This window comes from Nelumbo lutea, chromosome 1 (assembly GCF_056320005.1).
Source record: "Nelumbo lutea isolate HS-2025 chromosome 1, American lotus-T2T, whole genome shotgun sequence".
NCBI classification, from domain to species: Eukaryota; Viridiplantae; Streptophyta; class Magnoliopsida; order Proteales; family Nelumbonaceae; genus Nelumbo; species Nelumbo lutea.
In genome coordinates this window covers 45,999,783-46,071,871 of record NC_142684.1, presented here as the reverse complement: position 1 = coordinate 46,071,871, position 72,089 = coordinate 45,999,783, and the positions used below count along the sequence as shown (strand labels likewise).

General features: G+C 37.2%; 1 protein-coding gene and 1 long non-coding RNA gene across 3 annotated transcripts; one reads left to right on the top strand and one right to left on the bottom strand.

Annotated features, from left to right (window-relative positions):
* Window positions 1-12,733: 12,733 nt before the first annotated feature.
* LOC148874512 (uncharacterized) lies at window positions 12,734-19,243 on the bottom strand. The gene is made up of 4 exons (XR_016105891.1): window positions 18,616-19,243; window positions 15,885-15,939; window positions 14,770-14,859; window positions 12,734-12,943 (listed from the first exon to the last, which is right to left on the bottom strand). It is a non-coding gene; the product is annotated as an uncharacterized LOC148874512 (long non-coding RNA).
* A 24,644-nt stretch (window positions 19,244-43,887) lies between these two features.
* Window positions 43,888-67,927, top strand: LOC148874511 (putative UDP-N-acetylglucosamine--peptide N-acetylglucosaminyltransferase SEC). 2 transcript variants are annotated; one of them, XR_016104171.1, is made up of 29 exons: window positions 43,888-44,369; window positions 48,391-48,536; window positions 49,013-49,111; window positions 49,214-49,264; window positions 55,400-55,516; window positions 55,605-55,661; window positions 56,579-56,698; window positions 59,838-59,900; window positions 59,995-60,073; window positions 60,493-60,602; window positions 60,717-60,770; window positions 60,904-60,971; window positions 61,074-61,176; window positions 61,476-61,678; window positions 61,779-61,875; window positions 63,434-63,505; window positions 63,617-63,693; window positions 63,771-63,887; window positions 63,975-64,059; window positions 64,175-64,342; window positions 64,460-64,570; window positions 64,658-64,744; window positions 64,841-64,968; window positions 65,065-65,147; window positions 66,024-66,129; window positions 66,447-66,593; window positions 66,681-66,801; window positions 66,897-67,206; window positions 67,401-67,927. XR_016104171.1 is itself a non-coding variant. In XM_088960806.1 (28 exons), the coding sequence occupies exons 1-28, from the start codon at window positions 44,177-44,179 to the stop codon at window positions 67,008-67,010; spliced, it is 2,976 nt and encodes a 991-aa protein (XP_088816932.1). In that variant the 5' UTR covers window positions 43,888-44,176; the 3' UTR covers window positions 67,011-67,259. The 2 variants fall into 2 exon arrangements, 1 of the variants encoding a protein (XP_088816932.1); XM_088960806.1 differs by lacking the exon at window positions 67,401-67,927 and having other exon boundaries at window positions 66,897-67,259.
* Window positions 67,928-72,089: the final 4,162 nt, after the last annotated feature.

The window sequence follows — 72,089 nt, the reverse complement described above, 5'->3', positions numbered from 1 at the left end:
CTACCCAACTCCATCTCCATAGTCATGGACTGATCAAGAATTGTTATTGATTCTAATTTTTGCTGGAAAAATTAGATATGAAGTTATGCTCACATCCCCTGCGTGAACCTTGCTGAAGGATTATAGTTCTTGCTGTAGAATTGCTTTGTTGATCCTGCTTCATCCTAAACTGTGTCATCTTCAGTGGAGGCAGGATTTGGTGACCTCTTTGGGCATGAACACCTACATTGGGAGCTACATTTGTGGATTCCGTATCAGGTATATCCCTCCCTCCTTTTTGGCTACAGATCTTGTTTGGTTTGTTTCAAGAATGAACTTTGAAAAATGTAGTTTTTTTAAAACAATGAATAGGATTCCCATAAGGGAGTAAGAAAATTTTTGAAATTTCGCCCAGCCACCTTACATGGTTCGGCCATCCATATGATGGATCTCCCTTTCCTTCAGGGGCTTCAACCAGCACCTTAATGCTCTACCGAGTCGAGAAGTAAAAGTATCCCTACTAGTGGTGCTTCAGTTGAAGGAAATAGATGACCATCCCCAAGGTGTCCTCAAGGTCATGGATGAAGCAGTTGGAAAGAAGGCCAATCAAAAATATAAAAAATTTTGGCATCAGTTGTACAGGCAGTACTCGATACCACCTAAACACCATGACCCCCTCACTCAAGGGAAATCTCAGCCCGACTATCAGGCTATGCTCATGTACATAGAGCTCGCCTGATCGAGCATTTGTAGGCTACTCAACATCTCTTGGTCACCTAACTTTGTACTCATTAGGAATAGAGAACAGAGATTTGATCCGGGCTATGTCCCCTGGCGTCAAACAACAAGGCATGCTCTCAAACTGACGACCAACATGCGTAAGAAGATTGACTTCCCTAGTCGACAACCCCGCCTCAGCCTCCTCGGCCTTAGTGACCCGCTCAAGATGGAACCCCTCAAAAGTCCTCAGCCACAACCCCCTGGCCATTAGCCTTAGGATCATCAAGCGTGGCTACCTCGGTGAGAGACCCCGACTTAGACTCAAAACAAGAAGATGAAGCATAGGAAGAAGCGGAAGAAGAGGAAGAACGGGAAGAGTCAGAAGATGAGGAAGACATCCTACCGAACTCTATAGTATAGGACTGTGGAACTAAAGCAACAACCAAGCCAAAGGCTACCTCTTGCCGAGCTCTAAGTGCAATAACTTCACTCATAAATGACAAAGTATGAATGCTCTTCACCCCCCTTTTATAAGACTCCCAACTATCCAGATCAACGGCGTAGACCAAACGCCGCCCTCTGACAACTTGGGAAGGCAAAACGATGCCACAAACCTTCGCATGCATGTAGCCTGTGGAAGGGGAAATGACACTTCCGTCAGCATGACACAACCGTCGAGCCAGCTGGTTTGCCCAAAAAACCGGTTCAACTCTGAGCCCCCTCCACTCAGATAGCACACTCAACCAACTTCAAACCTATGTTCCATAGCCAAAAACTGAATATCTCTTTGAGCACTACACTCCTCAACTTCATAACTGAGGGAGTGGTGTTTGGGTTATGGTTGAGCTAGCTTCGAGTGCCACGTGTCACCTCCATGGCCGCCTTATCACTTTGGCCATGTCGGCACCACATCATATGGATAAGCGCGATCAAGATAGGAGAACATTGTACAAATGAGGACAACTCCCCTAGAGATTAGGTCTTATCCCGAAGACCTTGGCAAGCAACCTCATCCTGACAACCCTAGAAGCCTTGTCCGACCAGGACATGAATCTTTGGCTATAAAAAGGTATATACCATTCAAAGTAAGGGATCCAACTTTTAACTTCCATACGGTTACTCTGCTTGGACCAGCACTCTTCTTTCAATTGCTCGGCCCGACTACCCATCCTCTTCACTAACTTGAGCGTCGGAGTACCTACTCGGGGAATAACTCCTCAGGCCTCTGACCTTGTTCTTGGTTTCAGATATTACTGTACGGCTTCGTCCTTCCACTTCAGCTCCACCCAATTGGCAGGATTATCTGATTGCAACCTCAGTTCAAGAAACACCTCGGATCAAGCAACATCGCTTAGCATGAATTTATGGTGTTTATGGAAAAATAAAAAAACTAAAATTTTTGAAGACAAAAACTTCACTCCAAATTTACTCCTTGATAGAGCTAGAGCTATCAAAAATGAATTTATTTAGGAAAACTCATTATTTTGAACAACCTAGCTCAATTTGGTTATTATAAGGCCAATATAATGACCTCCAAATACAAGTGTGCAAGACCTTTGTTAAAAGAGATATCTTAATGGTTTGTGGGTGTTTATACATTTAAAATCTTCTTATTATGTCTCATGCATAATTAATAATGTTATCTCTTGATTCCAAGTTGGTTGGTTTCCTTGCATTATTGTTTATTTCTAAACTTATACATCATTTATATACAAGAAATTATTTATTTATTTAATCTACATGTATTCCTAGATTCCTTTTGCAACACTATCCACTATATAATGAATTGATCAATGCATCAATTACTAGACAAGGTGTGCATCTCCCTCTTGGAAGGTAGCATTTCCATAATCAAACCCTTTCCTTTATTGTATTTAAAGTAAGAGAATGAAATCAAAGCGAAAAAACAATAGTGCAAAACATGAATAAGGCCCAACGGAGCCCAAGATGTGTTGGATATAATGTGGGTTGGCCTTAAATTGGCCATCTAAGGTGTTGCCTCAAGTTGGAGTGGACTCAAACTTGAGGTCTTGTCTTAGGTTGGGTTTAAAATAGTTCTAAACCTTGCCTAACTAAACGAAGATGCCTCCTTAATTGCATCATTATAAAGTAAGCAAAAATATATACAACTTGGAGGAAAAATCATAGTAAACAATAAGATTTGATACCAACTAACGTGCATGCTACTATGTTACAACCTGGAAATATGGTTATAAGAAAACCATAAACCGTCTTCGCCCTTGGGCATTCCATTTGAATGAGAAATTGGTGGTTAATCAAGTCAATGGGTCACAATATTTTTATTGACTTGTCCATATTGCTGCAATACATGATTCCATATCTCCAAAAATATGATTTCTAACTTATTTTCTTATAGGTTTAACATGATAAAAGAGATACTTCACAGTGTAGATGGAGACAAGTTTGATCAAATTCTTTTTGAATTGCATTTCAAGTATTCAAGAACCTTGAAAACACATGGATGTATTAAAGTACCTTAAGATGTAATTCATTTTTTCATTTTGTAATCTTTTATTGGAATTTTGTGTTCAAGTTCCATTTTATATTATGAATGATATAATATGTACTTGTATTCAATACAGGAAAAATGCAAAAAATAATGAAAAAAAAATCAGGATCTAGCCATCAACTGTAGATTAACAATTTTAGCTATAGATGCTTTTTTTTTTTTGCTACGGTGAAATTTAACTATAGTTATAAATTTATATTTGTATCTACAAACATCTCAAAACCATTGTTATGGATTTTTATTTGTAGCTATGGACATCTTAAAACCGTAGTTGTAGATCCAAATTTTGTTACTATGGATATCTCAAAACCATTGTTAGATAGTGTATGCCCTTATGATTCAGTACAAGACTGATCCATATGATTTAGTACAAGACAGATCCTGAAAAAAAAAATAGTTTTTTCAAAACAAAAGGAATTCGATTCCCGAAAGGATTAGGAAATTTTTGAAATTTCTCCCAGCCATCTAGAATGGTTCAGCCATCCATATGATGGATCCTAACCCTTCTTTCAATGTTATCAGAGCACTAGGTTCATCACTTGGACTAAACCAAATCAGATTTGAACCAAAACTCAAATCGGCAAGAACTAGCCTAGCCGATTTGAACAATTAGCAGAAAATTATGAGAAATTGGTTCTCATAATGGACGAATGATCTTAAATTTTGGTGAATATATTGTGATATATTATAGAATTTTTCTATTATAGATTCTTGAAGTCTTGAGCTGAAAGTGTGATGGAGATCAAGATCTTGATAGTGGCAAGATTTGTGCATACTGAATTTCTTGATTTAATTGTGTGGTCTGTAATTAATTATGTTTCTTTTCTAGAAAGAATGTATTAGGTTTTTTTCTGATGTAAGCAATAGAAATTAGGATTTTTTCTATTTTTTTACTTTAGAGAAATCACTGGAGCATGCAAAGAAGACAAAGCTTGTAGATGGAGATTGATATGCATATTGCAGGTTTCGTAGGGTTGTAGTTTTGTCCGAATTGGATTTGGGACCATTACACTATCAGCCCTAGCAATTTATTTTGGTTTGTTTGTTGTTTATTTGTTTTGATTGTGAATCATAACTGAGAATTTCATATCATTACCTATGTGAATTTATGCATGTTTTAGACACCAAACCCTAAGCTGATTTGACCTAATTTTGGTCCAATCTTGTTGGGCCGAACCTATAGTTCTTTGGGGTCTAATCACAGCCCCTTGAACCATGATTTAAGTAAACCAAAATTGGTTTTAGTTCAAGGGTTTGATGGCCCATTGCATGGAACAATTTGGCCCATACTTGAAAACCCCTTTTATGTTAGATTAAAGCAAGATTAGCCCATTTCAACATGGACTGCTATATGAGCTAAACTACTTTTTTTTAGTTTAGCCCATATACCAAGATAAAATTATTAGATAGTTTGGTCCATTGATGGAATGATCATGTGTTAATCTAAATGGATATCGGTTTTACAAATTTTAAATTGATTTGGATCAATTTTGTGTATGTATGTGATGTTTTTAATGGATGTGATCCGTTCATGGGCCATAAGTGCTTGGCCCATGTATTGACTTATGTGGCTCTCTGCGAAAATCATGGTTGAATACACATCATTGCCATGACACCCATGGATCATAATATGATCTACTTTTTCAACGAGCACACTAAATTGCTTCCTCCCTAAGAGGAACCTCGCAGGAACCCTAGCCCATTAAGTGCCCATTTAATCTAACTTTATGAAAGTTAGTGGGAGCCACTATGGTATGACCTAAATCTGACTTAGGGATTGATATACGCATTCCCTCCTAATTAATATAAGTGCAACGAGATAGGGAATATCATAGGATGATTTTTCTAAAGGCCTTCCATCATTAGCATTAAAACGGGTTGAACTGGTTGTTAGACAGTTTTTGTATGCCCTTAGCTTCAACCAAAATGACGTACTTTATGAGTTTATTGTAAATGAATAAAAATGCATATTTGATTCACGTTCCCTTGGTATATTTCTGTGTAATACCCATAAACTAGACACTTAATGAGACTCGTGTTAGTTTAGAATGTTCACAGCCAGTGGGTCGGTCTGGGGAGGCCTATCCTAACAAGGCTAACACTGTGGTGCCACCAAGTCGGTTGGGGTGGCTTGTCTCAGCTACCGGGGTGAGACCCTAGGCACATACAGTGTAGGATTAATTGAATCTTTGAACTGGACTAGATTTCCAATGTTGCCCTGGACCTTGGAGATTGATGGGCAAATCTGGAAAGCTACACCCGATCCCTAGACTCGATTATGATACTGCACTAGGTATCGGATTGGGTTGTCTTTGATGTACCAATCAGTGAGATCCTTAGCGGGGTCAAAACCTGGGTATGTTGGGATAGTCTGAGAATTCATCTGAGTGAGTGATCATAATGACAGGATCATCCCCTTTGTCGGACAAAGGTAATGATCGGGGATGCACTTTCACTGATGGAAACCAAGACTGCCAACAGCCAATTTCAATCGTTGAAATTTTTTTTGCAAAATATATTTTATATGAGATATAAAAGTATATAAATTATGGTTTTGAAATGATTTGCAAAAGGTTTTAATTCCTGGGATCCATATAAGAGAGTGCAAAACTGTTCCTTGCAACCGAGGGAGAGGTCCTCTCTTGTCGGGCAGTGTATGATCATTATGTGCTGAGAGGTTAAGTGTAAAACCATTGAGGATAATACCTGATGGACTAATCTTGCATCTGCCCATAGTCCCTGGGTGTTACAAGGTGGCTTGGCCCAGGGACCACTTAGGGTAAGTGTTAGGCCCATAGAGCCCATCTGATGGGTTTCAGGGGGTGCACTGTCCATAACAGTGTATTCGGCCAGGCCTTGTAACAAAGGCTGGGCTGAACCCATGTGGTTGATGTGTAAATCAATGTTTGGGTCCCACGCCATACAAGGAAGCCCAACTGGGCAGTAGTTTGGAAGGCTAAATGAATACATAACCCTAAATGGGCCTTAAGCCCATTTCGAATTAGGCTAATTTGATTAGTCATTAAGGGGCGAATTCTGAGATAAGATCAGCTGATAGGATTGGGCCCACACCCTATCCACTTAAAGAGTCCAAGATTTAAATGAGATTTAGATCTGGAAACTTCCTAATTAGATTAGGAGATGGCTGATCTAATCTACAGATAAGATAAGGATTATCCCTTATCTTAAAGGAACTTCTAATCCAGATATGATTTGGGTTAGCAACTCCTAATGGGATTAGGAGCTGATCCCTTTAAGTCTATAAAAGGAAGAGGGGGCGGCAGCCTTTAGACACAACAGACAATCACCAGCAACAGTCTTGTCTTCAGAGCTGAGATCACGGAAGAGAGAATTTTGCACCCTACAAATACTCTCTTGCCGCCTCCTTCCTGCAGCCGCCGCCTACAGCAATTCGATCTCCATTCCTTGGGAGAAATCAAGATTGGATCTTGATTCCAATCTTTTGGAGAAAAGATTGGTGGGAGTTGTATTCACAAGCCGTCCAAGTGATTCTTGAGAAGAATCAAGTTCTTTTGGAAAAACACTGTTGATTCTGCTCCACCCTACACTGTGCCATCTTCAGTGGGAGCAGATTTTGGATCCTACCTTGAGTGTGAACACCTCCATTGAGAGATATTATTTCTCTGTATCAGGTATTATCTCTTCCTACTCCTTTTGGTTCAGATCTGGTTCAGTTTATGGTTCAAGAATGATCCTTGAAAATATGATTTTCTAAATAGGGAATTCGATTCCCAATTGAAGGGAGAAAAAAAAATTTGAAATTCGCCCCCCTTATTCCGCAATCTTTGGGCATCCATGTGATGGATTTCCTATCCCTTCACTAGTGGGTGGAGATGCACCATAAAATTGACTTATCCATTTCATTGAAGCAATCAATTGCTTCATGAGATAATAGGGGTGTCATAGACTAGTGGGAGGGGCCTATCCTAAAATAGAAAACTCTTCCACGGTACCTTAGGGCTCATGATATGATGGGTCTACACTTAACAGACAAAAAGATTTAACCTAAAATGGCAATGAACCATGTCTGATGGAGGCCAAAGGGAAAGCTCATTGGATGGGTGAATATGTGATCCTTCACTAAAAGTTGTGGGGTTATGTAGCTGAAATAATTGGTTCCATGCACCTATGTTATTTTTCACATTTCCAGGGGCATGAATTATGTCCTCGTCACTGAGATAAGAGGGAAATCTTATAGATGAACAAATGGAGATGGAACATAGATAAATGTTCATTCTATGAAAGATAACACAAAACAATATTATGGTCGTAGACTAACTATTCATGCCTTTTATCAAAAATGGCACACAAATAGTTTACTAAATTGTTAGATGACAATAAAATGAAATGACCCAATTATGTAGACTGGTATCATAACCTAAATCTAGTGCTCACGTCTAAGAAATTGAATAAGGTTGCCAAAAACCCATTAGAACATCTGAGTGACAAGGCTTCTAAAGTACGAAGGAGGGAATATCAGGAATGGGAAGAGAAAAATTCTCTTACCCGATGTTAAGTCATTGCCTCTTTAGACAATTCTATCTAGAGACAATTTAGCAAAATTGATAGCTACAGAGATATCCTGGATAGTCTGAAGACTATGTATGAGGAGCAAAATCATTCTACTAGACAAAAGGTCCTCAAACTGTTGATGACCACGAGGATGACCAAAACACAACCAGTTCATGGCCATGTCATGCAGATGATAGGTTACATAAATGAATTGAATGCTCTTGGTTCTCAACTTAACGATGACACCAACACTGATGTCATCCTAAACTCTCTGCCCTCATCCTTCAATTAGTTTGTCCTGAACTACAACATGAACAAGATAAAAGTTAGCTTGTAGTAGCTCAGCAATATATTGCAAAGAGCCGAAGAACTGATCAAGAATGATAAGTCGATAGCTATGCTTATTGAAAGTGGCAAATCTGGCAAGAAAAAGAGGAATGGTAAGAAGATGCCTCAGAAAATGGGAGGCAAACAAAAAAAAAATAGAAGAAAGACAAGTCATTAAATAAATATCACTTCTACAAGAAGATTAGGCACTAGAAGAGAAATTGTCCCCAGCATTAAAAATCCCATAAGAACAAAGAAGGTAATTTCAAATTTCTTGTCATAGAGACCAATATGTTGGTCACTTCTGCATCCTGGTGTATTGACTCTAGGGCTTCTACCCATGCATGTAACACATTACAAGGGTTCAAGGAAAGCAGAAGACTAAATGATGATGAGGTTGTGTTTTACTTGGGGACAACTACAATTGTTGCAATTGCTACTATCGAAACAGTAGACTTAATTTTTAGAGAATGAATAGTTACATTAAAAGATTGATGTTTTGTTCTACAGCTTAGAAGAAATTTGATTTCAGTTTCTAATCAATGTAAGGATGGTTATTCTATTTTATTTAGTAATAAGATTACAATTAAGTTGAATAACAAATTCTTTACTCATGGAGAACTTGAGAATGGTCTTTATCTTCTTCATCCTTCTCTAGAAACAAATGTGATCGAAATTGTATTGGAATACATCCCCAAGAAAAAAACACATGATGTAGTTAATACCACGTGCCTATGGCATTACCGACTTTACCAACTTGTGAACCTTGCCTCCAAAGCAAGATGACAAAAAAGCCATTTACAGGTAAGCCTGAAAGATCTATAAGCACACTTAACCTTATACATACAGATGTATGTGGTGCCATGAATGTTACGACAAGAAAACAACACCGTTATTTTAGAACTTTCATCGATGATTATTCTCGATATAATTATGTATATCTAATGAGACATAAGTCTAAGTCCTTTGAAAAGTTCAAGGAGTTTAGACAAGAAGTCGAGAAACAGTTGGGAAGATAGATCAAAATCCTTCAATCAGATCGAGGAGGTGAATATCTCTCTGACGAATTCAGGGACTACTTAAAGGAAAATGGGATTATATCACAGTTGTTTCCTCTTGCTACACCTCAATTAAATGGTGTGTTAGAGAAAAGAAATCGAATTCTATTAGATATGGTATGATCACTCTTCATCCATTCAGAGTTACCCATATCTTTTTGGGAGCATGCATTGGAGACTACAATTTACGTGCTGAAATCAAGTGTGAGACACTAAAAAATATGGGGTTGTCTAACATACGTCAAAAGGACAAGTGTGAAGAAAATTAGAATCCAAAACCAGTCATTGCTTATTTGTGACCCATTTTCTGGTGCGTTTCCTCATTAGAATCCAAATCTTATGAAACACTCAGACAAGTCCAACAGCAAATGGATAGCCCATTTTCTAGTGTGTTTCCTCATTACTTAAGGACTCATCCTCATGCTAATGATGGAAGGCCTTTAGAGAGTTCATCATTCATTTAAGAGTAAAATGCTGGGCCCATTTTGAGCCCATGGTGATGTGCTCGGGGGTTTATTGCGTTTAGTAATGAATTCAACCAAGCCATTTCACAAAGGTTGGGTCGAACCCAAGTGGACTTATATGAGGTCATTGTGGGGTTCCACGCCATACAAATCAGGCCTAAGTTGGCCATGCAACACCCTTTGGTCGTGAGCCTTATAGCTGATGGGCCTAAAGCCCATAATTAATAAGATTAATTAAGTTGTCACATGACAGCTTAAATTGTCATGTGACATGGGACGAATCTGGGTTTGTAAATGGGTATAGAGCACCTATTCTCTTAAGAGGATAAGGCTTATCTCTTAATAGAGTTCAGGTCCAAATTAGATTTGAATAATTTTCTAATTTGATTAGGAGAAGTGCTCCATAAAGAGATAAAAGAAGAAGAAGGCGAACTAGACTAAAACACCTCTCAATTCTACTCTCTCTCTCTCTTCTTTTGTCTCCCAAGAAACCTTAGTTCGACCACAACTTATTTGAGACTAATAGAGATTAGTTTTCCTCTTATTTTTGCAAGAATAATCTAGAGGAATTCCGTGCTCACCTCCCCAGTTTGATCCAAGTAGTTGGATTGCAGTTTTGCTGAAAACTGCATTGCTAAAACAACTTCAGGAGTACACTGCCATTTTCAATAGAGGCTGATTTTAGGATAGATTTGGGCATGAACTTAGAAACCTTGGGATCTACGTTTGTGGTATCCGTATCAGGTATGCATCTCCCTCTTTGGTTGGTTTCAAATCTGGTCCGATTTAGTGCAAGACCATCTTGAAAATTACAATTTTTCAAAACATAGGGAATTCGATTCCTAGAAGGATTAGGAAATTTTTGAAATTTCTCCCATCCATCTAGAATGGTCAGGCCGTCCATATGATGGATCCTAAACCTTCCTTTAACCATATCTAGGGAGTAACATTTAGCTACGATTGTGAACCAAATTGTGGCTATAAAGTCAATTTTTTAGCTATGGATAACTCTAAAATGTAGGTAAAATTGACATATAATTATTAAGTTAGGCTTTATCCATTGTCATAAACCATATCTATTGGTTAGTTTTAGTTCTATGTTCTGTAACTATTGCCTATAGCCACCATGACAATAGCTATTGTTTTTTACCATAGCTAGTATGTAGTTATAGACCTACAACTATGATTGTTGTATTTATAACTATGATTTTTTCATAGCTATAGGTCTATTTTCTTTTAATAATCATTAGTGAAACAATGATAACTTTAATGAAACTAGGTATTCCTTCTAGATTTTATTGATCATAATCATCTTCTAATCTTGCATTTTCATGTTGGGATTGATAGCCTTACCCAAGAGGGAGTGAATAGGCTAAAGCTTCAAAAATCTTTGACTATGAATTGAAATTAAGCATTCTTGATAATTAGAATCAAGATGTAGTAGAATAGTAGGCTTAGTTAGTTAGGTTTAGCAATTAATCAAAATTTTACTCTCGATTATTAACCTAGCTGCTGAAACAAGAATTATAGCTATAATACAAATGAGCAATATAGTAACAAAAGTTGTAGGGGTTTGCAATTAATAGATATAAACAATAAGAACAACTACTAATAAGATGATAGCAACTAAAAGTAGATGAGATAAATTGTTATTGTAGTTTTCTATCTAGTTAGTGGTAATGTAGTTAAATAAATAAATATAAACACTAAAAATAAATTACTACAAAATTTTAAGTGACAACTAAAAGTAAATAACCTAAAATTTAAATGATAGTTGCATTGGTGGTGTGTGTTTGAATAGTTAATAAATGTTAGTAGGGTTAGTAGCTCAATAATTACACCTAATGTTCTTGTATTTGCAAATCTAAAGAAATAAAATGAAATTAGTGTAAAGTCTACAAGAACTCAAGTTATTATAGTTTTAAGAGAATGCTAGTGAAATTAGTAAACTAATAAACTATAAAACTTGAAAAAATAAACATAGATACACACATACACAAAAGGAATACCAAATTTTTATAGAAGTTCGGCCAACCATGCCGATGTCCTTAACTTCAAACCACCACTAAGAATTTCAACTAACTAGTTGGACTTCCTATGTGCTAACAAACCCTTTATAGACATCAAGACTTTACGAGTATTTACAAAACCTAAACTAGTTTGACTCTATGAGTGCCAACAATACCTAGACTAGTAGGACTTCCAAATGCTTATAAGACCTTGTAGTTGGGGATAATAGAGGTGCCAACAAGCCCTTAATAGTGTTCAAAAACTTTAAACACTTACCTACTCTCAAGATAATACTATTTTCAGCTCATGCATATTTGCAACAAGATAAGCCTCTAAATAGGCAGATATAACAATATAAAGCTAAAACTAACTTAATTATAAAAATTTCTCTAAAGATACTCAACACACTATACAAGCTCAAAGGCTTCTCAACTTTGTTCACCTCTAAAACCATTAAAGCATAAGGATTTCTTCAAAAATGACTCTTACTAGTTCTCTCTAAAAAACAACTATACAATATGTACAAGGAATGCATAAGTTGTTTTTCTCTAACTTGATTTTAATCTCTTGCCTCTTATTTTTGAATTAAGCAAAAATCCTCTATTTATAGAATATTTGAGAGCAACTAATCTTTTTCTAGACATTTGAGGGATTTTTCCTATCTTAAAAATGATTTAATTTCCTCTAACTTGTTAGACACTACTAGAAAAATCACCTACAAAGGAAACAAAAAATGCCTATAATTCTCATGTAATTGCCTCTAAATGTTATAAGGGCACTTAATTGATAATTAGAGGCACATCTGATAAATGCCTCCAAAAATATAATATTGAGGCACATAATCATACCTCTAAAGCATTGTCACTAAAAAGCATTATATAGAGGCATGTACGAATGCCACCAAATGTACATTTTTAGAGGCATTTTAATTAAATTTGCCTCTAAAAGTAATTTTAAGAATCCTACTTATGCTTTATAATAATAACACTTGTAATTGCCACTAAAAGTATTGATTGCTCATATTTAGAGGCAGTTGTGACTGTCTCAAAAGATCATTATTTCTATTTAAAAAAACTAGTTTATCATTTGTAAACCTATATAAAAGCATTTAATTTGCTATTTAAAATAATTCATTGACATATTTATTAAAAGATAGCAATTGTTTCTAAATATTGTTCCATATTAATTGATACAACTTCAAAAAGAAAAGAACAATCCATCTACAAAAACATATGGAATAAAAAATGCAAAAAACAATTAACAAAAGAAAAAAGTAGTTCATCTCGAGACCATCTGCATTATTTTTCTTCCACAACCTACAACTACAAGAAAAAAATAATACAACAAAATGAAAAAAAAATTAGTCGAATTAATAACTATAATTTTTCAAAAACAAAAGATCTTTAACCATCTAATTACATGGTGCACAATTCTTACCTTAAAAACAGCTTTGGGATGATAGCTTATTCCTAATTTTGCATCAAAACACTTCTTTATTTTGTGGCCTAATACATATTTAAGATTTCAAGGTATGGAAGGTAAAGATCTTCTTGTTTCTATTAAAATATAAACAAAATATTTCAAATTGAAAAACATTTGCCTTCTTTGGATTGAAACAAAGCCTTGGATTGGAAGGCAACCTGAATGTCCCAAAAAATTCTATGGCTCTTCATATTTTTCCTATTTTAAGAGTTCTCTTATTTTTTAATGCATCCTATAAAATTCCTACGAAAATGGACTACAAAATTAGGAGCAACTCTCCTAGACCAACAAGCTAGCTAGAACCTTTAGAAAATCCAAAACTTCATTCTCTAACAAACGAATAGAATGAAAAGAAAATAGACTCTATGAAAATCCAAAATAGCCAATACAAGAATGCCAAACTTTAAAAAAATCATCATTTCCTCCCAACTAAGGACGTATTCGATAGCATTAAATACACATTTTTCAACGTTTGGTAGTGTTTGGTTGCACATTTGAATAGAGGAACCAAAATCTGAAAATTCCTCCAATTTATTTAGACTTCGTGCTAGGTAGCACACAAAATTTTTTGTTCCAACAGTGCCCTTGTGAGAACTCAAAAAACCCAAAATTACCCTACACCTTAAATCATCCCAAACCCACACAAACCCTTCTTTCTTCTAACAACCGTTCTCCCACTCCACAACAATAATGTCGACAATCTTGTTTTTGTTCTTGTTACTATAGCCTTTGGTTTGCTCCTTGCATTTAACTAGTGATTCTTTATCTTTTGTTTTCTGCATCTTAAGTTTGTTATCAATTAAAATATCAATCATGACAATTGTTTAGCCACCAATTTCATGACACGATATCTTCCAAGTAAATAAATCACTCATTTACTTAATGCTACACTAATGTGTTCTTTTAAATATACAAGAGGAATACTCCACTAAAACTCACTTGTGAGCCAAAAGGGTGCGGTTTTAATGCCTCTAGGTACTTTGAGAAAGTGAAGTAAAATAATACAAATTTTGTATACAAGTGGATCATTTCTTAAATCACTTCTTAAAATAATACAATTGTTTAGCCACCAATTTCATGACACGATATCTTCCAAGTAAATAAATCACTCATTTACTTAATCCTACACTAATGTGTTATTTTAAATATACAAGAGGAATACTCCACTAAAACTCACTTGTGAGCCAAAAGGGTGAGGTTTTAATGCCTCTAGGTATTTTGAGAAAGTGAAGTAAAATAATACAAATTTTGTATGCAAGTGGATCATTTCTTAATGTCTTTTGATATTGATCAATAAGACTATTGATATGTCTCCTTGTCTCCCTAACAGATTTCAAAAGCTGCCCACTCAGCACTTACTATGGCATGTAAATTAGCTCTTTTGGGTTGGTTAACTATCACAAAACTCATCTTAGACAAATAATTGAAGATTTAGGGAAAAAAACACATAAATTGTACATGTAAGTTTTAACATTTCACTGGAGCTACAATTTCAAGAGAAAAAACATTCTTTCATAGTGGTGGCTTAAATGTTTATGAAAAATGATGAGTTCTCTACATCCATTTGGCACTAGAAGCATATGAACATATAGGTAGAGCAAAAACAATTCAAGAAATGAGACAATAAGCACATCAAATTGAACCATTCATTGTATTTGATACTTACAAAATTCAGACTGTAGTCTTTCATGGTTAGAAATTGAACAATGATGAGCCAAAAGGCACAATCAATGAGCTTCATGGCACTTGCATTCATCTGTTCATCAAAAAAAATGAGAGGAAAAATTTTAAACTTGCAGATGAATGCGCTCCTTGTAGAAGGCCTGATTGATGTATCAACAATTCAGCATAACAGGCTTAACAGACACTAGTGTCATAAAATATTATTCAAATTATCTAGTTTGAATAGAAAATTTTCAGGTTCTATCCCAACCCAGGATCATATTTAGGAATTAAAGGGGGTATTAGCATAAAAAAATAGTACAAAGGCTAGCAAATTTAATCAACATTCAATCTTGAAGTCTTTCTAGATATGAACCATGGATGTTGGACACAGCCATTGTGTGCATCACATTTCCTACTTTGCAATTGATAGTCATTTTGGCCTAATATATATGGTTACAAAAAAAATTCCGTAAAAATCTAAATATCTACACATATACCAGTACATAGAATAGGGTATAATAAAAATGGGATGGGGAACCTCATTTCATTTGCATATGAATGGGAATACACTTCGCACACTTCATGTGTCCTACTCAATCATATGTTTTCTCCAATCACTAGTTCACTACCTTGACTGATTCTTGGGGAGAGATCTTACCTAAAAAATAATTTGAAAGACATAAACCAAAAGTCCAATAGGTCGATGAACATGGTTTTCCTCCTGCACATCTGACTTTTCAGCCATGTTGATGGCATTTGTGTTCTCCCATGTGTGGGAGACACATAGGTACCTTGCTCTGTATCTAAACCAGAATGATCAATCTTATCACAACCATCTTTATTGTCACATCGATAACACCCATAAATGGAGAGAAATGAACCAAGCTATAATTGGGAGTTACAACCATAACATATATGTAAAATGTAAGAAAAATAAATAGATACAAAATGCATGAACAAGTTTAGAACAGAAAGGGGGGAAATGGCATTTCATGTTCATGGAAGTAGATATGTGAGTGACTACTTGATTGTGCATGCACACACACACACACACCCACACACACACACACACACCCAATACAAGGTGAAACATAGAGAAAAGAAATGTAGATTTACCTTTAGAGTTAGAGGGCTTACCCCAAAATATATGGTAATCAATGCAAAAGTCCACCTGCAAGCACCCAAAATCATAACAACAAAGTTAAAAGTTAAGAAACTTTACCCTCCATAATTAGAAATCATGTTTTACATACAAATTCGTTTAGTAATGAATATCTCAAATGGTCTATTGATCTTTGAGTATACTACATGCTTGTTCAGCCTTTGTGACTGCGAATAGTTCAGTTGGTATATTCCGGGATCTACGTAGGAGCATTTTGTTAATAGGAGATGATGATTACACTACTTTCTGTAGAGTAAATGGGACTTGGATTCTGTTTTTGCCATAGAAGCTCGTGGGAGTGGGTTGGGCTACAGACACAATGGGAAGAGCGAGATTGAGAAGGAGAAGATGGAGAGGGTTAGCTTTTTTGAATGTCTCCATTTTGACTGTGTTATTTTGTTTTCTGTTTTACAAATTTTCTAAAAGAAGAAGAAAAATTGGTAGGTGGTAGTTTGGGGATGAAACATAGAAGTGAGAAAGAAAAGCTACCAAAACAGAGAATCTACTTTTGACCTGCTATGAGTATTACTTTCTTTGTATCTAGACTCTACTGTCAGATTTTTAATCATTGGTAGGTTCTCGAGGGACCCATGTGAAAAAAAAAACATTACTTTTTCTCCATCTCTTCTTTAGTCAAGAATTCCATCTGGTTCTTTGATTTCTATGTTCTTCATCAATATCCTCCCATTTTATTTATTAATGTATTCAAAACTTAACCAGACTTGAGAATAATTAGATTCTCATTTTATACAATTCTACAGAAAGAGATTCAAAAAACCATAACAAAAAGAAAATGAATGGAAATTCAAATGATTCTACCCTTCACCTTGAACTTTCCTATGCCAGCCTCGATCATACACCAGGATATAATTTTGCTTGGGTTAGACCTATTTTTAAATTTTCATGTCACTGGGTGATCTTTAGTCCTATGTGGTTGGCCACCATACTGAACTTCTAGTCTCAGAAAAACCAGGTCAGTCTACAATTTAACACTACTATAAGAAAACAACTTCCCTTCCTTGCTTGTTAAAATGCTTAAAAAGATTCAAATTTAATTTGCTAGAGGTAGGGAAAGGAAGGGAAAGATAGGGAAAACCTATACCCCTATCTTCCCCTTCCTTTCCCTGCATTTTTCTTCAAACCAAACATATCCTTAGTTTATATTAATTGTCATGAAATCCATGAGATACACTTCAAATTTAGGTCTAGATCTTCTGAAAGCAAAAATTGTGGTAACACCCTAGCACACATCACGAATATCTCCGGTACTTGTATATTAAATTCAGGGGGAGGTGTTCCTGTGTGTGGCTAGATACTTTACACTTAGGGTGTTTATAGGATTTTTGCTTTCAGGAAATCCTAGTGCCATTAGTTTTTGTTTTGCCCTGAAAAACTTAAGTTTGGCTTTGCAGTAATTATATTGTTCTTCAAACTTGAAACTTGAAACATAAAAGGACATAATAATGCATTAATGCTCCATTATCCCTTTACTGAATTGTCCTTTATTTGATCTTTAAATGTTTATTTTTAAGTTGATTACTCGTTCATACTTATCCACTCTGTTGCATTATTAACAATCAAGCTTAGAAGATTCAGGAGTAGACTAAGCCCCATTTAAGATCTTCTTGGGTCCAATATGCAAGGAGGTCTGCCACCAGGTTATGTCACGTAAGGAAAAAAGAAACATATGATGACAAGCTTAAAAAAAGTGGAGGGGAAAAAGAAAATTACCAAAGCCTTAGCATCATCCAATATTAAATCTTGTCTTACTACTTCAACCCAAGTCCTTTTTTGCTGTCAATGAGCCACCTCTAGACAAATTATGTAGTGGTAATCCTATACCAATTCTGTATATATCTTGTCTGGACATTTGTCTGGCTTTTCATTCATTGGTTTCAAGTAGTTTATTAAGTTATAGAACAAATTCTTAGCACTTCCAAAAACTATTGTGTTAAAGGAAAATGCAATTCATTATGACCACAAATAGTTTGGAAAGAAGTTATAGAAAAAAAATTTATTGCCAATAAAATAACAAGGGAGAGATTGGTAATACCCTGCCATTCATAACCTTCAATGCCTTCTGTGCTTCATTTTCAAATTCATATGTCACAAAACTAAACCCTTTAGGCCTTTGAGATCTCAGCTCTAACTCAGGTTTATTAACCCAACTGAGCCTCACTGATGAGTTGTATTCTTTTTACACATGAATTTATCGCACATAACAAGGATATCATAGCAAGGTTGTGGGATTCCTAAAACAGCCTTTGAGGTAATCATGTTACCAAAACTAGAGAAATCACAATCTACTTTGAGGTTGTTACAATAACCGTCTTTTTGATATATATATATATATAAGTCTGCATTCTTTTAAAATAGAGTGTGAAACAATGCCACTGTGTGTTCTTATGACTTGCTCCTTTACAAAACAGTAAAGGATACTCCTCCAAGCATACTCCTTCGAGCATGTTGTAGCATAGTGCACAATAATAAAATGCCAAAAAACCTTAAAAATGATGAAGTTCTAAAAACCATTAAAAACGAAGAAACAATAAAATACAATGACCAACACCGACCAGTAGAATTAACTTACACAATAAATCCACTAGTGGTCATAACTATGGCATTCACATATGCAAACAAAGACCAGTACGAAAGTGAGTGATTAAGTGAGAGAAACATTCTGACCTTCAGTTGGCCATTTTATTCCAGCAACAACCGGGTCAACAACAGCACTGACATCAACACTAGGCCACGTCATGTAGGAGAACAAACAAGGCGTCACTGCCACTGTCACTATACTGATTCCTCTAGAAACCCTACTCATAGAGAAGCCACCCACCTCGTCAGTTCCGCTAATGTTGTTGCCTAAGAATCTTAACGCGTCGTTTTGGTTCAAGGACATTGATGGACCTTGATCAATAACATAATAATTGGAAGAATAAGTGGTAGATAGAGGATCTAAACTGAGGTATCTCGAGGAACCAACAAAAGAGAATCGAACAGATAAGGATGTATAACAAATCCTGGAGTTAATCTTGAAGGATAAATGGTAGAAAGACAAACTCCTTTGTAGCTAGGGTTGTAACCATAAATTTGGTTTGCCATAAAAGAAACCCTAGATATGGCAAGATAGTGGGAGAAAAAAAGCGAGACGTAAAATGGAATGACAAAAGAGGGAGTTGAAGCCTGAAGGTATGTAAGTGGAGAAGAGGAAAGCGAAGGAAACTATGATGGCTCTCTGGGTAGATTTGTATTTGGGTGTTAAAATGAGGAAAAAAGAGTGAAGTGTCGTAAATGATATTTAATACCAAAACTGCCCTTAATGGTATGGAATACAATATAAAGGCATTTGTAGAAGTGCCTATACATAAATTCATCTAATTGTCATAGTTGGCTTTTTATAGAGGCACTTTTTACACTGTAAAGCCTCTAATGGTATATGTTTCTAGCAGTGAGAAGACTTTCCATAGATGGCAATAGTTGTTTGAGCCTTCAAAAAGTCAAATTTCTTTAAAGTAGTCAACATTCAAAATTACCAATTAGATATTTGATGAATGGAGGAACCTTTTTTATCTTCTAGTTGATTGGTTACTCTATATTTGTCGATTGATATCATTTTGAGCTCAATTTGTTAAGGTTAGTCAATTATGCTTTTCTAGCTAGTTGATTAGTTTTCTCAAACAAGGCATGTTCATCGACTATCAGAGCTAGTCGAATATGTTTCACAATTAGGCTAAACTTGCCTCAACTATCACAATTAGCCGAATATACATTTTTAACCCAATACTTAAAAACATTAGAAATTCTTATCCAATGATTTGAATTTTTTCCATTGGCTTTCATAATTTATTTTTTTTCTTATTATAATCATTTATTTAAGTTTATGAAAGCCTAGGAACCAAATCTTTCCTAGCTATTGGTTTCTAAGATTACCTATATTGAATTCAATCTTATTGAGCATCTAGAGTACATTATATGGAACTGATTACATCAAGATCCTAAAAGATTGACACATCACAACTTGATGCAATCTTCTCCTCAAAGAGTTGTTATAGCAATATCCTTAAGCAACTCTAAAATCATTTAAGTTCTTCAATAACCTTTATATGCTTGAATTGCTAGGAGCTTCCTTAATTTGAGAGATGTGGTGATGGTGTAGAGATCATCAAGAACAAGTCTATTATTATTAGTACTCTTAATAAGTTTACTAAAGATTGTTGCACACTTAACTACACAATTAGTACTTTCAATAAGTTTTTTATCATTAAAACACATAAATAAACATCCAATTATCAACGCTCATTTCTTACTCAATCATCTTCCTTTACCTTGACTAAACCTAGAAAATCATAAAAAAAAAATAACAAAATTTCCTAATTTCTCAAAAACAAAGACTTGATTCCATACCTATGACCTCAATCAACTTTAAGACACCCGATTAGACCATTCAATCACAAAGCACCTAAAAACACTAGGACCCAAAATCTAACCTAAAACTTCCCAAATCCACCATTAAACATGTCAAATTCCATTACTATGACCTCAATCAACTTTCATCTGGATTCCAACCTTTTAATCAGACCCAACCTTCAAATTCCAATATTTGACCACCCCATCCACCATAAACTCCATTCCATTTCTAATTATTAACTAAAACCATGTACGTCTAGAATTATCCATTTCCACATCATACACCTAAAGTACCAAAAAATAGCACATCATATACTTAATATTAAACCTAAAAAACTGATTTCTATTATCCTCCTAAATTTTATATCTAATAGGACATGAAATATCATAGATTTCATTCCAACATCTCTAATTACCTGAAACCATATGCTTATAAAAATTGATAAATTAGCTTACTTGAATGTTAGCTTATGTGCTTCAAGGCAGCTAAACTAGCTCAATTGAATATTCATAACAGCCCTCCCAAATAAGCCCTTAAATGTTATAAAGCAGCTATCAACCTCACATAAAACTAGGATTGGGTGGATTACATTTAGATTAAGAATCTATATTATATATTAAAACCAAATCTGCCAAGTTGGCGCTTCCCTACTTTCTGGTTTCTTCTTAGTAGCACTTATCTTTTTCATTTTTGGTTTTTTGAAATTCTTTAATTTTAAAATTGAACGAAATAAAGTGGTCAATCACCTTAAGACTTTTAACTCTCTTCATTAACTTATCTTTTACTCTCTCTCTCTCTCTTCTTTCACATAAATTCTTTTAATTACCTCTCCTCATTAAATATGTCATTAACTATCTCCTTCAATAACCCATGCCACTAATTCTCTCTTTTCTTCATTACTCCATTAAATTGCCTAAAATTCATTAACTTCATCTATATCTATATCAACTTCAATTTAATTATGATTTTATATATATTAGATAATACTTAAAAGATAATTAAAAATAATTAATTTTTAAATTAATTAATCAAGTAATTTGCATTTCAGAGTACATATTATTTACTTCACCTAACAAATAAAATCGGTGTTTTAAAAACTGACTTTGAGGTTGAATAGTTTTAGCCTCTAGGTCACAGGTCAACAATTCAAATGTTCGGGTTGGATGAGTCAAACCATGGCATGTCAACCATCTACATATGTATAATATAAGGTCTACTTTTTTAAATTTTTAAATATTAGAGTTGAAAATTAATAATTGAAGCCAAAAAGTGAGATTTTATTATAAATGGCAATGCAAATATCAGGAAAGTTATCCAAAATAAAATAAAATAAAAAGATCATCCCTAATCAGACAACCAAGCACAAATTTAAATCGTTTAGAAGTTTTCAATACATTGTATATTTTAATCCATCATCCAATGATAGGGTTAAAAGGGTCAATGGTTTCATTGCCCAAGTCAAACAAGGTGGGTTTTAGGAAACCTAGAATTAGAAATAAGTTCAAGTGATGGTTTGAATGGTCAATTGTCCGAGTCAAATGATAGGTTAAAAACATTGAAAAAAAACATCATAAAGTTATAATGCATTTATGTTCCATTTGAAAATAATAAAAATTAATAACCATAGTAAAAATAATTTAGTAAGTTACTTAAAAGAAATAAAAAACTAATATCAATTTAAAATTAATACAAAACTAATACAATCTAACAATTGTCAATTTTATAATTAATATTTTTCTAATTTAAAACAAACTTAAATTTCATTGAAAAATGGAAACTTAATATAGTTAATTAAATTTAATAAGGATAATAAAAATTATTAATTTTAAATATAGCTTAATTAATTTAAAATCAATTTAAGTTCCATTCAAACATAAGAAAAATTATAAAAACCTCCTTAGGTTTTCTAACAATTCTATGAAACTCCCCTGTGCTTTGACCTTAATAAAAACCTCCCCTATTCTTTTGAAAAAGGTGAAAATACCCTCCTTTCATCAACATTCCATATAAAAAATACCGATGTAATGCATTAATTTCTTTTAAAATATCAAATTTACCCTTAACCAACTTCATTAACATTTAAGTTTACTAAAATACCTTAAAAAATATTTGCTTCCTTTTTACTTCACTTCAACATTTTTACCTTACTTTATCCAAAAAGTGTAGGAAGAATTATTCTTTGAAAGTTGTTTGGCAAAATAAATTAGTGGATGGTAAAGTTGAAACTTTAAATTATGTATGATAATGCCTTAACAATGATAAGGGTATGTTGGTAATTTCAATGTCTTTGTTGTTGAAAAGCCAAGGGAAAGGAGGTATTTGTTTTTTTTTCAAACCCATAGGGGAGTTCTCTGTTAGGGTCAAAACACAAAGGCACATTATAGAATTGTTATAAGAGAAGGTGTTTTATAATTTTACTTAAAATAATACGAAAATAATAAAACACCAAAAACAATTAATGGAAGAATTATCATTAAACTACAACAATAGTACAAATTTATGTAGAGCATAGAAAATTGGCCACTCTCACTAAAGCGTAATTAGATTGTGATTGAATAAACTAGGCATAACCCAAAAACCTACTTATACATACCTTGAACTTTTAGGAAACTACTTAAATGCGCCTTAAACTTTCAAAGCCTACTTATAAATACCTTGTTGACCGGCCCCACATAACATACACGGGACCAACGTTAATGGACCATTTAAAGCCATTAATACGTTACTCAAAATGATTTTATAATACCAATTTTGCCCCATAAGTTCTATGAATAAAAACCAAAACCTAGAAATTTTGTGTTAAAGAGACAAAGATCGAAAGAAATAAATAAATAAAAAGGAAAGGAATCAAAATTGCCTCATCTCATTGAGATTTCTTTCTTTTGTCTAGTATAAAAGTGTAAGAAAATCATAAAGGAATTTTTAACAGCATTGATCAATCAAATAGAAAGAAAAGTCATCTATGAGAATCCAAACTTCCACCAAATCAAACATTCAAAAGCTATAGAGAAGAAAGCACCTATAACTCTGAAGACCGCAAATTTATTACTGAAACTAGAAAAATTCTTAGATCCAAGCTTATAGAAAATAAGACTAAAAGTTCAAAAAAAACCACAATATTTTGAAATAGAATTACATCAACAAATAAACAACGAAGACCCACAAACAAAGATAGAATAACAAAATTTAAACCACTTAACATCTCATATCGAACATCTTGTCTTGATATCTGTATTGTGTATCACCACCAAACCAAACCAAGAAAGCAAAAATGATAAACTATGTAGAAACTAATATCCAACACTTTTATCTACCTCAACAATGAATCTACAAAAAAAATCAACAATCCAATAAAAGCAAGGAAGAAAATGGGCAAAAAGAGCAAATTTTCACCATTTGAAAGTGTTTTTTCCGATGGGAAAAGGAAGTTTTTTGGTGGGAGGGAGAGGAGGAGCATAGTTAACTGAAGCCCAAAGCCAAGTTTTAGAAAAAAAATAATTGAATTGATTGCTTACAGATTTAAGAAATCTAAAAGGGCAATATTGGTATTACACCTATCTCATAGGAAAGCCTCCTTTTCCCTTTGTAGAACACATAGAGGATAGGTATCAATCTTTTGCAAGGAAAGAAAATAAAGATATAAAGAAAGAAACAAAATGACATATTTTAAAATTTTAATTAATAATTAATGATATTTTTGTCTTTTACAATTTATTTGTTATGTTAAACTTAACAGAAATATATATAAGTAATTTTGAAATAGTTTTCTAAATGTAGAAGATATATATAGGGGTGAGCATTCGGTTTATTCGATTAAAAACTTAACCGAATAAACCAAAATTTTAAAAACCGAACTAAAAAATTAAAAACCAAACCGAAACCGAAATAACCGAAACCGAAATATTCTGTTCGATTTTCAGTTATTTTGGTTAAAACCAAATTTTAATAATATATACTCTATTATATATATTATAATCTATATTATATTATAAAATATATATTATGAAATCAAATTTCAGTATATTATATATTAATATATAAATATATAATATATTATATATTATATGTTACATATTATATATTATATATTACATATAATAATAAAAAGTTTGGTTAATTCGGTTAACCAAAATTCTAATTCCAAAAATAGAAACCGAAAACCAAAATAACCAAACCAATTTAACCAAAAACTAAAAATACCAAACCGAAAAAACCGAAACTGAAATTTTTGGTTCAGTTATTCGGTTTTAACCAAATAATGCTCACCCCTAGATATATACAAGTAATTAACTCAAAAAGTAACTTTTTTAGGAACCCAAAATGATACTTAATTAGACATGCATTGCTTAACTATAAATGTCATATAATTATAGGGAAATTTTCACTTTAGTACCCTGAAGTTTAGGGTTAGTGTTAAGTTAGTACCCGAACTTCAAAAAGTGTCACTATAGTACCCATCGTTAGTAGTTCGTCAACTAATTGACACACATGATGTCACATGTGATTTATAACATTTTGAAATTCCAAAATTACCCTTTAAAGAAGACATTATTCATTGTCTTCTTCCTTCATATTGAACCAGAGCAACAATGAACAATAACGAGATAGTGCTCTTCCTAACCACCACCCCTCTCCCCTTAGCCCCTGCATAAGTCCCTAGAGGAGCATTACTTCTCAACACTATTGAGCATGGAGGACCCTCTTGGATGCGTTCCAATGACCCTCATGAACGTAAACTGGAGATGGAGCCAAGGTGGGCATCCCCATACATACGAAGCATCGAAAGTGGGATTAGAACTCATAATTTCTCTCAGGTGTGATAGATTAAGATATGGTAATGGTGGAGCTTGGAATAGTTTAAAAATTGTTTACAACCATACATTTCTGTTTGCATAGAAATTTCCACCGGAATCACTAGAGACGCTGATGAGTTTGGATAATTATAGAGTCTTCCCTGTCTATATAGTATAGATTTTCATCTCTGAAAAAAAAAATGATGGACCCGCCAAATGAACAACCCATATCAATTAGGCAATTGGGATGAGTTATGAGTGTAAATTGTGTCCATAAATAAGCAAAGAATGTATTAACTAAACATAGCTCACTATAGTCCAGCCAACAACACTCCACTGTTTGTAGTAGTTCACTGTAGTCCTAATAAAGAGATAGTAAAATAGATCATCGGCGGCCACGTCGAGCATGTTGGTGAGCATTATGTTCATGGTGTTATTGGCATGAAAGGAGTTGGCACAGAGCATGGATAAGCCCAGTTGCATTGTGAAGACGACGTTGGCCAAGAAGAGTAGGTAAGTGTTGTTGATGGCATGAGTTGCATTCGTGAAACTATTCTGCACGGTACTGAACTAGTTATAGATGTAATCGACGACAGTGATGGTGCTAGCGGTGCCATTTAAAAGTGGGACAACATCGGATTCCACTCAGGTCAAAGACGTCTGGGTTGGACATCTAGAGAGGGGGAGAGAGAGAGAGATAGAAATGCAGAAGAAAATTGAGGTATTGAGTTATGTGACTTCAGAAAAATTTTGGTCCCTTGGGAACCATTTTTAGAGAGACTGAGCAAGATATGCTCCAAGCCAAACGAGAAGATCTAACTCATGTTTTGACTTCGTTTAGGCACGTAATGTGATTCTCGAATGCCTTTAGGAGTAGAAAAAGTATTTATTTAGTTTATAGAGAGACTGAGCAAGATACATTTGATGCATATTTCATTGTCTTCTTCATTGTAAAGAAAATTAGATGACGTCTGATGAGGGGTGATTTGGACCTCCAATGGCATCACGACACGTGGCAACCTAGAACCATCATATAACACCTCAGCTCTATATAAGTATTGACTTCGGAAGCACTTCAGACACATCACACCCACTTTGGCAGGTCAACCTTTAGATGCCCTGGAAAGTGTCAAGTCGGGTATAAGAGGTGACATGCCTCTACCAACTTGATTGAGGCCCAATTGGCGATCTACATGACATGACGGGCGACCTCCTTCATGAGTGGCTTATTGTCTCCAACTCCTCCAAGATCACATCGCCATGTTGATGGAACTGACTCCCGTCTCACCCGCTTCAAAGGCAACCAAATAGGCATTATCACTTTACATAGAGTCCATCTTCGAGCGTGAAACCACCTCCAAACCAGACATGCCAGTAACCTGAATGCACTACATGAAGCCCATGGCAAGCTATGCCTATATAAAGGCTCTCTATCTCTCTCACTTTCTAGCATTCTAAGAACTCTCTACTAACCTATGCATTAGAGTGCCATCCCAAGTAAAGCAACTCGAGTACTCTACTTATTCTCTTGTAGTTCGGCAAGCCAACCTCACACACCAACGTCTGAGCTATCATTCCAGTAAGGAGCGACTAGATTACAAAACATCAATTGGCGTTTCACGTTATCTGTAGGAACCCGCTACGAAAAGATAAAGTTCTCACCCATTCTCTAAGCCTAGAAGCAATGGCATCCTCAAACAACAACCTTGTTAGCAATGCCAACGCCAACAATGCCAACAACATGCAAGTTGACAGCACCACCATTGGGGGACTAAACCTTCCCCCTCACACTACCAAGCATCTCAGCTACTTAGGGACTAAACCTTCCTCCTCTGCCTGCTCTGACTACTCCTCTCCCTACAATTGAGCCATCAGTAGTTCTTGCTAGGATTGACGGCTGTCAGTTCTATGAGTTGGTGCAATACATCCACGGGATACACCTATGGATGCAAACATGGAAAAGTTTTTCCACAGTAATGGTTGGGATGCAGCCATAGCTCGTGCCCGACATGCATATGCCATAGGCACCACAATAGTAGCAGGTTGCTAGACACCAGTAGTGAACCTGAATCAACAGCCCAGTGACCTAAATCAAAACCAGAACCAAGTGTTGGATCCCCCTATCACCAAAATCAAAATTAGGAGGGAACCTACACTTTGGGAGCTTAGGACCCTACTTATGTCTCGTCAAAAGAGACCAATCGAGCAACTTCTTCAGTTGGGACCGCCACCATTGGTTCCATCGAGGCATCTCGAAGGAGGTATTGTAGACATGCTCATCGTGCTACAGGAAGAATTTGCTTTGCCCTAAAGGACAAGGAAGAGGCGAAGAAAGAAGAAGGTAGGAAGGAAGAGGCGAGCCAGACCGCCACATCTGAAGGGATGGGAGATCTATCATATGGATGGTCGAACCATGCAGGGTGGCTGGGCGAAATTTCAAAAATTTCTTTCTCCCATCCGAGAATCCTATTCCCTAATTTAGAAAAATGCATTCTGAATGTTCGTTCTTGAAACAAACCGGACCAAATATGAAACCAAAAGGAAGCAAGTACGGATGTACCTAATACAGAATAACAGTAACTCCCAACATAGGTGTTCACGCCCAAAGAGGTGACCAAAACCCACCTCCACTGAATATGACACAACATATGATGAGGCAGAATAAGCAAAGTGGTTCTTCAGCAAAAACCCTAATTCTTCAGCAAGAATCACGCAAGGAGCTGATGAGCACAATTTTAGATAATTTATTCTAGCAAGGAACAATATCAAGAACTATTCTTGATCAGATCCAAGTGTGGAGAATGAACTACGTAGGGTGGCAAGAACAGGGGAAGAATTCTACATATTGTTGAGTGCTTAAACTGGTGAATTTGCTTCCTATTTATAGCCTTCTTTGGATCAGCTTCCTAATCTAATTAGGAAAGAGTTCATTTATCCAAATATAATATTTGGATCTGGACTCTTAAATGGATAAGACTTATCTTATCCTTTAGCTAATCATGATCAAATTATAAATCTAAGTTCACCCCCTTTTAATTAACTTACATAAGCCCAATTCGAAATGGGCTTTAGGACCATTTAGTCACATAGCTTACTTTCCCTTTATATGCTGGCAAGCTTGGCTCTCTTTGTATGGCATGGGACCCTAGCATTGATCTACACATCAGCCACATGGGTTATATCTATCCTCTGTTACAAGGCTTGGCCGAATTCACTGTTGAATATAGTGAACCCCCTGAGTCCATCAGTATGGGCTCTTAATGGGCCCAACATTTACACTAAATGGTCCTTGGGTCCAGTCACCTTATAAAAGCCCAAGGACTGTGGGCAAATGCAAAATTAGCCCATCAGGTATTACCCTCAATGGTCTTACACTTAACCTATCAGCATATAATGATCAAACACTGTCTGACAAGAGAGGACTTCTCCCTCGGCTATAAAGTACAGTATTGCATTCTCAACTCACATGGATCCCGAGAATTAAAACATTTTGCAAACATTTTGTGAAACCATAATATATAGGTATATCTCTATATAAATATGTTTCGCAAAAACAAATTTTAACAATTTTGAAATCAACTACAAGTAGTTTAGGTTCCATTAGAGAGAGTGCACTCTCCCATCATTCACTTTGTCCAGCAAAGGGGCTGATCCTATCACTAAGATCACCCACTCAAGTGAATTATCGGACTGCCCCAACATACCTAGGTTTTGAACCCCGCTAAGGATCTCACTAATTAGCATATCAAAAATAGGTTTCCATCCGATATCTTGTCCTTCTTTTGCTTTTTACACTTGTTACCCTTCTTCTAAAGCTTCCCCTTTGCTTTCTACTTTTTCTTACCCACCTTCAACAAGCATGGTCATCGGCTTATCCTTCTTTATCAGTTCTTCATCGCATTGCAACATATTGTTAAATTCCTAAAGGCTAACATTTACCTTGTTCATGTTGTAGTTCATGATGAACTAATTAAAGGAGGGAGGTGGGGAATTTAGGATGACATCAATTTTAGTGTCATGATCAAGCCCTGAACCGAGAGCCTTAAGTTCATTAATATAACCTATCATCTTTAGACAATGGTTATGAACCTGTTGGCTCTCAATCATTTTTGCGGTCGTAAACAACTTTAGCACATTCTATCGAGTAGAACGATTATGCTCTTCATACATGGTCCTCAGACTATCCAAGATATCCGTGGACACTTTGATCTAATTGAACTGTCTCTGTATCAGATTGTCTAAAGAGGCTATGATATAACACCGGGCAAGAAAAATTTTCTCTTCCCATTCTTGATACTCTCTCCTACGAGCCTTAGAAATCCTATCACTCGGACGATCCGGAAAAGGGTTTTTAGCAACCTTGTCCAATTTCTCGGACGTTAATACCAGTATAATGTTACAAAACCAGCGAGCATAATTTGGGCCCTTAAGCTTGTTGTCCATCAATTTGGTGAACTGTTTGTTTGCCATTTCTGATAAGGCAAAGTATATTATTAGTTCACAACTTAAATTAATTCATGTTAACTACATAGAAATGGCATTTAATCTATGTTCCATTTCCATTTATTCATTTCTGATATTTCCCTCCCATCTCAATGACAGAGACTGCGGTTATATCTTTGGAATGTGAGAAATCACATACAATGCATAAGGTCAACTGTTTCAGCTGCATAACCCCACCACCTTCTATGAATGATCATATCCACTCATCTTATGAGCTTTCTCTTTGGCCTTAGTCAAACAAGGTACATTGTCATTTTAGGTTAAACATTTCTATTCAATAAGTGTTTACCCATCATATTCATAAACGCCAAGGTACCATGAGAGAATCTTCCATTTTAAGATATGCCCCTCCCACATCGGTCTATGTTGCCCCTATCATCTTATGAAACCATCCAACAGACTCACCAGCAAATGGGTAGCCCAATTTTGTGGTGCATCTCCTCGTTACTAATAAGTCCATCTTCATGCTAATAATGGAAGGCATTTAGAGAGTTCATCATATGAATCTCCCTATCACATGCACTTATATTTTGCTATAGGAAATGAGTAATTACGCCCTAGTTCATATTTAGGTCAAACCAAAGAGGCTCCCACTAACTTTCTTAAAGTTAGATTTAGATGGACCCTAAACGGGTTAAGGTTCCGCACGGTTCCTTTTAGGAAAGAAGCTAATGTGGGTTCACCAAGAAGGGATATCATCTAATGATCTTTAAGGACACCACGGCAATGTGTATTCAGCCATGGTGTGTGAAAAAGCCACTATCGAATTAACATAGGCCAAGTGCTTATAACCCATGTACATAGTACATCACACATCATACATCACATGCATGAAATAATCACATAATTGATCCAATTAATTAAATCGTCTTTAAAACCCTAATTAATTAAAACATTATCAGTCCACTATATCCCATAATATTATCAAATAACATTATCTAGGCATATGGGCTGAAGTGCAAAAGGCAGTTCGGCCCATATAGCAATTATGCTAAAAATGGGCTAAAGCAGTTTTAATTCATTAAAACTGGGTTTTATAGGGGTGGGCCGAATTGCATCTTGTGATGGGCCATAAAACCCCTGGTTCATTACCATATTTGGGTCAAAAAACTAACCCCATCGAACCATCGGTTCGGCCCAATCAAATTGGACCAAACCTGGTTCAAATTCAACCTAGGGTTTGGTGTCCAAAACAATATACAATTTCAAGAACATGATCTGAAAACTAATTACAGCCAAAAAAGACAATCAATATCAACAAGAAAATAAATCAGGGGGCTGTAGTGTGATGTTCTTGGACAATTTGTGAACCTGCAAAACAATGGTAAATCGCAATTAGAAAATTCAGTATCTACAAAACGCAGATTACAGATGTTGTATCTACGAAATGTTTTCTTCTCCTCCATGCGAACCAGCACTTCTTCTAATGTAAAAAGAAGAAATAGAAAACCCTAATTTTTTATTAATTACATCAGACCAAATCCTATAATTTTTTCAAAAAATAAAAAAAAATTATTTATAGACCAAAATAATATAATAGAAAAATGCACGGTGCGCAAATCTTAGCGCCATTAAAGATTTCAATCTTCATCACACATACAACCCACACATCCACGAAATAATCACTGAATCATTCCACAATTAAATCAGAATAATAAAAAAAATTAATTTTCAGATCATAGGCCCCATTACTGAGAATCAAATTCTCAAGAAAACATCAATTTGCGCAAATCGGGTAGAACTGATTTTGCCCATTTGCGCAGGTTCAAATCAGGTATAATTTGGTTCAAGAATTAAATCTGGCTCTGATGCCACTGAAGGGATGAGAGATCCATCATATGGATGGCCGAACCATGCAGGGTGGCTGGGCAAAATTAAAAAAAAAAAAAAATTCTCCCATTCGGGAATCCTATTCCCTAATTTAGAAAATTGTATTTTCAAGGTTCGTTCTTGAAACAAATTAGGCCAAATATGAAACCAAAAGGAAGCAAGTAGGGATGTACCTGATATGGAATAATAGTAACTCCCAACGTAGGTGTTCACGCCCAAAGAGGTGTCCAAAACCCGCATCCACTAAAGATGACACAGCATATGATGAGGCAAGATCAATAAAGTGGTTCTTCAGCAAGAACCTTTTCTTCAGCAAGAATCATGCAAGGGGTTGGTGAGCACAACTTTAGATTATTTATTTTAGCAAGGAACAATATTAAGAACTATTCTTGATCAGATCCAAGAGTGGAGATCGAACTAGGTCGGGGCGACAAGAATAGGGGAAGAATTCTACATATTGCTGAGTACTGGTGAATTCGCCCCCTATTTATAGCCTTCTTTGGATCAACTTCCTAATCCAATTAGGAAAGAGTTTCTTGACCCAAATCTGATATTTGGATCTAGACTCTTAAATGGATAAGACTTATCTTATGCTTTAACTAACCCTGATCAGATTATAAATCTGAATTTGCCCCGTTTTAATTAACTCACTTAAGCCTAGTTCAAAATGGGCTTTAAGACCATTTAATCACATATATAGCTCACTTTCCCTTTATATGCTGGCTAGCTTAGAATTTTTTGTATGGCGTGGGACCCTAACATTGATCTACACATGGGCCACATGAGTTCAGCCTAGACTTTGTTACAAGGCCTGGCCAAATTCATTATTGAATACAATGAACCCCCTGAGTCCATTGATATGGGCTCTTAATGGGCCCAACATTTACACTAAATGGTCATTGGGTCCAACCACCTTATGAAGACCCAATAACTGTGGGCAGATGCAAGATTAGCCCATTAGACATTACCCTCAATGGTCTTACAGTTAACCTCTCAGCCCCTAATGATCAAACATTGTCTGACAAGAGAGGACTCTCCCTCGGCTGCAAGGTACAATGTTGCACTCTCTACTTACATGGATCCCGAGAATTAAAACCTTTTGTAAACATTTTGTGAAACTATAATATATAAATATATCTCTATATAAATATATTTTGCAAAAACAAATTTCAACAAGTTTGAAATCAATTGTTGGTAGTTTAGGTTTCCATCAGAGAGAGTGCATTCCTCGATCATTCACTTTGTCCGACAAAGGGACTGATCCTAACACTATGATTACCCACTCAGGTGAATTCTCGGATTGCACCAACATACCTAGGTTTTGACCCCCGCTAAGGATATCATTGATTGGCATATCCAAGATTGCCCAATCCGACACCTAGTATAGTACCACAATCAAGTCTAGGGGTTAGGTGTAACATTCCAGTTTTGCCTATCTGTCTCCAAGGTTCAAGGAAATACTGAAAATTGGTCCGGTTCAGGGATTCAAGAAAACCCACACTGCATGTACTTCAGGTCTCACCCTGGCAATTGAGACAAGCCACCCGAACCCACTTTACAATACATTAGTGTCAGCCTTGGAAAGATAAATCTCCCTAGATATATCCAAAGGCTATAAAGATTCTAAACTAACACGAGTCTCATAAGTGTCCAGTTTAAGGGTATTACACAAAAACACACCAAAATAACATGAATCAATTATGCAATTTATTCATTTACAACAAATGTCAATAAGTACATCAATCTGATTAGAGCTAGGGCATAACTGTCTAACAACATCATCAACGTTGCACATGTCTCACACATCCCCACCAGTGGCCAAAATCCTTTCGGCCTCCCTAGCCCAAGGACGTCAAGGCCCCCAACCTCGAGTCTTATGATGGCATAACTGACCCGATTGACCATCTTGATAGTTTTCATGCCCTAATGCAGCTCCATAGGGCCTCAAATGCGAGCCTGTACATGGCCTTCCCAACCACTTTTCGAGGCATAGCTTGGATGTGGTACTCAAGGCTGGTTGCGGGCTCTTAAAGTCATGGAGCCAGTTCATGAACCTATTAACGACTCACTTTGCAATAAGTAAGCGGTGCCCAAATTCTACAACCAGTCTTCTAAACGTAGTCTAGCATCATGATGAGAAGCTCATAGACTACATCAAAAGATTCAACTTGGAGCTACTATAATTCCCTAACCTCGAGCCTGCCATCCAACTCACCACTTCAATCAACAGCATCTGGCACCCTGACTTGCATTGGGAGGTCGAGTTGAACCCTCCTAATACCATGGAGGAGTTCCTTGATCAGACAGCTAAGTTTATAAAGGCTAAGGAAGCGCTCGGATCCAGAACATAGTTGATAGAGAAGCAGAAGAGGTTAGAGGATGACCAGGGTATGAGCAAGCAAAGGAAGAATAGCAAATCCCCTAAGTGCAACAGATTGCCCCACTACAGAGAAGTAGTAAAACATCAAGATAGCATTTTCAAACTTCCCTGAATGCTAGAAGGGGGGAGATTCTAATGGAAATTAAGTCCACCAAGTACTTGAAGTGGAGACCTCGCATCAAGGGAGACCTAACAAACTGGAACTAAGATAGGTACTACCACTTCCATAGGGAGAGAGGCCATGACACCGAGAACTATTGTAACCTCAAAGACGAGATTAAGTAGCTAATCAAAAGAGGTTATTTGAAGAAGTTCATCAAACAAGACAACCATGACCACCCTACCAATTAGCCAAGGAGAAATGAGCCCCTACTGAGGAGAGATCAGCCCCCATGCGACCCACATAAAGAAGACTACCCACTCTGAGGTGTCATCAACATGATCATGGGTGGATCCATGGTTACAGGTTGTAGCACCTCGACCGGCCATAACTCAGTTTAGGAGTTGGTTCATGAAGAAGAGAACCCATCAGAGTGACAATGCACTAAGGAAGTAATTTATTTTACCGAAGATGACACTTGCGAGTTCACTACCCCCATGAGGGTGCCCTCATTGTCAAACTTGTGATACACAACTTCGAGCTAAAGTAAATTCAAGTGGACTCTGGTAGCTCGACCGACATCCTATTCTTTGGAGCATTCAAGAAGATGGAGTTGTAGGAGGACCTACTTCGGTAGATGTACTATTGGTCGGCTTCAGCGGAGAAGTAGCGTGGCCTCTAGGTCAAATAAATTTGTCAATAACAGTGGGATTTTCACCAAACAAGGATTGCTTCAACTGTGATTTCCTGGTGGTAGTGACCGCCTCCCCCTACAATGCTATCTTGGGTCACCCTATCTTGCATGCGTTGAGAGTGGTGGCCTCTACATATCACCTCACTATAAAGTTTCCTACCAATCATGTCATTGGAGTGGTGCATAGAGATCAATTAGAGTCGCACAAGTGCTATGTAGCAACCTGAAAAGGCAAGGGGAAGCAAGATGTCGACGTCAACCTAGAGCAGCCCTCAGAGAATAAGGAGGAAAGATCTTGCCCCATGGAAGATATTGTCCTAGTGTCGGTCTTAGATATCAACCTTGAGAACCATTGCACTCTAAGATGGCAAGTTTTTTACTTAGTAATTTAAATGTTTTTGCTTGTTCGACTGCCGATATGCCCGGCATAGACCCCTCTATCATATCTCACAAACTTAATATCCACCCCCTAATCAGACAAATCTGATAGAGGAAAAGGAATTTCACTTAGGAGAAATGGAGGATAATAGATGAAGAGGTCGGGAAACTCCTCACAGTAGACTTCATTAAAGAGGTTGAATATCCAAGCTGCACTTTGAATCTAGATCCTATAAAGAAGGTCAACATCAAGTAATGCATGTGCATAGACTAAACCGACCTCAACAAAGCCTACCCAAAGGACAACTTTCCACTCCCTAGGATTGATCGACTAGTAGCTACGACCTTAGGGTTCAACCTATTGAGTTTCATGGATGCCTATTATGATTACAACTAGATTCAAATGGATCTTGCCAAATAAGATATGACTGCATTTGTAAATGAAACGGGCTTATACTGTTATAAGGCCATGCCATTTGGTTTGAAAAACGCTAGGGCGACCTACTAGCAACTTGTAAACAAAATATTTTTTGATCTTATTGGAAATACAATAGATGTTTATGTAGATGATATGGTAGAAAAAGCTAAATTTTCCAAAAATTTTGATTGTTGACTTAACTAACGTTTTTAACATACTAAGGAAATATAACATGAAGCTAAATTCGAATAAGTGTGTCTTTGGTGTCACATCAGGAAAATTTCTTGGCTACATAGTGAATTGACGAGGCTTTGAATCCAACCTCAATAAAATCCAAGCTGTTTTAGACATGTGACCTCCTAGATCCATTAAGGAAGTCCATAGGCTAACAAGTCAAATAGCCACCCTGAATCAATTCATGTCTAAGTTAGTTGGGTGATGCCTTCCATTCTTTAGAGTAATTAAAAAGGCCCAAGACTTCAAATGGACTGAGGAGTGTTAGCTCGCATTCGATGAGCTAAAGAAATACCTTAGCTCTCCACCCCTACTAACTAGGTCAGAACTCATAAATGAGTTAAAGCTCTACCTTACTGTGAATGATGAGGTGGTCAACTCGGTGCTAATCTGGAAGGTGGATAGAATGCAGTGACCAGGTACAACCAATATAAAAAAACTAGCCTTCTCATTGGTATTAGCAGCCCGCAAGATGCGCCCTTACTTCTAGGCTCACACAATCATCATTCTTACCATTATACCTTTGAGGCAAATGTTATAGAAGCCCAAGGTATCAGGGAGATTAACGAAGTGGGAGATCGAGTTTAGCGAAAATGATATTTGGTTTGAGTTGTCTTGTAATAAAGGGCTAGGTCCTGGCCGACTTTGTCGTCGAGTGCAAGTTCAGCATGCCGAGCATCGAATAATAAAGTGAAGTACGAACCATTCATAGCAGGGCTATCACTAGCCAAGGAGGTCGGTGCAAAGCACCTTGACATTTGTAGTGACTCATAGCTGGTGGTCAACTAAGTGAACGAGTTGTATGAGGCCTGGGAGCCCGCTATGTTGTCTTACCTAGCCAAGGTTAGAAAGCTCCTCCCATACTTCAGCTCTTGATATACACAACAAATTCCAAGGTCCAAGAATGTTAAGGCTAACACACTCTCAAAGTTGGTTGTTGCAACGGACACAACCAGAAAAACTATTTACATTGAAGACCTACCATGTCCGAGCATTGAGAGCATGGTAGAAGAGGTTGCTTCCATTATGGTAGTAGAGCCAAGCTGGATAGGTCCGCTCGTTGACTATCTACACCACGGGACCCTACCCGTAAACCATAATGCAACACGAAGGGTAAGGCAATAGTCTTCTTGCTATGTAATCATCGACGAGTAGTTGCACCGTAGGTCATTCACACTCTCCTACTTATAAAGCTTACGGTCTGTCAAGGTTGACTAAGTGCTACGAGAGATCCATGAAGGTCTTTGTGGAGGACATTTGGGGGGTAGGGCATTAGCTCAAAAGGCTTTGCGACAAGGGTACTATTGGCCCATGATGAATGCAGATGTAGTACAGATTGTCCAAAAGTGTGATAGGTGTCAGCAACAAGCTAATTAAAATAATGGTAGGATCCATCTAATGGACGCCAAGAAAGGTGCGGAATGGGGGGGCGAATTTCAAAAAAAATTCCCTACCTTCTTCCAATTGGGAATCATATTCCCTAAATTTAGAATACATTATTCAATGATCCTATTTGAACCATAAACAAACCAGATCTGAACCAAAAGGAAACAGGAAGTATTATACCTGATCCGGAGAAATAATATCTCCCAAAGTTGGTGTTCACGCCCAAAGAAGTAACCAAGATCCGCTCCTGCTGAAGATGACACAACTGTGGATGGAACGAAACCAGCAGGGTGCGTCCTACACACTGGATTCTTCACAAAAACCCTCTGGAAACCTTGAACACCGAATCCTATTGTCTTTCTTGCAAGACTATTGTCAAGAACTGCTTTCTTGACTTCCTATTGCTGCAAAGATCCAATCTTCCAACAGGTAGTGGCGGCGGCTGAAGGAGGAGAAGTCCAGGGACGAAGAGGGCAGAATTGTCTCTTCTCTCTGGAATCTGTGAGAGATCAAATCTCAGATTGCAGGATGTGTTTCTTGCTTACTCAAACCCCCTAGTTCGAAATCTGATATTTCTGCCAGGGTTTTCTCCTCTTTCTTATTGATTAAAAAACCTCCCAATATTTTGGGAGTTATCCCAATCCAAATAAGTATTTTGATAGAGGTTAATCTTAATCCTATCTACAGATTAAGTTAGTTAACTCCTGATCTTATTAGGAGGTTACCAGATTCAAATCTAATTTGAATTTGGTCTCTTAGAGTGGATAAGGTCAAAGACCCAATCCTTTTACTAACACTAATCTCAGATTCATCCTATGAACTGGTGATCATATCAGCCCAGTTCGAAATGGGCTTTTGGCCCATTAAGTGTTCAGTGTTTAACTAGTTTCCAACTTGCTGCCCAATTGGGCTTCTTTGTATGGCGTGGGACCCAAGCATTGATCTACACACCAACCACAAGGGTTCGACCCAACCTTTATTACAAGGCCCAGCCGAATTCCCTGAAAGACTCAGTGACCCCCTTGAGCCCATCACATGGACCCTATGGGCCCAACACTTACATTAAGTGGTCCCTGGGCTAAGCCATCTTATAAAAACCCAGGGACTGTGGGCAGGTGCAAGATTAGCCCATCAGGTATTATCCTAAATGGTCATACACTTAACCTCCCAGCCCTTAATGATCAAGCACTGCCCGACAAGAGAAAACCTCTCTCTCGGCTGCAAGGAACAGTGCCGCACATTACCATCAGAGAGAGTGCATTATCGATCATTACCATTGTCCGACAAAGGGGCTGATCCTGTCACTATGACCACTCTCTCAGATGAATTCTCAAACTACCCCAACATGTCTAGGTTTTGACCCCCACTAAGGATCTCACTGATTGACACATCAAAGACAGCCCGATCCGACACCTAGTGATGTGTCATTATCGAGTCTAGGGGTTAGGTGTAACTTTCCAGTTTTGCCCATCTGTCTCCAAGGTCTATGGCAATATTAGAAATCTGGTCCGGTTCAAGGGTTCAAGCAATCCCATACTGCATGTGCCTTGGGTGTTACCCTGATGGCCGAAACAAGCCATCCCAACACTTGGTGGTACACCATTATCAGCCTTGGCAGGATAAATCTCCCCAGACTTATCCAATGGCTGTGAACATTTAAAACTAACACAAGTTTCTATAAGTGTCTAGTTTTAGGGTCTTACATAGAATTATACCAAACAACATGAATCAAACATGCACTTTAATTTATTTCCACTAAATAACAAAAGTACATCAAATCCGATTGAAGCTAAGGGCATACAAGACTGTCTAACACTAATATACCACAACAACCTACTGCCAACCTGAGGTACCTTACTAGCTTGTGGTCGTTTGCATAGTGGGGGATAGACATATTCAGTCCCTTCCCATCGACAATCGGGTAGATAAGGTTCTTGGTTGTGGCGATGGATTATTTTACTAAGTGTGTAGAGGCCAAGCCGCTGATATCCATCACAACTCGGAGCGTGCAAAAGTTCTTTTGGAGGAACATCATGTGCTGCTTCAGACTACCGCGCATGCTAATCTCAGACAACGAGAAGCAATTCAAAGACATTAAGTTTTAGAACTATGTGCTAAGACGAGCATTCAACAAAACTTCATTGTGATAGCTCAGCCACAAGAAAATGAATAGACCGATGTGACCAAAAGAGCAATCCTACATGGACTTAAAGCTCGACTCTCCGGAGCTAAAGGTTTGTGGGTTGACGAATTGCCTAGTGTATTGTGGGCTTACCACCTGACGATCAAGATGGCAACAAGAGAAACCCCATTCAACTTAATGTATGGAATCGAGGCCATCATTCCTACTGGCATCAAGGTGTCGACCCTACAGTTAGAGGCGTACAAAGAATAGGCAAACGATGACGAGCTACGAACTAACTTGGACTTAGTAGAAGAGGTTCATGAGTTGGCATACAATTGGACCGTGACATATTAGCAACGCGTAACTTGGTGAAGAGATGCCAAGGTGACTTGGTACTCAGGTAGGCTATGGTACTTGAGCCTAATTTAGAAAAGCTAAGTCCTAACTAGGAAGGCCCCTACGAAGTATGCAAGGTGATTGGTGAAGGGACGTATGAGCTCAAAACTTTGGAGGGGAGGTAGGTCCCCCGTGCATGGAACGTCGACAACTTGAAGAGATACTATGCATGACTACCTAAGTTTCAACCTATGTATGCCGAAAATTATTTTAAGTATGGAGCACTACCTTGGACCAAAGGTCCTCATCTTAAAACCTAATCGCCCGCTTTGGCGACTTGGCCAAGCCGACCTACACTATGAGCACTTCGGCTAAAAGACTAGAAGGAAAGCCAAACTGCTTTCATCTCTAAAGCACCCTTAAGCCGACCTCAAAACACGTCAGTAATGGACGACCAACAGCTCGGAAACCTTTGACTTAGCTGAAATTTTGAGAGGCCAATTTGCTTTTAGCACCTTGGCCAATCCACACCTCATTACCTTGGCTTATGTTCTAGACTTAACCGGTTTTCTAAGTTGGAAAATAAAAAGGTATGAAGGGGCACAACATATTCAAGAAAAGAAATTTCATTGCTTAATTGAAAGAGAAATAGTACAAGTTTCAAAAAAAATAGAGACAATAAATTTAGAGATTCTATAAATATAACAACTTCTAAGAAAAGAAAACTCAATGTCTAGCAACTCCTTCTCCTCCTCCTCACCCTCTTAACCATTACTGGCTCTTCCTTGTTTTTGCCCTCTGCCTTGGCATTATCCTTGCCATCCTCATCTCCCTCCTCTTTTGGAGTCAGAGTCTCTCAATCGACCTCCTTGGCTAGTTCATTTGGAACTGACCTAACCGATACAGAACCGAAGTCGAAGTTGGGATGTAGGGTTGAAGGAAGTAACAACATAACTTGAAGCCCCTTTTTAGAGAGGGCACCTTGGCCTTGACCTTCTCATGCTCATATTCTAGTGACAAGTGAAACCGTTTGATTGTGGCAACCTCGGCTCAGCATATATCTTTGGTATACTTAGTCCATCGTTCACTAAGCTGGTGTTCTCGAGTTTGTACCTTGTTGATCAAATTGGTGATGGTCCCTCTAGCCGACGCTAAGGTCACATACGCACTTACGATCCTCTTTAGCATTGCAATGGGTCGTTTTGGCACTAAGACAGGCTCCCTCCAACTGGGCTCACAGGGCCTCTATGTTTGCTTTCATTTCCTAGGCCTCGTGCCTCGAAGTGGCAACTTAATCTAGTAGGACCTGGCCCATAGTATTTGCCTGCGAACAATAGAGGAGCATGGTCAAAGTCAACAAAAACAAGAACAATTAATTGAAGTAAGACTATGTACCTACAAAATACACTAAGTCATCCTAGTGTTGACGTCGATGGGATCGAGCCCCATATAGTAACAAGCATCTTTAGGAAGGAGGATCCCTTTTCCCATTTGAAGGGCAACTAAAGGATCATGAATTCAGTTGGCGATCAAGACATCCACATTGGGGATGAATCGAGGTGTCTAAAAGCTGGAGGTACTGAGTACATGTTCATGGGTGGTGACATGGGGCAACGAAGTAGACTGATATGGGAAGACTTGGGCTTGCTTGACAAGCATAGGATCGCCTTCCTCTTCGTGGTTGACTACTTCGGGCACATGCTTGGCCGACAAGCCTTCTGTCGACCTTCCCTCAACTGATAAACGCATTGAGGAGTCTCCTTCCCTCCTCTTCTTCTTTGAAGGCCTTTTAGCAACTACAAGAATATAAGTTGTACTCAACATTTCTACAAAAAAAAGGTGAGTCAATCCGGTCAAAGGAGCATTTCATGATGTAGAAGTAATCAACGACGGTTAGGCCAACCTAACTATGGGGCTCAAGACAACCTACACAAGCAATGAATCGGCTAAGAATTGATCAATCATTAACTCTCGAGCTACGAGGAGTTAAACTTCGTGGCACAATGCGTCATTGAACTCAATATCAGAAACTCTCTTTGGCTCACGTCAACAAGTAGTGCCCATGGGCCAGTTGTTCTCCTAAAAGAGGAAGAAGTGCCTATTCGTCTAGTGCCTCACCTTAGTTAGGAATTACCAACCATGAGCTTATAGCCATACCAATAGCTTAAGTAATAACATTAGGGCTCATCGGGAACCCTCTTTGTATGACAGAGCCTTGAGAAGATGTCCATATCCAAAGAGAAGTCAAGGTGGTAACAAAGTGATATAGGTCCCACTATTGTCCTGATGGAGTTAGGATGGAGCTGGCATAAGGAAATGTCTAGTGATTAAGAATCTTACAAATGAAGGGGTGAAGAGGAAACTGGAGGCCAATAATCAATGCTTCCTTAAAGACACAGATCTCGAGCAGATCATGACTCCAAGGAAATTGGTTCAGGCCGGGTAGGATACAATCAAGAGTTTTTGGGATCTAAAAGGTGGATATTAGGCTTACAATCTCATCTCCACTCAGCTTGATAGGTTCAAACTAAGAGTTTGCCTATGATTCTCGTTGAGATGGTTGAGGTCTCTGATTGGGAGCCCCGTTGTTCTTGAGTCAAGGTACCCTCCTCAACTTGGGCAAACTGGGAAGACTCCCTCTCTGACTCGCTTGAAGACATGGCTAAGATAGGGAAATGACTTACCGGATACTGAAGAAAATGACCAACCTTGCCTAATCGGACTAAACCTCGTCGAGCTAAAAGTGACCTTGTTGTGAACCTTGCCTTCGACCTCTCGCTCAACTTCTTCGAAGAAAGCTAAAAATAGTGCCAATGGGACCCTTGAGGGCCCCCCCTATTTATAGCCATGGGGTGTGGAAAATTAATGGTCGAGATACGTTTGATCCGATGATTAGTAGGGGCACACTGCTTCAACATTTAGTGGGTGAATTCAAGTTTTGAATCTGTGTGCCTGATTTAAAATTGAAATTTGCCGCACGTGCCAACCCGCTCTTTAGACTGGATTGAGCAAGTAGACCGAGCTAATCATTTTGGGCTAAGGACCGACGATGAACTACTCTCTTTACCGAATCAACCTCGATTCGAGAGTAGGGGCAATTGATGAGGGGTGATTTGGCCCTCCAATGACATTGTGAGATGTGGCACCCTAGAGTTGTCATAAGACACCTCAGTGCCATGTAAGCATTGACTTCAAAAGCACATTGGACACATTGCACCCGTATCGACCTCCTTGACCCCACCTTGGTAGGCCAACCTACAAACGCCTCGAAAAGTGTCAGGTTGACATAAGAGATGACCTACCTTCACCGACTTGACCGAGGCCTAGTTGGCGATCTGCATGATGTGACGGGTGACCTCCTTCATGAGCGGGTTATCATCTTCGACGGGATCACGTCGCAACATCGACGGAATTGACTCTCATCCCGCTCGCTTTAGAAGCAATTGAATAAGCGCTATTTCTTTACATGGAGTCCGTCTTTGGGCGTGGAACCACCTCCGAACCAAATAGGTTGGTAATTTCGGCGTGCTACGTGAAGCCTATGACAAGCTGCACCTATATAAAGGCATCCCATTTCTCAAAAAAGGTACACATGATTTAACATTCACAGCTCTTTCTCTTTCCAACATTCTAAGAATTGTCTTTTACTTTTAGATCTGAAGTCATTGTCTTTTACTTTTAGATCTGAAACACATTCTTGTCTAATTATTTATTTGCTTTAAGTGATTTTTTTTTCTTTATTATATTTTATATTTTTTTCTCTTTTTCTTTGAAGAAAACCAACCAGTTTAGTGTAAAGATAAACGACAATAAATAGTATCTTCTTTTAAAGGTTAATTTTGACATTTTCCACAAATAACTTGACACTTTTTTAAATTTTAGGTAGTACAACGACACGTTTAAAATTTCTGATACTAATTTGGCACTATCCAGAATTCAGAATACTACAGTGAAATTTTATAAAACCGCCGATGCACGGATCTGATTAATATCCCTTGCGGCACCACGATCACCACTACCCGACAAGAGAACGTACTGTGGTATAATGTGACCGCACGCCTCTCTTTCGTCCCTTCCGCAAAAAAGATGGAGGGGGAAAATGCCTAAGAATATAATTTACTGTTTCCAGATCTTTTTTTCTATTAAAATAAAATTTGAAGATTCCAGATAGATCCGGTAACCGAAGCCAACGGCGTAGATGAATCATATTTCTCATCACATGGCGTAGAATGTCAGAATCTTCTTTTCCGGGTACATTCTTGCTATCGTGCTCGAGGCTCCCTTCGCCACGTGTTCGACAGACAGTCGGTAGCCAGATGTCTAACGCGGTAGATTCGATTTCAGAGATGGACGGTCAAGGTTTCTGGATGGTGAAAAAGTTGATCGATGTTTAATGCTAATGTGAAGTCGCTTTTAGCTGCAGAGAAGCGCCGAAGCAAAGAGTTCGACGAGGAGAGGGACTCTGATTTCTCTCTCGTAGTTTTCATTGAATCCAATTCAACAAGTAAAAGGAAAGGAGGACGAAAAGCAAAAGTTGGGGTTTTTAATCTTTCGAGGAGCATCCTTTCTTCTCGATGCGTGATCGTGGCGGATTTTAGGGTTTCTGTTTGATCTTCACCGGCCATTGATTCACTTGGGTTTCTTCTTTTTTCTTTAAGATGATGCTTTCGTTGCAGAGCGATGCGCGGCAGCCGCAGCCGCAGCCGACCCCGCAGCAGCAGCTGCAGCTGGCGGGACCGAGTGGGTTTCCAAGAGTTCCGTTCAATGCCGATCGTGATGATTTGTTTAGTTTGCAGACGGAATCGTCGGTGAATTTCAAGCTGTCGCAGCAGGCTGCTGAAACTCATGAAGGTTCTTCAATTTGCCCTTCGAAAATACAGTTTTTATTTGTTTTCTGGTGATGTAGATGCTGTTTAGGGTTTTATTTTTCAATTGTATTCCGTTATTGAAGCTGTAACTTGTAAGAGAGGATTTGTTGGTTAGATTTTGGGCCTGGGTGTTCATGTTGAAATCATCGAATTCGATGAATACTGTTACTGGTGAAATTTACCATCTGTTATAAAGAAAAATGAAATCTTTTGAGTAAAGGCCTTCTCTTTTCTCTTCTGATTTTTGCCATTGATTTTATTTTGAATGATCAGAATTACTACTTCCATTTCCAATCATCTTCTCTTCTATCTTGCGTGTTGTGGAGATAGGAATGCACTAAAACAGGTTTAGTGGTTTACCTTCTCTAGGGTTTCACATCATTCTTCTCTTCTATCCATGCATGCTGTTCCGCGGTATTTGGTAACTCAGACCAGGGAATTTACAGCAAGGAAAACGCTTGTTATGTATTAACTCTTCTATCTCCTTTGGTTTCAGAATGCAGTGATAAGCTGAAAAAGTTCTGTACGTTCACTTGAATCCTGTCGTCATTTCGAATGTAAATTAGATCTTATACCGACAATTTGATTATCTACAGCTTCAGAAGGGTTATTTGTGATTTTTGTAGTCTTTTCTGAAAGATTCTTATCATCATCTAAGCCTTGTCGCAACTATAGGGGGTCGGCTACATAAATCCTTCTTCACAATTCCTTTCTGTTCAGTGCGTCAAATTGTGGGCGCTTTAAATTCTTTCTTATTACTTCCACCCAGGTCTTTTCTGGCCTCCCTTAAACTTGTAAGAGATCACTTCTTCTGCGTGCAGTTTTCACCAATTGGAGCTATTCCTTGGTTCCTTTATATGACTATGAGGCATTTCAGACCATGTCCTTTCTAGTTTTACCACTCATCCATCAAAGCACATGAATACCACACTTATTTGGTGGATATGTTTTTTAACTGCCCAACACAAAGATTCTTATGTGTTTTATTTACGTCAAATGGTCACTGAACTGCAATTTTTGAAATTGAGATCTTCCGGGTTTCAAGTTTTCCACCATTAAGTGAGGAAAACCTTCTCTGCAGTCTTTGCCAACCATTTTTGGTCAGCTTAACATTTCAGTCTTGGATGAATATTGGAAAGGTAGATATCAAAAATATTGGACAGGCAGGAGAGAAGTTTTCCATTTACGTTGTTGTGCAATGTTGCTTTGGTGGGTTTTGTTTTTTAAACAAAAAATATTTTATTTTTTCTGTAACCAGTCACATCCCTAAGTAGTCATTCTTCTGAGTAAAGCATTTGCATCAGTTATTTAGTTTCTCATTTCTGTTTCTTTCCTTTCTTTTGCCCCCTTGTCCATTGTCAGCATGAATCCCCATATCCTTTTTTATTTTCTTTGATAGTTAACTGAGAAATTTCATTAAGAGAATCATATAATATGTATATTAACTGAGGAATTTTATTAATATATATATATATATATATATATATATAATATAATATGTATACAAATATAGGTTAAATTTGAGCCCAAAATAAAAGATCCCAATCCTCCATTGAGCCAATGATATAAACAATGGATGACATAACCAAGTTTGAATTTGAAGATATTTTACTCACGCGTAATAGGTTCTTCAACCTACCATTGATGGAATATAGACTCAAAGGATCTTTAAATAACTATTAAATAACAAAATGATTATTTATTTTTTGTTAAATACAAATAAATAGTTATTTTACCAAGTCTATTAAAAGAGAAAAATTGATCCTTGAAAACAGGAAAAATGACAAAGTATGGAACTAGGTTCCAATCAATTTGATTGGAATGGTATGGATCTGATAAATTGTAATGTTTATGCATGGAATGGTAATATGCTAATGACAAATGTGATGAAATTCAGAAGATGGATCAACAGGAAGAATTGTGGCAGAACTCCTGGGATTCACAATTCAAAGTCTACATGCATACGCGCACATTTGCAGTCTTCATTTGTGCTGGTGCAAATGCATGGAAGTGCAAATTCTGGTTTACTATTGCTTCAAGTTATACTTTTCTCCATTTGTTTGAGAATTGAGATGCAAATGAACAAATGAGGGGAGTGCAAATAGGTGCATATGTATTCAGGTGCAAGTGGCCTCCACTTTATGTGGGAAAAAATGAAGGTAGGGATAAAGTGCAATTGTGCAAGTCATAGTGTTGAAGAAATGCCTGCAAATCCAAATCTTGTGCAAATAATGCACCCAATTTGGTTTTGTGTGAGAACTAAGAATTTAGGACCCTAACACGTACTTGTTTGGGCTTGCCTCGAGGGGCGTGGCACAAAAGCAGCTCGTAGAATTAGGAATGTAATACGTTTTACATTACATTAGCTACTTGAAGTAATTTAATTGAGTGAAAATAGAGATTAGAGGTTTTACATGCTTGAAAATGTTTTACATGATCATCGAGGGAGACTAAAAAATGGTGATAAAATGGTTGCAGAAAGGGGAAGGGGTGACATGGCAGTTGAAGAATGATTTCCGAAGATTTAAATGGATGTCAAGGAACATGTCAATCTAGGTGGGATGGGTTAGGAGATCTGCCAACAGTTTGGTAGATAACTTAGCAAAGCAAGGGGTTCAAAGAACACATATGGTTTGGGCACATTTGTAATTCTGTCCGGGGTCAGCTTACTAAGCTGATTTCTTTCACAACTTCTTGTTGTATCCTAAAGTTTTCTAATTAATGATTTTTTTCAAAATTATTGATAAAAAAATGTTTTATATATTTGATTTTATTTTTAAATTCTCACTTGAATATGCTTTACATATTATGTTTATGTATTTTAATTTTAGATAATAGGTTTTTTGAAACATTTAATTTAAAAGTTAAATTTTTATTATATTATATTTAATATTTTTATTTTATTTGAACTGTTTGGCATTTGTTTTGAATTTGCCGACTTTTTTTTTTTAATTTTTTAGCATTTATTTTGTATTTTTGCGCTTTGCGCCTCAGGCACAAAATGACCTCTGTGACTTGCGCTTTTAAAACACTGCTTATGGGAAAGAAGTGCTATGTGTATGATTTCACATTGTTCATGCTTTTTTCAGTAATAGCAGTCAGCAGAGAATTTGAAAATTTGGACCGGTTAGTTAATAGCATGCAAGAAAGCCATAATGTAAATGAAATGATACACTCAACAATTATTTCTTTCTTTATCGATAAAAATGAAATATTATTTGTGAAATTTAATATTATTGTCTATCATTGAAGCAGAAACAAGTTTGGATCAATCTGTTACCATTGCATGCAAGAAAACTATCAACTGAATATTCATGTTGGAATTTGGTAATTTGAAAGAATTTGACAAACATGCCCCTTGAATATATAAATAGAAGTTGCAGGTAAAATGATTGAGGATTACTTGTTTTCTTTCATTATACAGGGTGATAATATGTGAGGCAGGGTTACTGTGTTCATCTTGCTATGTTGATCAAAGGGAATATATGTATCTCAAATGAATACATTGCTTAGATGGGTACAGATATTGACCAAGTCTAGCATGCTAGAGGGGTGGAGAGGGCATATGCATATTAGGGTGCACATCCCTTTTAGTTTTAGGGAAGGAGATTGCTTTTGCCTGTTATACTTTGCTACAGTTGTAGTTTATGTTGTAATGTTTTCAATGGAAAGTTTTTTTCTAGGTGCACCTCTTAGCAGGGCAGCTAGATGATTCTCTCTCTCTCTCTCTCTCTCTCTCTCCCTGTGATCTGGTTATTGATAATATAATAAAAAAAGAAAAGTGAAAGAATAATCCATGTCTGATGGTTGCCAATGTTAACTTCTTATCTTGTGGTTTTAGTACATGTGGATTTGACTCTCCACAATGGGTAGTAGATCTTTGGGCATTTGGTGTTATGCTACTCTTCTACTGCTTACTAGTTACTTCTGTGCTTAAAAGATTCAAACTTGCCAGATTTTTCAACTGTTTCTGAATAACACTTTTTACTGTTTCTATGTTGTAGTTGATGAAGACATGCTATTGGCCCTTGCTCATCAGAAGTACAAGGCTGGCAACTATAAACAGGCACTGGAACACAGCAATGCTGTGTATGAGCGAAACCCACGACGAACAGATAATCTTCTCCTTTTGGGTGCAATTCACTATCAGGTAATTTTTTAAGTGATGTTTTCATAATAATATATAGTGTTTAACTATATATGTGATATATTATGTCATCAGGGTTTGAATCCGGTTTGACCACGGCTGAAACCTCTGACCCATCAACCTCTCCCTTTTCTGGTTCTAAGCCCAATCTGGTTCTTTGAACATTGGATATATTAATAAAAAATTACATTTCTTTTTAACAATGATGTTGTTATGAGAAAGCTTTTTCTAGCCACAAGTCTTTTCTTTTAGTTCATAGTGATGCTTTGCCACATAATTTATGTTACCCGGATATGGAAGGACACAACTGGATATGGTATCAGATACAAAATTTACACTAAAAATTGAAGTATCCAACACGATATAGCACCCTTGTAATGGTATCCGGGTGTCATTGCACATAATTGAACTTTCAAATTTGCATCTGGTTCATGGAGATTTTCAAATTTATCTAAATATGTCTTGCCATTTTTTTCCAGTTGCATGATTTTGATATGTGCATTGCAAAAAATGAAGAAGCTCTTCGGATTGAGCCGCATTTTGCCGAGTGTTTTGGGAATATGGCAAATGCTTGGAAGGTAACTATTGGTACCACTTGTATGGTTTTACCATCACCGGGCATATCATTAATGTTGAATTTTTTGTCTGGGTTCTAATAATAAATAGTTTCCTCAATGCAGGAGAAGGGCAACATTGATCTTGCAATCCGCTATTATTTAATTGCTATTGAGGTATGCATGCTCCCGTAGGGTATAAATCTAGTAAATGGGTAGTCTATTCCTGTTTTTGTTGCATTATTGGATAGGTGTTTTTTTTTAGTTTTTTTATTGAAAACGCTAGCATCATTGGATACCTTCATGTTATTGAGTATAAAATAGACAGATTTTAGGAGGCAAGAAATCAAATTAAATTGTTCTAAAATTTTCTTTTAAATTTACTCGTTCCAGTATTTATTGATATATCTGGGATGAGTTGATGCATCTAATGGAAATGCTAAATTACTAATAATCCATTAATTGTTGCTTGTTATATTTGATTTTCCCCCGTCTTATCTAACTCCTGACTCTTGAGATATCTAGTCATTGAACCAAGTCACGCACCTTTGTACTAATGGAGATAAAAAAATAAGTCAATATAAAAATCACATATCAACATCAAGGGGATACTGTAAGTCAGATAACATTTGGTGGTGCGTGTTCACAAAAAACAATTAGCAGGAAAATTTCTGCTCCTTAGAGCGAAAGACTATAGACAGAGCAAACAGAGCTTAGGATTAGCAGTCCAAATCCCTGTGTCATGCATCAAACAAATTAGAGGGTTCCCGTATCCCCAGGGAAGGGAGGTTGGAGGCCAGGGTAAAAAGCTCATTTAGGTTTTTGTATAGATAACTGCATATTAGCTCCAGTTTATAGGATATTCTTAATATTTTTCTTTCAGTCATCAGTTTATGGTGAGATTAACCTCTATGATACAACTGTATATAGAGTCCAAGTACCAGTTGTTACCATGTAATACCTGTTAGCTCACATTCTGTATGTTTATCTGAAATGAAATTAGCCATGCTTCTTCTTCTTTCTAGACACCTGAATTCTGCCAGGTGGGGTGGAGATTGCAATCTACCAGAGAAGAAGAAATTACTGACACAAATCCAGATAACAAAATCTATTTTTGTATCATAACATCAGATAAGTATTTTTTCATGTACTTAATTTGGGCCTTTGTTATAGTGCTCTAATTAGTCTGTTTGTACTACTGCTTCTGCTCTGAAGATGCAGGTTTATAACTCCAGAGTTGGTGTCACAATGCTGTTTTCCAGAAATTGTTATGTACGAGAAAAGAAAATAAAGGAGCATGGGTATGTTCGGTATACCACAAGATGCAATTATGGAGAGGAGGAAAGGATACTAAAAGAGGAGGTTGGGGTGTTGGGATGCAACAAAAGGAAGAGTGCCCTGAATAAGAGGCATGTTGGGAACAAATTGTTGGAAAGTAGAAGATTGACTCTCTGATTGATTCTTCATAATTTTAGGTCCATCAGTTTAGGAAACTTAATTTCCTAGAATCATGGGATATCCTAGAATCATGGGATATTAATTGGAGAATCCCATTGATATAGAAAATAGTTTTTTAGGAAAAGTAAGTTTCCTTTTTTATCACTCTGTAAATTAGCTCTGTAATTCTATATAAAGTTTTGGTCAGAATCAAAAGATTTAGATCGGATAATGCATGGGATTATTTCAACCAAACTTTATCCCCATATTTTAAAAAAGAAGGGATTATCCATGAATCCTCCTGCATTAATACTCCACAACAAAATGGAGTAGCAGAAAGGAAGAATGGTCATCTACTAGCTGCAACCCGAGCCTTACTTTTCCACAAGTATGTTCCAAAAACCCATTGGGGGAAGCTGTGCTTACAGCTGCACATTATAAATCGATTACCTTCGAGGGTGTTGGGATTTAAAACACCAATGGAAACACTTTCTCAATTTTATCCCGATCTACGTACAACAAATAATCTCACCCGAAGAATCTTTGGATGCACTGCTTTTGTTCATGTTCATACCCATAATAGAGGGAAGTTAGATCCAAGAGCCGTCAAGTGTATTTTTGTGGGTTATTCGTCCACCCGAAAGGGTTATAAGTGTTACCACCCACCTACTAAAAAATCCTGTCTCTATTGATGTCACTTTTGAAGAAAAAACACCATATTTCACTCAACCTTATCTTCAGGGGGAGTCATTGTCATTCATTGAATATAAGGATAGAGATTTGTTCCCGCTTGGTCTACCTACAGTTTCTCAACACCCAAACTCAGCATCTATTCCAGTTCAATCCGTATCTGCACCTATCGAACCACCTCAAACCAAACCAATTTCTTCACCCATTCATACCAGACCCATGACAGAGAATGATGAACTTTGTGACTCTATGAGATTGCAGGTATATTCAAGAAGAAGAAACCCGGATCCTAATCTTGTGCAGGTTCAAGATTCAACTCCTAATCCTGAGAATGAAGTAAATACAGTTCCAGAAATTTCTTCTGAGTTAGCATCTGACCAAGATCTTTCTATTGCCCTTAGGAAAGGCACAAGAGAACACACTAAACATCCCTTATATCCCTTAGCAAATTTTCTGTCCTTTAAAAAATTCTCACCATCACATAGGAGTTTCCTAGTTAGTCTAAACACCATTCATATTCCTAATACTTTATCTGAGGCATTATCTGATGAGAAATGGAAAGATGCTATGAGAGAAGAGATGCATGCTCTAGATAAGAATCAAACATGGGAAATTGTTGACCTACAGTCAAGGAAGAAACTTGTGGGCTGCAAGTGGGTTTTCACAGTAAAGTACAAGTCAAACGACTCTCTAGAAAGATACAAGGCAAGACTCGTGGCAAAAGGATATACACAAACCTATGGTGTTGACTATCAGGAGACATTCGTTCCAGTGGCTAAGATGAATACGGTAAGAATTTTGTTGTCACTAGCAGCTAACTTCGACTGGTACTTGGAGCAGTTTGATGTAAAGAATGCTTTTCTTCACGGTAATTTAGAGGAGGAGATATACATGGATATTCCTCCGGGCTTCAAAGGAAATCTAAAAGGAAATAAAGTTTGCAAGTTGAAGAAAGCACTATATGGTCTCAAGCAATCACCTAGGGCGTGGTTTGGAAGATTTACTAAAGTTATGCTTGCCATCAGATACAAACAAAGTCAGGGAGATCATACACTCTTTATAAAGCATTCGGATGCAGGGGGAGTCATGGCTCTTCTGGTATGTTGATGATAATTGTGACAGGAAATGATGAAAAGAAGGAAGCCTTGAGAAGATGCCTAGTCGGAATTCGAAATAAAATAACTTGGGAGATTGAAGTATTTTCTAGGGATTGAAGCTCATTCCAGAGAGGGCATCTTTATCTCACAACAAAAATATGTAACAAATCTTTTAAGAGAGACAGGAAAGTTAGCATGCAAACCATCCTCCACACCGATTGAGCCAAATCACAAATTGGGAGAAGCAAATGAAGATCCATCCGTGAATAGGGAAATGTACCAAAGATTAGTAGGAAAACTTATATAGCTTGCCCACATAAGGCCAGACATAGCATATGCTGTGAGTGTGGCTAGCTAGTTTATGCACAACCCGAAAGAGGTTCACCTACAGGCGGTCTATAGGATACTACATTACCTAAAGGCTAATCCTGTCAAAGGAATCTTGTTTAAAAGAAATACTGGATTAACCCTAGAGGCATACACCGATGCAGATTATGCAGGCTCTCTCCCATGGATAGGCGGTCCACTATAGGTTACTGTACGTTCCTTGGAGGAAATCTTGGGACATGGAGGAGTAAGAAGCAGAATGTGGTAGTTAGATCATGTGCAGAGGCAAAATTCAGGGCAATGGCTCAGGGAGTATGTGAATTACTATGGCTCAAGATAATTTTGGAAGACCTAAAGATCAAATGGGAAGGTCCAATGAGATTATTCTGTGACAACAAGTTAGCTATTAACATTGCTCACAATCCCGTCCAACATGACAGGACAAAGCACATAGAGATAGATAGGCATTTCATAAAGGAAAAGCTGGATAGCGGATTAATTTGCACTCCATATGTCTCAACGAATGGTCAACTGGCAGATGTGCTAACAAAAGGGTTTGCAGTGTGGCATTCCAAGGACTTATCTCCAAGTTGGGAATGAAAGATGCATATTCACCAGCTTGAGGGGGAGTGTTGGAAAGTAGAAGATTGACTCTTTGATTGATTCTCCATAATTTTAGGTCCATCAGTTTAGGAAACTTAATTTCCTAGAATCATGGGATATTAATTGGAGAATCTCACTGATATAGAAATTAGTTTTTTAGGAAAAGTTAGTTTCCTTTTTTATCACCCTGTAAATTAGCTCTGTAATTCTATATAAAGTTGTGCATATGCTCCTTCCAATACAATACAATCAATTCATTTTTTTCTCTCAAATTTTCACACAAATGGTAATAGTTTATTGCCTGGAAAAGAGGTAAACATCAGATATGATTATGTGAGTAGTAGCCTTGGCAAATGGTAAGGAAGGAGTTGTTGGGGGTGAAAAGGAGATTGTAGTCAAGGTTGGAGAGGGGGAAAAGAAGAGATGGGTTAAAAGGTTGGGGTCGTTGAAACAGAAGACATGTTAGACGCAGGGGAGGAACTTGACAAGAACAAGGGTTTTGTTGGAAATTTAGAGATGGCAGAAAATGTAGACAAAGATGGGGAAGGGGGAGGTAGACAGATAGAAGAGTGCAGGGTTGGCATCAATGAGTGTTTCATAATGAGATCATTGTTAACAAGGCTGGGAATGATGACCATGGCAAAGTTTTGTAAAGTGAGAAAAGTTCAAATGGGGGGCTGAAGGAAAATTGAACTATAGAATTAGAAGTAAGCAAAGCTCTTGTAATATTTATATTGTGAGGAGAGGAGTTTGCTAGGAAGAAATTCAAAGAATTGGAAGACAGACACCCACTACCTTTGAGAGAGTCTGATGGTGGCATTAAGAAAATAGTTCGACATAAAGATATTAATGATGGACAGTTACCTGATGGATGCACAATATACAACATTGATAAGGATGAAATTTTGGAAGCAGAACAGCTTTTTGAGAAGAATACAGTGTTGGAATCGGAAAAGATTAATGAGGAAACTAGGGATTTGCTGGGGGTCAGAAAGGATGATCCAATCAGAAGATTCAAGAATCAAAAGAAGCATCAACCTGTTTTGGTGTCTTGTCTTTGGCTCTTTTTTAGATTAAAATGAGGGCTAATTGAGATTGAACCAAATAAAACGGTGATGAAACACAGGGAAGGCCAAAAGAAGGGAATCTTATGTTTGTTTTTGATCCTGTGGGGATGTTGCTGGGAAGATAGGGGTTTGCTTATTTCCGCTTCTCTTAGATGGTTGGGTTATGTTGCTATTCAAGTTGGATTATGGGGGTATGATTGTGTTTTTTGGTGCTTTTGTTTGTTGGTTTTGGTTGGTAAATTGGTATATGATATCTATCTATTGCATGGTGGGTTTTTGTGTTGATGAGAGAGAGAGTTTTTTTGACTTTTCTTGTCTCCTTTTCTCTTGGGTAACTTCTGGTTTTCTTGTATCCCTTCTTTCTTTAATGAATTTTATTTTATTACTAAAAATTATGGAGCAGTGGTATCAATAATTGAAAAACATGTCCTAAAGGATTTTCTAAAAGCTGGACTCACAATACTATGTTCTTAATGAAATGCATAAACAAAGAGGCATTAAGAAATATGCCAAGTATCCATTAAAATTGCTGAGTGTGAATCACAGAAAGGGAAATTTGGATAAACTATGCTGAAAACAATTTTGAAGGAATTCAACTGTTTTTCTTTCGCCATATAATATATGTCATTGCTGATCTTGTGCCCTTGTGAATGCTTTAAAGCAATTCACCATCATCTAAGCCTTGTCCTTGCTATCTGGGGTGTGCTAAATGCTTCAAAATAATATAGTAATAAAAAAATAAAGCATTGAATGCTTAAAGCAACTAATAATAAACAAACAAAAACCAATAAAGCTTTAAAATAACTTATGGTTAACTAGGTTGACTGGTTGTTAATCAGCTATTCAACCTAGTCAATGCTTAGTTATCTCAAGCAACTGTGCTAAGTAAGCATTGACGGACCAGTTATTAGTAACTGGTTGACACCTTGATAACACTGCCTGACAGAACAGTACATAGATGGAATTTTTCTCACGTGTGGACAATGTTGCTTGATGATCATAAATGTATTGTTTATTGGTTTTGAATTTTTTGGGGAATTATTTGTTTGTATTGTCTTGAGAAATGTATTTAGCAGTATTACTTTATGCAGCTTCGCCCAAACTTCTGTGATGCATGGTCAAACTTGGCTAGTGCTTACATGAGGAAAGGAAGACTTAATGAGGCAGCCCAGTGTTGTCGCCAGGCTCTTGCATTAAATCCTCGCTTGGTAGAGTCTTGCATCATATTAGTTATTTTTTACTGTCTATATCATTCTTGGGGACTCTGTTAACAATAATCTGTTAACTTGGCATTAGGTTGATGCACACAGTAATCTTGGGAATCTGATGAAAGCGCAAGGGTTAGTCCAAGAAGTAAGTTAAAAGAAACGTAGTTGAAGATCTTTATACTTTCTTATAGTTCCCCTCTTGAGTTTATATGCAATTGTTTTTTTTTGGGGGGGGATATGATGGTGGCGGTACATACATATTTGTTTTTTTCCAAATTATCACCACATTCATTTGTTGTTTCGAAAGAATGAAATTCATTGTTTTAAAGATCATTTTGGCATTGATTGAAGTATTTTCTGGCTTACTTCTGATGAAAATTGATCTTCTTTTGCATTTCAAAGTCTCTTTGTCGGTTCTCTTGCAAATAATTTATTTCCTACGAAGTGCTTTCCCTTCTTTTGTGGATTTCCTGTGGTTTATTGCAAATAATCCATTTCCCAGGAAGTTTTCAGCTGTTCTGTTCAAGTTGTAAATTATTTTGACTTTAAGTATTTTGGGCTTTTTTTTTTTAATTATTAATGATACTTATACAAGTGTTTGATTTTTATTGTATCCTTAAATCTAATACTGTGAGATACTTGCATTTGGGTGCATTTGCATTACCGAATAAAAGATTCTGCTCCATCACTGGTAAAACTGTAGTCTTGGTTGATTCACCTTTAACTTGACTCTAGTGGGCACTTTTGCTTGCAATAGTTACTCTTAATGTGCTATTACTATATTTTAAGATACCAAAAAGTAGGTTGTACTTTTATTCATGCATGCATTTGGTATGGGGCTTGTTCTGTACAATATTAATTATTCATTATTTTGTCATTGTGTGAGACTTAAGGTTTCTGTAATTTGATATAATCAGCTTTGCTTGATTTGGCCATATAGAGGGGCAGGCTACACAATTGGTTAATGTTTCTTTAATCCTAAAATTTCTGAAGTTCAATATTATCATTTTAGACTTGATTAATTTCTTATAATATCTGTGCGTCCATTTAATTTCTATATAGGCTTACAATTGTTATCTTGAGGCTCTCCGCATACAACCAACTTTTGCTATTGCATGGTCAAATCTTGCTGGCCTTTTCATGGAGGCAGGAGATCTTAACAGGGCCCTTCAGTATTATAAGGTATGTGATTCTTGATCTTGATTATATGTCTTTTACTGGGGGTTGGATTATGATCTTATTATTATTATTATTATTATTATTATTATTATAATTATTGTTATTATTATTAATTTTTAATTTCTATAAATGAAAATGAAAAGTGTCTATTTCTTTTGATCATACTGCTTGGGTGTTCGACAGACTGGCAAACTTACACTGTTGGTGAATGATATCCTGCTAGCTCAGCCATTATTCTGAAAATGTAATCAGATTGTAAGTCGTAAGGGGTTTGAATTGAATTGTATTGTAAATCATCTTGTAAGCTGTAAGATTGTTTCTGATTTTTCTAGTGGTGTAAAAGATAACTAGAAATTACTCATAAAAAAACTAGAAATTCTTAAGAATTTTTCAGATAAAGACATCATATTTTTTCCCAGTAATTCTAGAGTTACGAAAACCATAACTGTTCTTTAATCTCTGCTGCTCCCTCAAATACTAAAGACACTGACAATTGAGGCATAAAGAACACTAAAAAAAAGGACTTAAACAAAGAGAAAATGCATGTAACAGTAGGATAATTCTAGAACAATAATCTGTTGTAAACATGAGCTGAATAAAACAAGACACTATCTACATAAGAAATAAATAATTCAAGAATAATCATACAACTATGTCATATTCGTGTTGCAGATGCATTCTGACATTTGAGACTAAGTACAATAATGTACCAAGCTGAAAGCCAAAACATATTTGGCAATCTCAGTATGGGTTGGGAATATTTTTTACTTTTTGGCTTCTGATGCTATAAAATGTGAATAAGAAATACAAATATAAACTTGTATTAGTTCTTGTTTTCTGCCCACAACTTCTTGTATATGTTTTTTTAATCTAATGAATCAATTTTTGTATTGCTGATAAAAAAAGCTTCTATTAGAGAGCATTCTGTAATATACTTAGATAGCCAAAAGAGTATTTGCATAGCTAATGCTAAAGTGGTTGCTTTTAAAATGGTTGCTTTTAAAATGAAGTTGGTCAGTTCCGGTTATGATAAATGTTAAACATGGTTTAAAAATGCCCCTAATTTCCCTAATATTTCCATTTCCATGAGCATCAACACAAATTTCACCGGAATCAACATATTCCCCAATGAACACTACCAATACCATGTGGAGTACAAGAGATAGTTTCCATGACATACATGGTCCTCAGTGAACACCTAGGTTTTTAAAACTGAACTTGACAACAAATTGTTCAAGGGTCCGGTTCTTGGGTTGAATGGTCCAACCATTTGAACCGAACGAAGGCCCATTCTAACAAAAGAAATAAAAAAACGGCCAAAAACCGCTGGACGGTTCGAACAGTTCGACCGCCTAGGTCAGTGGTTTGCTGAATAAATCAACAGTTTTTGACCAAAAAGATGGTTCTGGGGGTAAAAAGGAACCGGTCAGGTGACTAGTTCCCGTTTTTTCCTGTCTGACCGTTCAGTCCAGTCCGGTTTTGAAAAGCATGGTGAATACTACCAGCACTATATGGAGTGTAAGAGATGGTATTATGACATAAGTTGGTGATAATATTGTAGATGTGTGGCGTAACAATGTTATTGCCTGCCTAACTTATGTGATTACCACTTTGAGCTAGTTCAATATTCATTTTTTTTTATCAATAGCTAGTTCAATATTCATTTCGAGCATGAAGTTAAATATTAGGCCCCGTTTGGCATGTCTTTGCGTTCGGTTTATCGGCTATTTACAAGCCAGTAGACTGGATTCGGTCTTTTCCCATTTGGTTTGTGGCAGATCTAGCCGCCAAAAGCCGATGTGTCGAAAAGATGCAAGAAGCCTAAATTGGGCAATTTTCGGGAAGCTCTAAAAGGAGCTTTTGTGTTGTTTTTTCTTCTATTCGTCTTCGTGTGGAAAGACGCGCGAAAAGACATGCCTTAACCAAAGGGGCTTCAGGCTGCTCAGATCTTAATGCAAAAGCTCGATGCGTCTTTTGACTGTCAGAGCTACCAGAAGATCTTCCCAAAAAGACTTGCCAAACGGCCCCTTTTTCTTTGTGTAATAAATTATTTGGCATTTTCTACGAGTTCAAATTTTGTTTTAACTCATTCTATCATGAAACTTTGAATCTTAAAGTTTACAGGGCAACATCTGAACATATTCTTTTGTCTATAAGCTTAGTTTCTTAGCTTTGTTTAGTGATTTGGAACAAGATAATAACTTAAAAGGGTGTGCCTATGTTTCTTTTATCATTTCATAAAATATGAATCTAATTATGCATATTTTACAATGTTTCCACCATGTCTATAATTTTTACAATATTCCCATATGATATTTCCGACATGTTTCTTATATTTGGATGAGTGATATTTCCACTGACACCAACATTTTAAACCTTGCAAGTAAGGACTGTAGCAATATGGAGATATTCCGGAGTCAGAGTGTTTAGCGTAGGAGATGCTGATCACTTTCAATTGGGTCTATAAATTGGAAAATGGTTGGCTGATGCAATGACTAAACAAGGACCAAACGGGACCATTTCTTTTGATGCCAAGTGCATTATAATGAAAAACTGTATTAGGTGGCTCGTTGCTAGTGCCTAAATTGAGGGTTGCTCTGGAAAATGCTGTTCATAAAGCATTCCTTGATTCAGTAAATGAAACTTTCAAGTTGCTAATAGAAAAACAACTGGTATGAGGTGGAAGGTGATTTCTCAACTCGTTATTAAAACACAGAAATGATGGACCATTGAAAATGAGTCTTTTGATTAGAGAAGCTAAGTTCCTTGTGTCTTTAGTAAACATCTCGTTGAGTTGCATCAGAAGATAAACCAAAGAATTGGCTGATAACTTGGCTAAAAGCACGGGTAAATAGGGGAATTTCTGTAAGGAAACATCTATGCCTTTAAAGGAGATGAATAATGTAAATTTACATTTTTGTGGGGAATGCCTTTACGGAGGACTGGGTTTGGTTGGTTTTTCTAGACCAAGTTCTTATGGTGTAATCTAATATTTTACCTGTTTTTCTCTATCACTTATTGATAAAAAATCTTAGCTCATACTGGACATGTCCTTGTTAGTACAAGTACATTCTATTTTGAAGGCTGATATTTTATACCGACTGCTCCATTTGATTGATTTTTTTTTTTTTTCGATTTCCAGGAAGCTGTTAGGCTGAAGCCATCGTTTGCTGACGCTTACCTTAACCTAGGAAATGTTTACAAGGTAAGCTAATATTTATTGTGCCAATTTGGCTGCCCAGTGGCAAATGCCAGCTGGTTTCTGGATAAAAATAAGATCTTTCTTTGCCTTTTGACAGGCCTTGGGAATGCCTCAAGAGGCTATTATGTGTTATCAGCGTTCTCTTCAGGCGAGACCAGACTATGCAATGGCTTTTGGTACATTTTGTGATCAACTTTATTCTTCATATTCTAGGGTGGATAAGCAATTTGATCTACAAAGGTCATGGTGCCACTTGGTGCTACTATATCTTAATCTGGAGGTATTCACCCCCAAAAGATGCAAACACAAAAGAAGGAAAAGGAAAAGAAGAAACCAAAATGGAAAGGAGTAAACTTAAAAATGTTATAAATTGCTTATCCAGATGTTCACTTGGGCTTTAGGATTGCCTGACTTTTACCCCAATGCACCCTGTTTATGGGTGACATCTTTATCCATACATACATACGTACATACATAAAACATGTATGTATGTTTTAATTAATTAAGATTCCCTTTGTAAAAGAAGAATAGCTACATAACTTGGTTCAATGATGCTTAGACTGATGACCTATTTTAATCATTTAATGTGATGCAGGCAATCTTGCTAGCTTATATTATGAGCAAGGCCAGTTGGATTTGGCAATTCTCCATTACAAGCAAGCCCTCGCATGTGATTCTGGATTCCTGGAGGCATACAATAATTTGGTTGGTTTTATTCCCTTACCAGAATACAATATGGATACTGATTTGCTTGATTTTGATGACTGCAATTTTCACTAACAAGCTAAAACTTTGATGGATTTCTTTTGCAACCGAAAGGGTAATGCACTGAAAGATGCTGGCAGAGTTGATGAAGCAACTCATTGCTATCGTGTTGGTTCTTGTTCCCTTTCTTGTGTTTTTTTTTTTCTTTATTTTTTTTTGAGTGAGTTTTTTTTTTTGGTTTTGGTTTTGGTTTTATGTTCTCTGTTCTTTATTCTGACTATGTTTCTATTATTTTGTGAAGGCATGCCTTTCTCTACAACCTAATCATCCACAAGCTCTTACCAACCTTGGCAACATATATATGGAATTGTATGCATCCTCGTTTATCTTATTCTGAATTTTAATGATTATACATGTTTTTGTTGGGGCATCGATTCACAATGAAAATTTTTCCTTCTCCTGGACACACAGGAACATGATGAATGCTGCTGCTCAATGTTACAAGGCAACATTGTCTGTTACAACGGGACTTTCTGCTCCTTACAGCAATTTAGCAATAATATATAAACAACAGGTACTAGTGTCACTTTGGAAGTGTTTTTAACATTAAATGAAAGATATGTCCTTCCCATTGATCAAAAAAAAGATGTCCTTCCCATATAGATTTCAATGTGAAGTGGGTGATTTTAGTTCTATTTTAAGTTCAGTTGAGTGTATGACTGTAGGATAATCTTCTCTTATGGGAAAGATTTCTATCATCGTTAATGTTAATGATTAAAAAGATATTTCTATGGTTCCCTGTTCTTAATAGTCCTTTGTCTTCAACTTCTTGTTTAATTCCTAGTCAGTGATGTAATCGTTTTTCAATCACAGGGAAACTATGTGGATGCTATATCTTGCTACAATGAAGTTCTTCGGATAGATCCTCTAGCTGCTGATGGGCTTGTAAACAGGGGCAACACATACAAGGAGATTGGTAGAGTTAGTGAAGCAATCCAAGATTACATAAGAGCTGTTACCATTCGGCCAACTATGGCTGAAGCGCATGCAAATCTGGCCTCAGCCTATAAGGATAGGTAATTTTTTTCTCTTTCCAGATGTGCCATCTGTATAAAACTGTAGAAGTATTGTTAATGAACATATTTTTTCATAATTGGAACTTGGGGTGGTTTGCAGTGGACATGTGGAAGCAGCTATAAAGAGCTACAAGCAGGCATTACTTCTAAGACCTGATTTTCCAGAAGCTACTTGTAACCTTTTACACACATTGCAGGTACAATCTGGCACAGTATGTACATATCGTGGCCTTAATTTTAAGACAATCTCATATTAACCTAATGCAGTTTTTGGAAGTTGGGCATAAGCAATGTTGCTGGAATCGAAACATATGCACTTGGTGGACATGAGAAATTCAAATAAACTTGCATATTGTTGCATTTCTATTAGATGTAAATATGCTGGACAAAATGGCATTTGTAACTAAGGCTCAGTTTGGAAGGAGTACAAATACAAATATGTAGAGTGCAAATACATACAAAATAATACAAATTAAAAGGTTTTGCGCTCTACATATTTGTATTTGTACTCCTTCCAAACTTAACCTTACTGAGCCTAAAGTTCTTAATGATTGAGTCTGGTGACAATGTTGAATTATTATATCGAGTCTTTCTTTTATTAGGTTTTACTTTTGGAGACTGACCTTTATGCTTAATGTTTATTGTTCAATTCTGGCTTGTCAGCTTCCTCTGGACAATTTTAGTTTTAATGGTCTTAGAGATGGATGAAGTTTCCTTTTTTTTAATTTTTCTTAAGAAAGTGGCAATTATAAGGGTGTATACGTTATACAGAATATAGCAATGGAGCTCCATCCTTCAGTAAAAATTAGGGAGTGCTAGATCTATTGCTGTGATAAAAGACTCCTCACACCTCCATGTTTATTCAATGTGTGTCCAAGACCCTACAATTTCAATAGTTGTATGGTTGACTAGGGTTATGAGATGATAGATGGAAAAGTGATGTAGAGCCCATCTTTTAGGGAGGCCCCTTTTGTAATGGGAAACGATATATGGCTTATTATTTTGAAAGCCTTGGAGACTTATTGTTTAGAGCTGGTGGATAGGATGATATTGGGAGAGGGTAGAATCGACACTGAATCAATTTTTAACTGGTTGGCCGGTTTGGTTTTTTGGTTTTTATATTTATAATGTATATTATAAATCTATACACACACACACACGCATACTGGTTGATTTGGTTAACCATGGTATACTGAAACTGAACTAACCGGTTTGGTTCAGGTTACTGGGATCTTCAGTCCTTGCATTGGTCATTAGTTCTAATAAGTTTTGTTTAATATTTTTGACAACTAGTTCTAAAATATTTTTTTTGAATATGAATCAAATATATCTTTGTTGGAGTGGGAGAAAAAATGTTGAACCATGTATATTGCATTTTTTGGGTATGCATGGTCACATTTTCAGTGAAGGATGTATCTTTCTTCTATCATGTAGCCGAGTTATGTAAAATATAATCCTGATTTTCTATTGGTTATTTGGTTTTTGGTTGAGACCCACAGATTATTTTCTGGTTGGTACTTGGGCCAACTTTTGGATTTACTGATTGGTTCTTTTGGTTGCCTTTGTATCAAAAGCCAATCTGTTTGATCACTACTTCATATGCTATTGCATACTTCTGTTATATAATTTTTAGTATAGTATTGATTTCTTTATTTGTAACTGTTATTTTGTTTCATCAATAACACTTACAGATGCATGACTTTTTTCTCTACCTAACTTTTATAATGGTTAAACAAGTATTTTGGTTGAATTTAGTGTGTTTGTGATTGGGAGGACCGCGAGAAAAAGTTCATTGAGGTGGAAGGGATTATTAGAAGGCAAATAAAGGTTTGCAGCCTGCTGTTTGTTTGATTCCCCATTTCTCCTTTCTTGTTACTTTTCTATATCTGGTTATCTTTTTATTTTATCTCCCTCACTGCATTCATTCTCTGTTCTCAGATGTCTGTTCTTCCAAGTGTACAGCCTTTCCATGCGATTGCATATCCAATTGATCCAATGCTTGCATTGGAAATCAGGTATGATTCCTATCATGGCAGTGATATAGTCAAAAAGGTTCTCAGCTTCTTAATCATAGTTCTTTCTTGTTTTGCAGTTGCAAGTATGCAGCACATTGTTCCCTGATTGCATCTCGTTATGGACTTCCTCCGTTTAGCCATTCCCCTCCAGTACCTATAAAGAGTGATGGTAGAAATGGGCGATTAAGGGTTGGGTAAGTTTTGACATGAGATATGTTGCCTAGACTTTTTCATATACTATATTTTCATTATGTGATTGGACTTTACACTGGTCTATCCAGATATGTGAGCAGTGACTTTGGTAACCACCCACTGTCACATCTTATGGGCTCTGTATTTGGCATGCACAATAGAGAAAATGTTGAGGTTTGCTGATAAGACTTTCCCTTTCCAGTCCTGGACTTTTGATTTGCTTTCTTCTCGAGAAGTATGTTCTTTCTTTTTGTCATAATTCTGAAATATCTACAATTTGGAACTGCAGGTGTTCTGTTATGCCTTGAGCCAGAATGATGGGACTGAATGGAGGCAACGTATCCAGTCTGAAGCTGAGCACTTTGTTGATGTGTCTACCATGTCATCTGATATGATTGCAAGGCTGATTAATGAGGATAAAATACATATTCTAGTTAACCTTAATGGTTATACCAAGGTACCTGTTAATCGTTTATGTACCTTTGGTATCTTATTGATGCTTCCCTAGGGTTTTTTTATCTGTTGAATTCTTGAGTTGGTCCGAGTGTATGACCCTCCAATGCTCATTCTGCAGGGTGCAAGGAATGAAATCTTTGCAATGCAACCTGCACCTATCCAGGTTTCATACATGGGTTTCCCTGGAACAACAGGTGCAACTTACATAGATTATTTGGTCACAGATGAGGTGGGAACCAGAATTTAGCCTTTTCAGTTTCTTCAGAACATATTGGTCTTTGTTTCTGTATTAATGGACCTGTTTCTTCAATTGCAGTTTGTTTCACCTACCCGTTTTGCACATATTTATTCTGAGAAGCTTGTCCATCTTCCTCATTGTTACTTTGTAAATGATTATAAACAAGTTAGTCTCCCTGGTTCTTGGTATAGATTCTCCATTTCTACTTATTTTGTTTGTTATGCTTTGTGATTTATGTTTCTTGCTATAAAATTTTCTCAGAAAAATCGTGATGTTTTGGATCCAATTTGCCGGCACAAGCGGTCAGATTATGGATTACCTGAAGACAAATTCATATTTGCATGCTTCAATCAGCTATACAAAATGGACCCTGAGATCTTTGATACATGGTAACTTCAGTACGGAGCATATTTACACTAGATTTGTGGCTTTACAGGTGTATGCTTCATCTCATGAGTAACTTCTGCCTTTTACTTACTATTTAGGTGCAACATTTTGAGGCGTGTTCCCAACAGTGCTCTTTGGCTTCTTAGATTCCCAGCTGCAGGCGAGATGAGGCTTCGAGCATGTAAGTCAGTTGGATGTAGTGGTCTTTCAACTAGTGTTGGTGTGAAAATTTTAATAAATTCTCATGCAACATAATTCACTCAATCAAGTGGTTGAGGTTTTATTATTTTAGGTAAGGCCCATTTAGGGAATCATATGGATTGTTTTTGTTTGAAGGGAATCAAATTGAATATTTGATTGTAGACGATTTTTATCCCTCTGTTCATTTTTGTTTGAAGGGAACCATAATCAGCCCTTAGGAATTAGACTGTAGATGGTTTAATCCCTAACTTGTCTTGATAGAGGGACCAAAATCAACCAAGTAAAAGGACCTGGTTGCAGATGCTTTATTTCCATCTATTCCTTTTTTAAAAGTACAAGTAAAATAGGGAGGATTAAGGATACATAGCAGAAGACATATATAGGAAGTATTCACGGGAGGACTTTACTTTTCTTACCTGTATTAGTGAGATTTCTTTTCCTCCCTGTCTTACCTTGATAACTTCTCTTTCTTCTCTCCTTGTCTTGGTTTTTCTTAAGAATCTCTTGAGACACAATTTTCTCCGTAGAGGGAAGAGAGTCTCTAGCTTCCCGTCAAGGAGCTTAAATAGGGAATGAAGTGGTAATGCCACACCTATCCCTCCCACTTAAAGAGAGGGAACTCCCATTCAGGACACCTGTTTTTTAGTTTTGATGATTAGCTAGAAGACTAGCCAACCCACTTATTTGTTTATAAATTATTTAAATATTATTTGGATTTAAGAAAATGCCTTCAACAACTAGTTTATTAATTTTGAAGTAGATAAATATTTTAGCTTGTACTTATCAGGAATTGTACCTGCAATTGTTCCCTCCTATGATAATAAATTATCTTATGAAATGATTTTGACATGCTTAGATGCCGCTTCCAAGGGGGTTCTGCCAGACCAGATTATCTTCACAGATGTTGCTATGAAAAATGAGCATATCAGACGCAGTGCTTTAGCAGATCTCTTCCTCGACACGTAAGCTTACTCTTCACCTGCATATTTATTTTTTTGTATTATTTGTTTTGTAAATGACTTATATAGAGTAGATAGTGATATTTCTTATTGGGGAAGTATTTGGTTTTGGTATTCTTATGATCTTTGTAAGGCATTGGTTTACCATCTATTTGAAAACTGTACCTTTATTCTCTTCATTTGTTTATTTTTTGTTAATTCTATGTAATTTCTCAATCCTTAATAAAATTCATTGATATTGATAAGAAAATGTAATTTTTGTTAATTAGACAGATTCATGCAACCACATGAATGATCGTTGTCATTTTTGTTATGGTTAGGCCATTATGCAATGCACACACCACAGGCACAGATGTTCTATGGGCTGGTTTGCCAATTATCACACTACCTCGGGAGAAAATGGCAACTAGGGTTGCTGGTTCACTATGTTTGGCTACTGGAGTTGGGGAAGAGATGATTGTTAGCAGGTGACTTTATAATTATGCTTGTCACATTTTTTTATTTGTCAATCAGTAAGACCTGCTTAGTCTTTATATACTGTTGTGTTTCTGAAGTATGAAAGAATACGAGGATAAGGCAGTATTTTTTGCGGAGAATCGCCCAAAGCTCCAGGCTCTTACAAATAAACTGAAGGCAGTTCGTTTGACTTGCCCATTGTTTGACACAGCACGCTGGGTAAGTGAAAAAAGTCCAGATCTTGCACATTTTACACTATATTGAAAATGGTGTTTACTTCATAGTAATCAGGTTTTGAATAAACAAAATTTCAGGTGAGGAATCTGGAGCGGGCCTACTTTAAGATGTGGAACTTGTATTGCTCGGGTGGACATCCCCAGCCTTTCAAAGTCATCGAGAATGATGCTGAGTTCCCATATGACAAATAGTTAGGAAAGAACAGAAAACGGCACTGTAGATAAAAGCAAAGAGAATATGAAGTTTCAAGTATTCAAACAGTCAAAGATTGTTAGTTGTCAAATGGTGGTGCTGGAAGTATACTATTAGGCGGTAGTGTTGACAGTTGGAAATTGTTGGTTCATGTATTAAACGGTTCAAGGGTTGCTCCGAATTCAGATTGTAATGGTAAGGAGATGTCTTGGGGAAAATGGAATGAAAAGAAAAGGAATTAAAGAAAATATTTGGCTCGCTCTATTGTTTTTCTGTCTTTATTGTCTTTACATATTAACAAGTGGCCTCAAATCATAATCAACGAAGGATGTCAGAGTTTTTCAACTGTCAAGTTACTGATGGTCTTGCTTGGCATGTTCTGCAAACAGATGGTTTGGATGATCTTGGACAGCGTCTTGGGTACTGATCAAGCTGAGCTGGTCAACAAATTACAATTTGTAAATATGCACAATCTCCTGCCATGGGTCAGATATCTAGGACGGGTTGATTACTAGAGCGTAATAGCCAAACGGGCCTAATCTTGGTAGGACTGGTACTCTGGATCTTAAACTACAAGAATTTGATAGATGGGTGAAGCCGAGTTCGTGAAATTAACCGGATTAATGGTGGCCCAAGATCTCTTTCACCTTCTCGTGGCACACTATCATTACAAATTTTCAATGAAGAGTCCAGAACTTCTGCTCTTGTTGAAAGTTTCAGGGTAAACGACTGACGAGCTCTCTATTTGGTAAAATGTATAAAATATTCAAATGGACTTGTCAACAAAAAAGGGGAAATTATCTTAGGCCGAGTGCCAATTTAGTATCCACTTTAAAATGCTGTTTAAATTTTTGAAATGTGACAATTTAGTGACCCTTATTTATATATATCATGTGACCTTATGTGTCATTTAATATTTTTGAAAATGTCAAAAAAATCCTTGTAATAAAACACTATCCATTATATTCTTTCTCACAAAAATAAAATAGATTCTAAATTCTCAACAGTATTTTGGGAAGCGAAAAACCCAAACTTATTACACCGTATGTAGATGATCTGTTACACCGTATGTAGATGATCTGGTCCACTCTGACCTGTCTGATCATGTCCACTAATTCAACTAATTCAGACTAATTCAGCCCTAGCTATAACTAACTTCCAAGTTTCTGCCCAACCCCTCTCCTCCCACCTGATGTCCATCTTAGGTTACTGCTGCTCTCCCTCTCTGCAACTAGGGTTGTTCACGGGTCGGGTTGAGTTAGTTTATTGAGATTTTTCCAATCGACCCAACCTGGTCGGGTTACCTAAAATTGAAATCGAAACCGACCTTGTGTTAAGCAAAACTGACTTGGTCGGTTTGAGTCGGGTTGGGATGGTTTGGGTCAGTTTCGATTCTAAGTTCAACCATGGTAATAAATTGGTAGATTGGACGTCAGAGAAGTAGCTAGCAACATCATCCAGCAAGGAAAGCACATAAATTAAGAGAAAACAGGCCACTAACTTTGTGAAGCAGGAGCATCCTCCATGTGCCTGTGTGGTGCAAGTTTGTTGCAACTAGAAACTAACTACTAAGTCGGTTCGGTTCGGGTTGGTTTATGATTTTTTACAACCCGAAACCAACCAGTGCTGAAGAAAAATCAACCGACTCGGGTTGGGTCAGTTCGGGTTGGTCGGGTTGGGTCTTCTTATGAACAGCCAACTCGGTGAGAACTGAGGTTTCTGAAGGGATGAGAGATCCATCCTATGGATGCCCAAAGATTGCGGAATAAAGGGGCGGATTTCAAAAATTTTTTCATTCCCTTCAACTGGGAATCGCATTCCCTATTTAGAAAATCATATTTTCAAGGATCATTCTTGAACTATAAACTGAACCAGATCTGAACCAAAAGGAATAGGAGAGGATTATGCCTGATACGGAGAAACAATATCCCCCAACGAAGGTATTCACGCCCAAGGAAGGATCCAAAGACCGCTCCCACTGAAGATGGCGCAGTATAGGATGGAGCTGAATTAGTAGTGCTATTCTCCAAGAACTCTGTCCTTCGCAAGAATCAGTAGGATGGCACGTGAACACAGATTCCAATCAATTCTTTCTGAAAGAACTGATGTCAAGATCGAATATTGACTTCTCCCACAACTGGAGATCGAACTGGCAAAATAGGGCGGCAAGAACAGGGAGGCGGAAAGAAAGAATTCTACAGGGATGCTTAATTCTTCCTTCTTGATTTCAGCACTCGATAGGATCTAAATGAATTGTCTTCTAAAAACTGTCGTCCTCTCCTTCTTTTGTTAACCTAAAAGATTAGCTCCTAATTCAATTAGGAGCTGCTTATCCAAATCATATTTGAATAAGACCCCTCTTTAAGTGATAGGGATAAACCCTTATCTTATCTACAGATTAGATTAGCTTTCTCTTAATTTCAAGATTAACCCATCACTTACCCTAAATGGTCCCTATGCCAAGCCACTTACCCTAAATGGTCCCTAGGCCAAGTCGCCTTGTAACACCTAGGGACTGTGGGTAGATGCAAGATTAGCCCATTAGGTATTATCCTCAATGGTCTTACACATAATCTCGGCCCATAATGATCATACATTGCCCGACAAGAGAGGACCTCTCCCTCGGCTGCAAGGAATAGTGTTGCACTCTCTTTTTATATGGATCCTGGGAATTAAAACATTCTTGTAAACATTTTAGAAACCATAATATATATACTTTTATATATCATATAAAATATATTATGCAAAACAAATCTCAACGATTGAAATCGGCTGCCAGCAGTCTTGGTTTCCATCAGTGAGAGTGCATCCCTGATCATTACCTTTGTCCAACAAAGGGGCTGATTCTGTCACTATGATCACCCACTCAGATGAATTCTCAGATTGTCCCAACATACCCAGGTTTTGACCCCCGCTAAGGATCTCACTGATTGGTATATCAAAGACAGCCCAATCCAACACCTAGTGCAGTATCATAATAGAGTCTAGGGGTCAGGTTTAACTTTTTAGTTTTGCCCATCAATCTCCAAGGTCCAGGGCAATACTGGAAATCTGGTCCAGTTCATAGATTCAATTAATCCTACACTATATGTGCCTAGGGTCTCACCCTGGCAGCTGAGACAGGTCACCCCAACCGACTTGGTGGCACCACAGTGTCAGCCTTGTCAGGATAGGTCTTCCCAGACTGATCCACTGACTGTAAATATTCTAAACTAACACGAGTCTCATTAAGTGTCTAGTTTAAGGGTATTACACAGAAATATACCAAGGGAACATGAATCAAATATGCACTTTTATTCATTTATAATAAACTCATAAAGTACATCATTCAGATTGAAGCTAAGGGCATACAAAACTGTCTAACAGTTCCTGCAAGAAAGGAGTTAGAGATCCCGAGGTGGCTTACCCGGCGGGGACACTCTGATGGCTAAGTTAGCACTTGGTAGTGAGTTGAGAATGATATTAGAGAATGAGAGAGCTAGAGAGCAGGGGTTACCACCTCATCTCATCTTCTCCTTTTCCTCCTGGGGGATGAGGCCTTTATATACTGGAGTCCTCGTGAGTTTGGTGGAGCATTTCATGGATTCCTACTGTGATGGAACCTGTTTTCATGTTAGGTGGGGATAAAGCCACCAACCGGTAAGGTTGTCACATGATGGCGAGCTGCTTGGTGGTGAGTTGCCTAGTGGCGAGCTGCCTGTGCAGTGCCGAGTTGTCTAAGTTGCCAAGCTACATGATGGTGAGTTGTCTGTAAGTGCTACATGGTGGCGAGCTGCCTGTGAAGTGCCGGGCTGACCAGGTGTCGAGTTGCTTGTGAGGTGCTGGGTTGACCAGGTGCCGAGCTGCTTGTGAGGTGGCGAGTTGTCTAGTTGTCATGAGGCTGCACCTAATCGTCATGAGGTGTCAGGTGTCATAATGTCATTGGAGGGCCAGATCCGCCCTCATCAACATGGATGGTTAGCTTCCCATCTACCTTTATCTCCATTTCTGGATCGAACCCACCAACACAACTGTAAGTATTGGCACTGCTGCTGCTGCTGTTAAATTCTATGGAGATCTCATGAAGCCTACCTTTCTCATGAAATTTTACTCTTGAGCTGAATTTCTTCTTGCCAAATATATGCTCCTTCTTTGATACCAAGTTGGGCTCAATTAGTGTTGGTCGGCACCCTGTCTTTCTGTAAGCATCGTTTTTAGATCACTCAGAGGCAATACAACCTCACCTTTGCAGGCAACGACCACATAGTAAACGGATTGCGGCTCAGTCTCTCCATTGAACTTGACGGTGTTCAGGTCCCAGAAGACGTTGACGGCTTTACCTTCCACCATAAATCACTTGGAACCTTGCTTCCTCTAGAAGTACTGGTTTGAGCTCAACTTTGCAGCGAGACGCAGAGGCCGTGGAGTAACAGATTCTTACACCATGTTACAGTGATCAGACGGGATTGGCCGACAATCTTTGTTCTGTATACTGACAAGAAGACTTTCTGACCTTCCCAAGGTTCTCTGTGATAGTGTGAATATGATCTTCATAGGGTTGGTTTTGATTTTAGCAGATAGGTTAATAAAGAAAATTAGATGATACTTCAAGGGCATTTTTGTCTTTTCATGTGCCATTTAATGATTGGTTAATGGTAATTACCAGATTGTCGTGTTTCGAAAATTCAAATGCTAGATTGTCACATTTTAAAGTTTGAGTATTAAATTGGCACTCGGCCTAAAATACATAGTATCTATCAGGAATTTTCCAAAAAAAAAAAAAAGCAGTGGACTCTGAGACAAATTGTTAGAAAAAAATACACACAGAAAATAGACTATTGGGATCTAAGGGCTAAGGAGTTAACACGTGGCAATCGATGACTGGATAAAATGAGGAAAGTAATTCAAATTAATGACTTGCCTCCTTACACAAGGCAGAAACGGAAGCTTGGCGAAGAAAATTTTGACTCTACTCAAGAACCAGAGATAATCTACGAGCCAAAAAAAGAGGAAAAATTGAACACTCGTCGGATTCACAAAGTCAAGACGAGACCAGTCTTCAGCCAAAAAGAGCTTCTAGGACGAATTGGTGCAGTCGA

Bases quoted from the DNA above. Each gene is read 5' to 3' on its own strand.
- LOC148874511 (XM_088960806.1), top strand. From the start codon at position 44,177: ATGATGCTTTCGTTGCAGAGCGATGCGCGGCAGCCGCAGCCGCAGCCG. The intron at 60,771-60,903 runs GTTGGTTCTTGT...TATTTTGTGAAG, and splicing joins AAGCAACTCATTGCTATCGT to GCATGCCTTTCTCTACAACC. The intron at 60,972-61,073 runs GTATGCATCCTC...CTGGACACACAG, and splicing joins GGCAACATATATATGGAATT to GAACATGATGAATGCTGCTG.